At 40.5% G+C, this 72,089-nt stretch overlaps 2 protein-coding genes across 2 annotated transcripts in view; both read left to right on the top strand.

Moving 5' to 3' along the window:
- Positions 1-24,046: 24,046 nt before the first annotated feature.
- GPCPD1 (glycerophosphocholine phosphodiesterase 1) lies at positions 24,047-61,294 on the top strand (the record flags this gene model as incomplete). Its single annotated transcript, XM_081997830.1, has 19 exons — positions 24,047-24,095; positions 25,305-25,389; positions 26,273-26,357; positions 32,683-32,758; positions 34,613-34,654; positions 35,940-36,063; positions 39,408-39,654; positions 41,909-42,071; positions 42,161-42,293; positions 42,530-42,584; positions 44,263-44,355; positions 46,301-46,378; positions 47,539-47,578; positions 48,357-48,418; positions 49,837-49,902; positions 50,874-51,010; positions 52,862-52,997; positions 53,342-53,502; positions 60,470-61,294. 19 exons carry the CDS (start codon positions 24,047-24,049, stop codon positions 60,672-60,674), a joined length of 2,037 nt encoding a protein of 678 aa, XP_081853956.1. The 3' UTR covers positions 60,675-61,294.
- A 3,789-nt stretch (positions 61,295-65,083) lies between these two features.
- THUMPD2 (THUMP domain 2 tRNA and snRNA guanosine methyltransferase) overlaps positions 65,084-72,089 on the top strand; it is a gene marked incomplete at both ends in the record, with an annotated part of 10,756 nt that continues 3,750 nt past the window's right edge. Inside the window, 7 exons of the mRNA XM_081998624.1 lie at positions 65,084-65,179; positions 65,546-65,678; positions 67,469-67,884; positions 69,077-69,154; positions 70,628-70,680; positions 70,950-71,037; positions 71,641-71,712. Coding sequence (XP_081854750.1) covers positions 65,084-65,179; positions 65,546-65,678; positions 67,469-67,884; positions 69,077-69,154; positions 70,628-70,680; positions 70,950-71,037; positions 71,641-71,712 — 936 coding nt within the window. The remainder of the gene's footprint in view (positions 65,180-65,545; positions 65,679-67,468; positions 67,885-69,076; positions 69,155-70,627; positions 70,681-70,949; positions 71,038-71,640; positions 71,713-72,089) is intronic.

Raw genomic sequence — 72,089 nt, 5'->3', positions numbered from 1 at the left:
AACCAATTTCATGCTTTGGATGTATAAGGAAGAATTGAAGAGCTCAAACAAGATAACTTCTAAGGTAGTAATCTTAGAAACACCATGGCAAACGGATAGGCTGCACTGGGGATTAAAAGGACAGATGTGTTGGAGGTTCTCCCCTAGCTGGCCGTCGGCACAATTTCCCTGCAGCTGAAGGAAGTTGTCCGTGTTGCACCAGAAAACTCGTGTCATTTGAAGGTGTGCATTTTGTACGGACAATACACTTGACATGTGTACCTGTTACTGGCAGTATCCAAAGGAATATGACTTTATGCAGCAGCTCTGGGACTGACCGTCAGAAATCTGCAATCAAATCCTACATTTTTGTCCTTGCTAAGCCTTTTGCACTGGTAACTGAAGTCCTAATGCTAATATTCCTCTTCCTTCTTCTTCTCCTCCTCCTCTCTACAGAAAATTGCTGGCAGTTTTTATGACAGGTTGTATAAATACAATCTGCTTAAGTGGAGAGGAGACTGTATTTATAGACCATATTTTAGAAGAGCAGTCCCTTAGGAAAATTTGTGGCATTGCTGCAGAGCAGAGATCCACTTGGGGTGAAATAGTGCTCTGTACTAGGAGTTGAACCCACCTGGGCCATTAGGTAGTGGTAAGTCTTCACAAAGACTTGTCCGTAAGTCTCTGCGGAACAATGGAGACACCCATCTACCCACCTGTCACATCACTGGAGACATAACTGCCTACAACTCATATCCTGGTTGCTTTTCTTAAGCCCACAGAACACAGCGGCCAAGATGCCGTGCTCAAGTGCTGGCCCAGCATAGGTGGAGCCACAGAGCCCAAGTGCTGGATTCAAGTTCTGAGATTTCTAGCAGAGGTCTAATGAGACTTACTGAGCTTTCTCGGGTCTAAAAGCTGCATAAGTTGCCATGTCAGCTTTCCTTTTACCTTTCAACATTTATGTACTTTGCTTTGGGAAGCAGGTTGTTCTGTTTTTCTACATCCTTGCTCTGGAGGAGCAGAGGCATCCCAGGGGTGCAAGGGTCCTGACTGGGGGGTGTAAGAGTAAAGATATGATAAAGAGTAAAAATATGATGAGAAGAGTGAAACTACTATTAAAGTCCATAAAAGTATGCTCCTCTATAGTGCCATCACAGCAAACAATATGCATGTTTAATATTGAGAGGAAGGGGCATGATGTGCACTTCTGCTCATCCTTGAAGTGGTATTGAGTATGTGTGCTGTGACGCAACTCTGGGATTTAAAATTAACTCATCTTGCTCCTGGATGAAATGCAAAAAACATTCCCCTGGTGAATCAGGCATTTCATTTGCATTTCTTTGTCTACTGAGCAAAAGTATAACACGGCATTGGAGACAAGTGATTTCTTTTTCCAGAGATTTTTACCAAATTCTCCATACATTACGAACTCAAAATTAACTATTGTTCACCACTAAGACAAGTAAGATAATGCACATGCATTTTGGATTGAGAGACTGGTCTTATGATTTTTTTTAACTTGTCCAGGAAAACTGCTTCTTCTATTTAAAGAATATTCTATCATCTGTGCTCTCTGGTCTTCCCTTATCATCCAGCCTTCATACCCCATGTTTCCATTGTTATCCCTATCCAAGATACTGTTGTTGTTATGTTAGATAACTTAGAAGTGCAAAATATGATGTGGCATTTTGTCTGGGAATATAATAAAGCCATGTCTATTCATTGCAATACTACTATGATTAAAGACAAATATAGCTCCTTCCAAACTCTCAGCTCTCCCAAACTCTTCACTTGTTTCTCATCTTTAAGATTTTATCTGCCTTTGTCAAGATCTGGTCACACCACAAGAAATAGAAGACAGAGATTAGACACTTTAGAAGGAAAAAACACAGTTATAAAACACTGATTATCCTAGGACATGTTCTCTTAACACAATAGTTGCAAGGCAATGGTTGATGTAAACAATGATAATTACTTCCTCTTGCCTTTTGAATACAGGCAATTGCAGTACAAGCGATGCTTTACTGTTCATAAAGCAGTTCATATTTATGTGTTTGCATGCTGAGATATGAAGCACCCAAACATCAGAAAACAGTCAAGATCTAAAAAGGAATGTATTGTTTCTATTTTCTAAATTAATCATCAATAACATGCCTTATGCTAGTGCTAAATTTAGACCCAGCCATTTCTTGCATCCTTCTTGTGTCCTGGAAAAGACATGGTCAGTTAGCTCTACCTGCTTTTACAGATGTAGCCTATCCTTGTGGTGTCTGACACACATTCTGAAATTAATTCCTCTATCTTTGCCAGAAGATATTACTCCTGAATTAATTTCTCTGTCTCCCCAGAACCAGTACCACTTCTCCAAGTCACTACATAAAAGGTGTGAGCTGGTGGAGCAGAGCTCCTCTCCATGTCTCCCACACGTTCTCACTTCCTAAACACAGTCCCTGCTGGCATTGTGCGCACAGATGGGGAAAAAACCCACTTCTCTGACTTAATGAACCACTGGGAGTTTTCATCTGCACAGGGAAACTTGCACCAGCTGGCTCCAAGATCACAGTCACAGAAGGATTGAGGTGGGAAGGGACCTCTGGAGGTCATCTGGGCCAACCCCCCCGCTCAGGCAGGGCCACCTAGAGCTGGTTGCCCAGCATAGATGATGAATGGCTGCTTTAACCTTTATAAACATTGGAGAGAGCCCAAAGTGCCAAATAATCTGGCACATTTCAGCCTGATTACCTTAATTTCCCTTTCCCTTCCTTTCCACGTCTTCCCTCATCAAGCTGCTCTCCTCTTGGGTGGGGTTGGCTCCCAGTGAGGTGTGTAGTACAGTACAGACATGACGGATACCCTGCAGGGAAGAGGAGAAAGAAATGGGCAGCATGACCTGGAGGTGACAGAGCTGAAAGGTTTGCCCCAAGTATGTGCAACTTATCTACACAAGGCACACGGGGCTCAAGGAAAGGCTTTGTATTTTGCCATTGGAGCAGGTCACGCTTGGTTCCTGCCGAGTGAGCCTGACGCAGTTAGGAGGCTTTGTCTGAAGCCAGTGATGGGAAGGCGCCCTAACCCTCAGTGTTCAACCATTTTGCAAACCCTGGCATCAAAGGAATATATTTGCCTGACGCTTCTGCACCTTACCCTGGCATTAGGCCTGTGACACCAGCCCTCTTCAGTATTGATCAAATTATTTGAAACTGCTGATGGAAAAGCTGCAACTTTACCCCTTAAATTGCTTCCTGGGAAAAGGTTCAGAAGATGCGTTATGGGGCTAGGCTTTCTGCCAGGTGAGTTATTCACACATGGCAGGACTCCCCTGGAGAAGAAGAGGGCTGCAGGGCTTGCCCCAGCACTCCTCCACGGCAAACATGGAAAGCAGACAAATGGCTCCATATTTTGATGTTCCATGTGTCATTGCTCTTCCCCTTTCCAACACAATGTCAACTCTGCTTCAGGTATTAAGGAGGGAGGGTAACTGCAGATAAACACCACCCCTGTGCGAACAAACAGGGGCCACGGGGTGGTAAGTGTGACCCCCCTGGAAATTGCTACCACTTAGGAATGAAGGACCTCGATTCAGCAAAACACTAGGAACATGCATTCACATTGGTCTTGTAGGCTTTGGCAACCTGGGACAAGGACAAGGTCCTTTCCCGCCATGACAGCTGTGGGTACTGTCTCCATGATGTTCCCAACCCACGTCCTCCAGGACAAAGGCATTAAATGTGGAAGTCATTACCAGGTCCCAGAGGATGAGAAACCACAGTATTAAAGCCTAAACTAAAGCATATTGAAGTCAACACCTACTCATTGATGGATACAGATGCTCAAATCAGACCTTTAGCAAATAACTAATTACTTCTTGAGTTGGGGACAGCCAAGTGGAGTACTTATAGGGGACTTGTACACGTGCTTTCCAGTTAATAATCTATTCACATGAATAATCCTCCATCGTGCACAAGGATTACAACACAATTAAGGGCTGCAGGATGAAGCCCTGAGATACGATGCAGAGTAAACAAAGTATGATACTACAGCCGTTAATTCATGTTTAGAAATAGGCAGATAATGAAGTCAGGATGGCCATGAGTCACAAGGCTTCACTGCTTTCTGAGCTTATGAGCAAAACTGTTTTTAGTGCAAAGCGATGGTTCTATTTTTAAATATAGCTACTGTCTGAAAAGTTATGGCTCAGGTTGTAACCTATCTGTAACTGGGCAAATAAAGGTGACAATGTCACCCAGGGCATAAAGTTTTGGCAGGAGCTCAGGTGTTATTCTGTGCAAGTCACTCTCCATGCTGTCTTCTCAGCTAGTGTCAATTTTGCTTTTCATTTTTTAACATGCTTAATTTCTTTTGCCCAGTTCCCTAAGAAAATCAAGACTTATGCCGCTAGGCTGTGTATTGATATTTTCCTGTTTCCCCGTACATTCTGAATCCATCAATTGATTTTGGACAATATTGACAAAGTGGTAAGGGCCTTTGGGATCTGCATTGTGAGCGTCATGGAAGACATTGTATTCAAGGGGTTAGTGACCACGAACAGACCATGTCTGTCCTACCAGGGGTATTGGGGGCCTGAGGGATGCAGGGATTGAGCAGCCTGAACATTAGCAGGAGTAGCTGCAAAAGGGAACCTGCTGCAGTGTCCCGTGACAGCCCGTGCTTTGCACTGGTGGGTATCATGATGTTATGAGAGAAGTCACAGTCCAGGCTGTCAGGAGAAGGTACCTGGTTTTGTTATGCCAAATAAAGGCACCACAGAATGGGAGGGAGGCAGAGCCTCTGTACAGACAGGATCTTTGCAGCATGCCATGGGAAAATCCATCTGGGACCCGTCTGACCTGAAGGGGTGTAAGATTTACTCACTATCTGTATTCCTATTTTTACTCTATTGTATTAAAATAGTTATTTTATTAGACCATTTGTTGTTGAGCTTTTCTTACTGAAATCTGGAAAGAGCCTTGCACTGTCTTGCCCTCTTATCCTCCCAGTGGTGCAGAACAGGATCTTAATGTCCTACGACTCGAGGTGCACAGTCAGGACAGGAGACGCAGAGCTCATGTGCCACTGCTGAGGGAAAGCCTGCAGCATGAAATTAGTCTTTAAACACACAAGTGGGAAACAGATGCTGACAGTCAGAATTTTTTATCTTCATAGCCTATAATATTTTATTAAAAAACACTTTAAAAATATTTTAACTCAATAAATATAAAAGCATCTTTGAGCAGCACAGTCATTTTGTGCAACTGCGTGAGCTGAAGAAACAAAATACCTTTGTTTTGTTTCTGTAATAGTTTGCAATATGCTTTCTTTACTGAAACAAAAAGCATTTTCTGAATATGTACTTCTGCAAAAACATCTGCTGTGTGTGAAGTTATTTGACAAAACAAACCATAACTCTTTATTTAGATTAGAAAATATTAAAGGTCTGGAGCATGTTGCAAAACAGAAATAAACAGGAAATAAGTGACTGAGTAGCCACAACATATTAAGGTCAGTTCCCCTTGCTTTGGCTTTAATCTGTATCCTTTCCCGTTGTGTATTTTTCCAGGAATTTTTCCCTTTCTTTTTTTGGTGACTGCTGCTTTTCCTTTCCTGCTTAAATTGAATCATTGTCTTCTGTCTTTTAAAGAGTTTGAAAAATTAAACTTTTGTCTTGGAAGCAATGATCCCTATGCACAAGTCACAAATTGTGTTTCAGGATGTGTCAAACCCTGGTTAATTTACTGTCTTTTCAATTACTTTGCTTTAATTCAGCCTGACCTTTGGCTTGGTTCAGGATTCTTTGCAGACAATCCATGGGGTAAAGGAATTAGAAAGCTAACATAACAGCTTGTTGAAGCAAGGCAGTCCCAGAATCAGCCTATTCCGTTCAAAACCCTCCCATTATTTCCATCCCTGGGTAGAAAGAAAGGGATTTTGGAGGTGCCTTTTAGCACCCATTCCCTAAAAGACTCCTCATTTCAGTCAGCATCTAAGAACTTTCACAGATTTTAACAGCATGCACAGAGTCCTGGGACCTGCCCCCCCAAAAAACACCCTACTGAAAGATCACAGTTGTTTCTGTTGTTTGATTCTCAGCATTCATTAATCTAAGAGACCTTATTGCAGCCTTTTGATGCTTAAAGGGAGCTTATAAGAAACATGGAGAGAGACTTTTTACCAGGACCTGTAGTAACAGGACAAGGGGTAATGGTTTTAAACTGAAAGAGGGTAGACTTAGATTACATGTAAAGAAGAAATTCTGAGGGGGGTGAGTCACTGGAACAGGTTGCCTGGACAAGTTGTGGATGCCCCATAACCCAGAAGTGTTCAAAGTCAGGCTGGATGGGGCTTTGAGCAACCTGGTCTAGCTGAAGAAGCCCCTGCCCATGGCGGGACTAGGTGATCTTCAAAGGTGCTTTCCAACCCAACCCATTCTATGTTCTTTAAAGCTCCCTTCCAATGCAAACTGTTCTGTGATTCTAATCCCACTGAACAAAGGTTTACTCTCTAAAAAGTCTTTTGAGTGTCATATAATCCCTTAACACAGTTCATGTTCTGGGCCCCAGGACACTAGAACTCTGGTTTAATGATATTAAAACTGGTTCAATTTTTAAGGGATATAACTATTTGTGGAACGATACTTTGAAGGGAAAGAGCAGAGAGATGGGAAACATCACAGGCTTGCCATTAACACTAGAAGAGATAATTTCTGTGCTTTCACTTTACTCCTCATGCTAACACATTTATTTGTACTTTAAAAGTGTGAAAGTAACACAATGCATAACTGGGCAGTACAGTGCATAACTGGCCATAATTCACTATTAGCAGATTTTAAAGGCAAATACTTCTCCAGTCTCAAAGTAGGTGGGTGCTGTTTACAGAGCAGCATACCTCTCTGCAACGCACAGTCTCAGCTCAAGGCAATAGTTAAAAAAATGGGTAGGAGCCCCAGATTACCTCCCTGCAAATCAGCAGGATTTTTTGCAGCCCAGAGAAATGCAAGGTGCAACAAAAAAGATACTTTCTGCCCAAATGGGCCTTATTTCTTGCCAGTAGCACCCACTGGGAACGTGCTTGCTGCATTTTGTGGCGTGCTGGCCTGGGTTCAGGATGACCAAACTCCGCCTGGGACTGCAGCACATCTCTTCCTCACTGGGAGCCATCCTCATGGATTATTTTAATCATTATTTCCCCTGACTCTCCCCAGGGTCAGGTCCTGAGAGGAAGAGTTGCAAGACAGCAGGTAGGGTTATTCCTTCAGCAGTTGTTTTCCAGCGACATGCAGTTTCCCTAGATTGTGAACAGCAGCTGAGCTTCACGGCTGCAATCTTGCCAGCAGAGCTGCCAGCACTGACAACACAGAGCCTCGCACATTTTAGTTAATCAGTTAATTTAGTTAATCAGTCCTCTGTCTGCCTGTGGCCTGTCTGCAGCTTTATCTCTGCTGCCTTTGTGCACAGGTTTGGGATCAGGCCAGTCCTCTGGCACACCTTGACCTCTTTTGGTCTCACAGCTGAGAGCAGCTGGGGAGATTTTCAGGACTTCTCTGTGATTCACAGAAAATGGCATTGACACCAACCAACAAGCTAGCTTTGAGATCTCACTACCTCACACCAGTTACAGCCTAGATTTTGCAGCTTTTATTTTGCTACCATTAGTCCTGGTATTCTTTTATTGTGTGAGAAAACCAGCCAATGCTCCAATAGATTTTTTACTGTTTCAAAAATTTATCTATCCTTTACATGTCTGGGGTGAACCTGATAAACCAGTTTCTGCTGCTGTTACACAAATGCTATGCATTGTTCAGCATGTCATTTTTATCACTGATCTTGCATTTTCATAGTGGTTGCTCTTAATTTTTAAAGCCTTGACTAAAAGTGAATGGCAAACTTGTGAAGAGCTTCACGTAGAGACAGCCACTGAAGAGAACTGTCAGACTTAACTGGAGCAACAACCTACCTGTAAGTAAATCTGGATTTGTAAAACAAGGGATGTTGTCATCTTTAAACTACATACATCTGTATGTATCTTCAGAAGTTTGGAGATGGGATTTATTACTTCCTCCCAGCAATGAGAATAAGAGTCAGAATTGCTCTAAAAGCTTTCTTGGTTTGTGTCTTGTTAGCCTTAAAAAAAATTTTTTTTGACATTTCCAATGCTGTGGGCAGAACAGGCACATCCAGCTTACAAGCTTATTGGCTGAGCATGACAGAGACAGCCAAGAATACAGAGTAGGTGTAAAGTGGGTGACACGTTCTCCTACAAAAGTCCTCTTTCAGGTCACTCACTGATAGCTGTCCGTTTTAAACCTCAAGTAATAAATCTGTCTTTGAGCTGCTTTTTCTGTAACTCTATTATTGTAGCAAGCAGTTCCCTGGCAACTAAAGAGGATTTAACTTCTTGCTGCTGATGTCCCCGCTTGTGCCAAAACAGCTCTAACATTCATCCAGCCTGGCTTTGAATTTTCAGCCCACTGACTCAATACAGAATTAATGTAATTAAAAAGAAAAACAAATGAAAAAACCAAACCCAAAACCCCCCACTTTGTGATAGAGACCTAGTATAGCTCAGTGAAAGGGCCAGAGAGTACAAAGGGCAGGTAGGAGTGCAAGAGCAGGTGTACTAGAGCCAAAATGCTGCAGCCAGATACTAGACTGGCTTAGGCCAGGGATGCCATTAGCTTCTCTTCAGGCTGAGCTTTGCTCACAAGAAATTGTGTCCCTGGGGTATGGCTGCATTCCCAGAAACAACAGTGCAGTAAATCTAGGGTTACCGCATGAGAATTGATACCTATTTAATAAGTATAAAAGGGAAGAAATATCAGTCATAGATAGGAGTTTGTACTTTAAAAGAATTTCATGTGAATAACTGAAAGTTAAACACATATCTCTGTCATTACTGGTATGTGCAGCAGATGGAAGAGAAATGAAAGTGATAGAGGATAGGAAAAGCTAACTTTTCCCCCTACTGGATTTGAGGTCTCCCACTTACTTTCTCCATATAAGTATATTCAGTACAGGCACACATAAAGAAATGTTGAGTCTGGAAATAGAGAGCTCCAATGGACAGTAAGAAGTGGCATATTTCTGCCCCTGTTGGGCCCTTTGGTGTTCACATGGGCACTAGGAGCACCACTGTCCTTCCCTCCCAGAAAACACTGGGCATCACCACACTGCAGTCCTGCATTATCACTATCCTTGACCTGTGGGTCTAAAGGAAGCACTTGTATCACTACTATTGTTATCTGGCAGAGCATAACATTCAGCCACACATTTCATTTAAAGCACAAACATGAACTTTGAAATGGGACTTTGAAGCACACCACAGTCAAACCTTCTTGCTGTCATAAGAAACCCCATCTTTCCTTATCTTAGGGCAGATGTTCCTCCCTGTTGTTGAGATGGGAGGGGAGGGGGGGAAGAAAGAAAATAAAAATCAACATCTCTGTCATATTCCACAACCACTATTGTTCTTCATTTGCTGACCACCCTTGTCTCCGAGACAGTGACATGGTGCTGCTGGCAAATGAAGCACGGGAAGTCTTGAGCACAATTTCAGAGACAACAAGATGGAGACTGTAACACACAAAGATTTTGTGCAATAACACAACAGAATGACTTGTAATTGACATGCAGACAGAACTAGGAGTTCACAGAATACCACATATACATTTATATATACAAAAATAAAACAAAAAAGTTATATACATAACCTACTATATAACTGAAACTAGTAAGTTTCATGTATATATATATATAACTTATTTTAGTTATATAAAAAACCCAAAGAAGTTTCATATTTGTAATCTACTTTGGCCAGTTTATTTATTTTTAAACGTGGTGCTCTAATCCTTTATTTAGGTGTTTCACAATAAACTTATCTTATACATGTTTCATTTCAGAAACTATAAACCAGCTTAAATCAAGCAGCAAATCATGCTCAGGCTCCCTCAAGACTAGATTATAATATGTGTCATTTCTAATCCAAATTTAATTTCTGCAATACTGCAGTAGCATCTGGGTTTTTTTCAGAAAATTTTCTGTTGTAACATTGTCTACCATTGGTGCCAGATTATACATGAAAATTTACAGTGTTAGAAAATTCAGTAATTTTCAACAGGAGAAAGGGAAATAGCTGTAACTATTCTTTTTCATGTTATAAATTTGATAACTGTTAACAGTAGCCACATGAGGGTTTCATTTTATATTTATGTCATTTTATATTTAGTGATGCTCTCATCCACCTTTCTGATATGTTGTTGCATTTGCTACCAGCACACCTAGTCCTCGTATTAGGCAATCATCTCCCCTAGTCAAAAAGAAATCTGAGTTACTGCAATTCTAGTGTAGCATTCCTTCCCGCCCTCCACACCTTTTGCTTACCTTCTAGGCTTCTCCACTGTAGGCATTTAAAAAGTTTTGAACACAGCCTTATCTTCTTGCTTAATTCTTATCACCCACTTCTCTGATGTGTTTCTATGCTTCCTAACTTGTCCACAGAGAAAAATATATTATACTGTATTACAGTATACATTACAGAGAAAATGCTATTACACAACAGGCCTTTTTCTAATAATCCTTTCTCATCATTCTCTGTGAGACTGAGAGGCTTTTGCCATGATAATAGCAGTTCTACTGTCTTGCAGTTTTTATTCTTGCTTGATACCTTACAGTCTCTTAGCATCGCTTTTCTTTAGTGCCTGTAAATGTTCCAGATTTCACATTAGGTAATGATACAGCAATACTCTCAGCACCAGAGAAAAGGTCAGAAGTACAGTGATTCTACTGTGAATAAGTGCCAAAACATAATAAGTGATTCTACAAAAAGAAAAAATAGCAAATGAGATACTGCATGCCTAATGCTATGCATTCATTTGCATAATTTAACCAGCTATTTTTATTCACAATAACCCATCAGAGCCAGAACAACTGCAGAAAAATCAAGTGCAGTAAAATAAGGTAAATACACGCAGCTTTCATAAGCTGCGAGCATTGGTGTCAGTATAAGCAGTTCACCAGAACTGATAACGCAAACTATGAAGGAGGAAGAAGCACATCTATAATTTCATGTTCACAATCTTTATAACTACTTGGAATATGAATGAAGCTTGATTTATAGGTTGAATCTACAATTCTGGCAGCTGAAGAAAATACTGCATTGGCTACAGAAACAGACATAAAGCCTTGAAGGCATTTCCTCATGCCTTTTTAATATAGGTTTCCTAGTGTATTCTATACATTAGCCTCAACCACTTATTTCCTGCACTCGGGCAAGTATTCTTGTCATCATTTAAAAAAAACAGGCTGCATAAGTCCCATTGGGTTTTGCATATCAACTAGTACAGCCTCAAGGCTACTCTGATGTTCTGCCTACGGCACACACCACCTCCAACCCTGCTTCATACCCTATGGCTGGGAGCAAGGCACAGTTTTAGGGCAGCTTCCACAGTGTCTGGGGAGGCAGCGTGCACATGGCATCTTTTAGCCCTTTCACTCCTGCTCAGCAATTTCATCACAACAGTATCATTGCCAGAACAAAAACAAAGCAGTTTGCCAGACAGTACTGGTTAAGCACTGGTAATTCTTATGAAACTACTATAGTGGAAAGGGGAAAACATGCTTTCCAGCATGTACACACATAGTTTAAATAGAGTTTGTGTTTGCACACTTGAAAACGGATCTTGTAGCCTTGTCTTTCTGGATCTCTTTGGGACTTCTGCTAACAGCAACTCGATTCAACGCAGGTTATATGATCCCATATAACCCCATTTCCTTTGTTTTTATGTTGTTGCTATGTAAACCAGAAAAGCAGGCCACCAATCTTAAACTTTTTTGGACAGATACTTAAGAAGAGTTCTATAAAGTCATCTACATGCTCTAACAACTGTAAGTTTTATATTATCTCAAGGAGTAGCTGCGACTTGTCTGCTGCATCATGGCAAAATATGACCTTATCTGATCCAACCATATTGAAGCAGCTCCTTAAGAAGAAAAAAAGTACACTGGCAAGCTTAATTAAATGTAGACCATTTTTCCAGGTTAAGCCAAGACATAGCAATATTTCCCACTCCATCCTTTTCCTACTTGCTCTACACTGAGCACAAGCTTAATTGTTGTTCTTTATTACCTAGTTCTGTTTTATTCAGCAAGACCAAGAAGTAGTGCAGCGGAATTATTTACAGGAATAAAGTTATTAAAATTTGTATTTCAGTGAAAGGCTTAAGAACAAAGCAAGATGGGGATCTCACAGGTTAAAGCAGAATAGAGAGCAGAAGACTTGCCTCAACCCAAAGAGCAGTCCTACTGATGCAATCATGGTAACATTAATTTTTTAGAGAAAAGGATCATAGAGCTAAATTAAATTTCTTCCCTTTGAAAAGCCTTATAAATTACAGAATCAAGAACATCATCTCCAATTTTGACAAACTCGAGTTACCTTTAAAGAGAAAATTAGTCCTTGAAAGTTGCCATGACAAATTATGGTTTAGAATCCAATGCTTCTCTTAATGCAGCATAGAAATTCCTGTTCTTTCCAAATGAATAAATATATACTATTTTAAGATACTTGAAGAATTAAAAAATGGTTTATCTGAGAGAATGGCATCTTTTAGCTGAAATCAACCACGTAAGTTTGCAAGGAGAAAAGGAGAATTCTCTAAGCATTTCAGTTGAGCTGGTTATATTTGTTCCTCTTACCTTACTGAAAAAGTAAGGAGATGTACATCTTCAATAAAAAGAACACATGAGTATTTCTTGAATCCATTGCGGGCCCAAATTGCAGGTTTTAGCTATAATGAATTACTGTAGGAAATGCAATAATAGTTTTGACTGGATACAGGCATTTTTTAAAATAAACACTAGGGTTGAAAGAGACCAAGTGTTATACTTCTAGTTTTTAACAAAAATTTAATGCTACAATTTTATAACATGACTGGCACCATATCAGACACATTTTTGAAAAATTTAACACACCAAAGCATATTTGAAAGTGTTCAACTCTATCCCAGCTTTATAACAAATTACCTGAACTAACAGATCTTAAATACGGGCAAGAGAAAACAAGTAGGCAATTACTTTTCTAAATAGTATTTTCTCTAAAGTTTCTTCCTCCTCTTTCTTCAGCTCACTGTTGATTACACCTGTAGAAGCAATAGATCCTAATGTTTATTTATGTACTAAAGGTTTGTAACTAGAGTAGTTCATATTCATGTTTAAGAAGATTCGTACTTTCCAACAAGCACTTTTCACCAACCCTCCTTCCTCCTCACCCAGAAGAATTCCTCTTATCCTTTTGGCTTCAAAACAAACTGCTTTTGGCTATCATTTCCTTTTACTGCATACCTCTCCCTACCTTTTTTTCCTTTAAGCAGGATACTCTGATCTTGCAATACTCACATAAAGACCTCAGCAATTCAGAACTATTACACACTTTTCTGATATAGAACATCTGATATTAACATTCATTTTCCCTACAACATCCAGGGCTGTGTCACAAATTACTTATAAACAGGGCTGGACTTGCAGGGGATGAATGAATGGAAAATAGCCCTCTATTTAAACAACAGATGGAAGGACAGCATAGAATAGCATACTTGTAACAGTGCTAACTCCTGATGCAAGACAGCATAAGTGGTTTCTCTGCATACTCAGACTGCAGCTTTTTTGTCAGCGGACACAAGTTGTATAAAGCAGAAGCAAGTTATTTACCAAACTATTTATGCAAGCTTATTATTAGAGTGAAAGGACTGGTCATACTATCACAACTCCATAGCTCTGCTACAAAAGATAACACAAAGCTCCCTCAAACACACAGAGGAAAACAGTTTCCTTTTATTTGGTAATACTTTTTTGGGTGAATTCCAGTGGGATACCCTTTTTGTCATAAAATCAGGTGTCAGGAAGGCCACAAGGTTGTAGTCCCAAACTCCACGCTACCTTTCAGTGCAGCAAAGCTCCCCAGGGTCTTCACCCAGTCTCAGCTACCCTAAAACAGAGACAAGCAATAATGTTTAAAACTTTGCCTGCAGCTTCAAAACTCCAGCATGGGCATTCCCGCATTGGTTTGCCTCAGTGCCATTGCTCCCCGGGAGCCCTGACCCAAGCACGTGGGGAGCAGGGGGCACTACATTTCAGTGGGTGACAGAGGCTGCAGCCCACCGGCAGGGTTGGGACACCAGCACAGGCAGGGCCTCAGAAAAACACACATGGAGATAGATGGCCACCCCCAAATGCAGAGACCAAAGCCTTCCAAGAAAGGCACTCCGCCTGCCCCTTCATGCCATAAAAAAACCCCAAACCATCGTGCCCTGAAGCCATAAGGTCACAGCCAACCTGAGCCATTGCAACCCAAAGGTACCGCAAGGAAAGAGGGCCACCTGTCCCTAGATCAGCCCTCATGCTCCCAGGCTACCCAGCCTCAGTACCTACTGAGGACCCAGCCCGAGCTAAGGTGCCCTCAGAGGGTAGGAAGATAGTGGCAGACACCTGCCTCGCCTCAGCAAGACGCTCACCCAGCTCCCAGCCGGCCCGGCCTCACCTCAGGGGAGCGACACCCTCATCTTAGCCGCCGCCGCCGCCGCCGCCGCCCCTCCCCGCCCCCCGCCGCCGCCCCTCCCCGCCCCCCGCCGCCGCCCCCCCCCGCCCCCCGCCGCCGCCGCCGCCGCCGCCGCCTCTCTCTAGTCCCGTCCCCTCCCCCAGACCCAGGGCTGCCGAGGAAAAGGCATGGTATCCCCCCGCCCTTCCTGCTCGCTTCTTATTTGCTGCAGTAGGAAAGGCGGACCGAAGCTTCGGGGACTGACGCGTCGACAAGGGGAGGTCACGTGGGTCAGCCCCCTCCCCAGTTCGGCCCGGGGCGGCTGGAACCGCTTGGCGGCCGCGCTGCGGCCGCCGCTCCCCCGCGCCCCGAGCTGTCAGGCGGCCCTGGGCAGAGGCCGCGGACCCCGGCCGCGGGAGGAGGGGCAGGGAGCCCGGGCGAAGGGGCTGGGAGCTGGGAGCGGCGCTTCGCCAGGTCAGTCCGCGCCGCCGGCCACGTGGAGGGTGTGGTGGGGCTGTGGGGCGGCAAGGGACGGTTGATGCGTGCCCCTGAGGAGCCCTGGGGCTGGCTCGCGCCCCAGTGTCGGGAGGGCGCTGGGGGGAGCGGTGGTGCTCTGCCCGTGGGAGGTTCCGGGGGGACAGTGCTCGGCACTCGGTGGACAACGATGGGGGAAGTGCGGGTGCCTGGCCCTGAGAAGAGAGGGGGAGGGTGGAGCTCTTCCCCCCGCCGCGAGCACGCGGCCACAAGCCGGCTCCTCCCCTCAGCGCCCCCCTGGCCCGCGCAGCCGCTCTTCCCCACCGCCCATGGCTCCCCTCACGCACCGCGCCTTTCCTTAGCCCCGCCCCTCACCCCCTCGCTCCGCCCTCAGGCCCCGCCCGCACCCCGTCCCTGGGCTTTCGAGGAAAAGGCATGGTATCCCCCGCCCTTCGTGCTCGTTTCTTACTGGCTGCGACAGGGAAGGCGGGGCCGAAGCATCGGGGGCTGACGCGTCGACAAGGGGAGGTCACGTGGGGCCACCTCCTCCGCGCTGCCCCGCCCCTCCCCTGTTCGGCCGGGGGCAGCTGGAACCGGTTGGCGGCCGCGCCGCCCCCTCCCCTCCCCCGTGCCCCCCGCTGTCAGGCGGCCCTGGGCAGCGGCCGCGGACCCCGGCCGCGGGAGGAGGGGCAGGGAGCCCGGGTGGTGCCGCCCGCAGCCCCGCACAAAGAGGCTGGGAGCGACGCTTCGCCAGGTCAGTACGCGCTGCTGGCTGGGTGTCGCGGTGGCGGACGGTTGGTGCGGTGCTCCTGGGGAGAGCTGGGGCCTGAGGGGGCCTGGTTCGCGGCCCGGAACGGGGAGGGCGCTGGGAGGTGTCGGTTGGTGTCCGTTGGTGTGTTGCGACCTGAGGGGAGGGATGGCGCCGGGTTCTGAGGCGTTCCGGAGGAAGAATGCGTGGTCTGGGGAGCGTGACCGCGCCGCCGGCTTTCCCGGAGGGGGATGGCTGCGTGTCCCGTGGCGGGGAGGCAGGAAGAGAGAGGCAGCCTGCCGCCGGGGGTGACCGAGGTGCCGCACGGCCCGGGACTGGGGCGGGGCGGGGATATTGTACCGGCAGGGCAGCAGACGCGCCGAGCTCCTGGTGCTGCGGCGGCTGGGCCCGGGCCGTCACCTGGTGAGCGCGGCTTGGCGGGCTGCCGGCCGGGGACACGCCGGGCCGGCGGATCTGTTTATTTACGTCCTCGCCGAAAACCTTCACCCGGGGCGGTCCCGCAGCTGCCGCATTGTGTAAGCGGCCGGGAGGCTGGGACGGGGCGGGCCCGGGGACGCGGCGCGCCGCCTCCCTGCCGGCGTCCTCCCGCAGCACCGCGCGGTGCGGGGCAGGCGGCCGGGGCGGGCGGGGAGCGCTCAGTAAGTCGCCGTCAGGCCGGCCAGCGAGGTGCGGCGCCGGCCGGTGGGGCTGTGTGCCCTCCTTTCTGCTCGAAAGAAAGGGAAATCTCTGCTTTGGACTGGGGGAAGACACTAACGATACTAATGTGCTTTAGTATTCTTCATCTTACGTGGAGCAGTAAGACAACTCTAGATTAACTTTATTATCTGCTTCCCAACCAGGCTGTTGCAGGAGGCACAGATTAATTTTCCTGGTTTTTTTCTTTTCTTTCTTTTTCAATCAATAGCTTGTCTTGCAGGGTGTTACTGTTTTAATTCATCAAAGCGTGCACTGTTGGATGGAGATTAGCCTTCAAAATATTTTAAATGTTAATGGTAGAGTGAAATAGTTTATAAGTGGAATTATATTTTTATTATAAAAGATATTTTTCCTTACAGACTTTTGTATATATTTCCATTCTAGCACTGTTGCCTGTAAAATAATGATAGAAAATATTAAAAAAATCAGGGGAGCGCTGTTTGTCTTGAATAGAAGCTACTCATCTAAACGGCCACGTAATTAATCTCTTAGTAAAGCATGTTGCTCCTCAATAAAATGAACACAGGCTTTGAAAAACCTTTAAAAAAGGTGTTTGTTGTTGTATTGAGTACTGATAGCTGTAGGGAGCATTATATACATGTTATTTGTCCATGTCATTTTTAAGTGAGGCATGTTAGTATGATCACAAAGAGCTAAACTACTAGTACTACTTGGTTGAGATCTTGTCAGCCCCACGTTAATAATGAACAACACTTCAGAAAAGAGAAAAAACTGAGGCTGTTCTGGTTTACTTGCAAATATGCCCCAGCCATTTCCTGTCTTTTTCAAGAACTTTGTCTACAAAACTGCTGTGACGTAGCTAAGACAGAAGAGTCTGCTACACGGAGAGGTATTTAAGAAATACTGAAAACTGCTAAGTTGTTATTTAAAACAAAGCACATGCAGTATAGGTGAACACAGTATGTCAGATATGGATCTTGTGTTTGATCACCAGCACTGGCTTGCCCCTGCAAACAGGTAGTTAAATTGATACTGAAAATACCATCTTAAAGATATTTTTCTCTATTGGTATATACTAATGTGATTCTGTTTCAGAAATGGTACGCAGTCTTTGCTTCTTTCTAGATGTCAGGATAGCCCTATTGGTAAAATTCCTGCCTTCAGGTTGGAAGAGCATATCCAAATCTTGTATGCAAGTTTCTTTTCTGGCCAGTGTTAATACTGCAATGCAGCGTGAGAGAGCTGCTGACTTTGTGGCCGTCCTTTCTTATGCAGTCAGAGTGCAGGGAGGGGGCAGGAAGAACCTTCTGGTTGTTCGGGTGAAAATGAAGGAGTTGATGCTGTAATGCTGTTTCTAAAAATTCTCTTCCAGTTGTTGGAGTGAATGTCCTGACAAGCATATTCTCTGACCTTGTTATAAATCCAGGTGTTGGCAACTGTTGTTACTTAATTTTACTATGTTACTAATTTGTTACTTTAGGTGTACTTTATAATATTCTTATACCTTGTTAAGATCAACCATAAGGAACAAAAACTGTTCTTCATACTAGAAGTTTAATTGGATTTTAATAGATATCATTTAAATATTAAAGGTATAGTCTGAAGTAGCACAAGTTGATATTTTTATGCTCAAGAGTCTAATGCTCTAACATGAGTAAAAATGACAAAACTGTGTCTTAAAACAGCAGTTTTGTGTGCTTAGGCTCATATCTCTTCTTTGTTCAGCATAACACCAGATCTGACATGTGGTGGATTTTCTATTGCTGCGTATAGTACAGCTTTCAAGAACGCAAAATGTAAGTACAGTACGTTCTCCTGCACTACGCGGCAGCAGTTCAGTTGCAGGCTTTCTGAGGGAGGTTGCAGGGGGCTGTGTGCCCTGCATCAGCCCCACTCCTGCCAGGATGCGCTCTCAGTTGTTGAATGACTTGGCTGGGACTGTGGCACCTTTCCCCTGCTTCAGGCTGGAGTTGGACCTCTCCTTGATGTTAGTATGTCGCATGAGTGGAGTGTCTCCAGCTGTCTCAAGTGGAGAATGTCTGCTTAAAATCAGAAAAATAAAAGCAAAAATACTGCAACCTTTTAGTTTGTGACCTTTTGATCTTTATATGCAAAAAAAATGGACCGATATTTTGAAATAATAGAGCATATGTTTACTTCTTGCAGTACCAGTGGTCTGCACTGTGGTCTGTGATGAAATGTGTGCTAATGGTATGAAAGAGCCTGCTTGTACACAAACAGTCTTTATTTTTCTACAGATAACTAAGCAAATTCAGTAATATAGTGGTTAAAAATATTCTTACGTTAAGAACCAGATGTTTGAAAGTATTAAAATGCATTACGGGAATATCATGGCACCCAGATACCTAGCTGTCTCATTTTAATTGTCTGTGTAATTACCTTTGAAAATTTCCATTAAGTACCTATAAAAAATTTATATACCTGGATATCTTAAAAAAAATTCACCCATTAAAAAGATACTTTTATAAGCTGTATTTTACCTTTGTTGAAAAATCTATGTTGTGTATTACCTAGTCATCCTTAAACGTAACGTTACCCAAGAGAGTTTTGGGTTGATAGCTTTACATCAGAAATTTCTACTAATAGTTTATTAGATAGGGTTTGGGGAGTGAGGGGGAAGAAATGTAACAGTATATTTCTGTGTAAGTCTGCTGCTTTTTGGCTTTCTCATCAGCATGTTGCCAAATACTGATTATCCTCAGTGGACTAAGTCCATGGAAGGGGTCAAGGTGTCAAATGACTGGGTCATCTAACTTCTAGGAGCTTAAATGAAGTTGGTTTAGTTCACACTCCATTAAACTTTGGATTCGCTTCATGTACTGGAAGACCGGCATTTTGCTGCTGCTTTGATCTTGGAGTTATTTTTATTATGAGTTCTGATTATTTTCAATAGAAATCTCCCCCCTGCCCCCGTTTTAGAAAGCTAGTGTAGAATTTCCTGAGGCTTGTTCTGTTTGTCTTCCCTGTCTTCCCCCTCAATGTCAATGAGTATTTTTCCTTCTAGTGCTAAGTATAACCAGTCATTCTGCAGCCCTTGCAGCCAACTTACCGTTGATAAAGTCAGCTTTTCATTCATATCTATCTTAATATTGTTGCCTAAAGAGTTTCCTGCCTAATTTTGAAAGCTGCCTGTCCATACAACAAAAAGAAAGTTCAAGGCCTTCAGGCTTGCAAGTTTCTGCAGTAGAAAAAAAATTATCACATTGTACTTCAAGCCTGTGTCAAACATTGCCTTTAGAGCATTAGAAGTCAGAGCCTCGCAGACCCATTTGAGTTGCTATTAAAAATCTCACTTGTATTGAGAGACGTCATCTGGCTTTATGAACGCTGTGAATTTTTATGAGCCTAAAATTTGTTCAGTGTTTTCAAGCTAGGCTATTATATTCCAGGACTGTCCCAGTTTACTTGATGTGTATTTATATAAGCATGAAATACTGAGTATAATATATGGGACAGCAAACAGCCAATATGTCTTAGAATATGCTGGAAAGGTTAAGGAAATTAAGGGGCGGGGGTGGAAATGATCTACTAAAGCTCCAGGGTTGTGAAGGGTTTTTATATATCACCAAACGTCTAAACCAGAAGGTTCAAATGGACTTCAATCTTGGAATTGTTAAATCCATCTTCTGGTGTGTTTTGACTACAACCGAAAGTTATCTCTGTCTTCCCTATCCATGATGAACTTTGCTACCTCATTTCAGAGGAAAGCTATGATATTTTGTGATACATTAATAGTTGATGGTGTGTGATGCTGGAAGATGAGCCTGAAATGTTGTCTTTTCTTCCAAGTGCCTTTAGAGGTCCATGGCTGTTTGCCTGCATCTTCTAGAAGTGCCCTGCTAGAATCAGGAGGGGAGAGCTTGGGTTCTCTATTATTCAGGGGAGTATGTTAACTCCTGTCACTCTTGTACTCCTTTAGGTGCCCATGAAGAGGAGAAAATTGTGAAAGGAAAGCTTTACAAGCAATATTAGAATAAAGAGTACTTTTTTTTTCCCCCTCTTCCATTCAGCCTGCAGGATACTATGCTTAAAATCTTTGTTGCTTTTCTTTTGGGTGTATGAAGGCAAGTAAGTGGATTTCTGAAATTGCAAGATTCTCAGTTGGTTTTTTTCCCATCTAAGACCATGAGGAGAGCTTTATTTTGTGGCAGGGGAACCAAGATTGCACATGATGCTACGTACTAGACTGTTGATCTTGCACCTGCTCTGGAAGCCTTGCAGACAGCCTGTTTTATACAGTGAGGTTGGTCGATGGAGGAGGGTTACCTGAGTCAAGCTTTTGAAGGTAGGTCAGTACAGCCCTAGGACTCAAGGTGCTGCTGCTGTGCTGTCACCATCTCCTTGGGAAGCCTCCAGAGATTGTGAAAGGTAAGGGTTTGCTTTGTGAAAGGAGGACAGTATGAGAGAGACCTGAACTGTGACATGGTGGGGGAAAAAACATGTTTCTGTTGTAAAAGCAAGAATCTCTAGGTAGAGAAATGCTTTTTTTTTTTTTTTAATAGTGAAGTTGCTGATACCGTTGTGTGAATGTCTACCTGGGGGGAGACCTCAATTTCCCAGGAGAAAATGACTGAGATTCAAGTGTTCATTGCTTGCTTGCATACAGTTGCAGTCTATAAAAGCTGACCAAAGGGAAGAAGTGAGAGACTGGAGGAGGGGCAATTGTTTGCATGCCAGGCTAGCATTTGGACACATGTAGTTGCAGCAGATGTGAATTTGGCTTTAATACTTTTGAACCCAAAGGCTGTTTAAAAACAGTCGTTGCATAAGGACTTCTAGTTTGTAAATTTGCTTGGTTGACTCTGTTAATATTTGCTGATTAGGAAGCATTTAACTTTTTTAATATAACTGTTCTAACTTGTCTCGTCTCAGTTCCCCTGAGTAGACAATTATGACCCCTCTGAGCTGAGGATTCTTTATATTTTCCCAAACAGTCCATCTTTACTTGTGTGGGGAGCAGAGAGGATTTTGTTATTCTCCATCAGCTTTGACAAGGCAGTACTGAAAGACTGAAGGAAGGAATATCAGGGTTTAAAAGATGGCTGACACCTGCTGGTCAGAGGATTTGGTTGTCTAGGATTTCTTGCCATTTCTGCTTGGGAATTAAACTACTCCCTCTTCTCAGGAACCATCAGCTTTTTTCCCTGAAATAAAGCATTTTCATATCAAGTCTTGAAAGTACAGAGTGCTTTATAACTGTATGATAGTACACAACATAGGCTTGATTCATTACCAAAAAGCAGACCTATTTTTTTCCTTGCTGTATGTTTACATACAGTGCTCTGCTAGAAAAGATGTTTCTTCAAAATGAGGGGTAGTACTTTGACCCAAAATGTGAATATAAGTGCAATAGCTGTAGCTGCAGTTCTGCTAGAAAAATCATGCCTGCGTATGGTGATGTAGACTAGAGGTTTTCTTGTGATATACATCCCTTGGGCAGGTTGAGTAGGTCTTTGAGGTAAAATGTCTTTTGAGCAGAATTTTGACAACTTTACAAAGTAAGTTTATCAAAATCTCCTTACTATTAACTACTGTTATATAGAAAAGTAATATTCTTTTGCTAGGCGGTTTAGAAAAGCCCACAGATGTCTTGCAAGTAGGTACATAGAATTTTTACAGCATTAACTAAAAGCTTTATAGACTTAACAGGATTTCAGATTTTCTCTAGGAATGGACTAGTTAGTTAATTTGGAGTATGACAGACATGCTGTTTTTGGTCAAGTTTAATTTTGAATCATGTTGAATCAGCTTTGCAAACAGCTTTCTTTTTTTTTTTAAAGGCAAAAGCCTGTTCTTGCTTTGAGAAACAGCTGTCACTTACTTGCTTTGTAGTCTTTGGCAAGGCATTTTTGCCTACTTCATCTCCCCTTTGGCTCTTCTGCCTTTTTGGTTAAAGGGCATCCAAGCAAGGACAATCGGTGAATACAGCCAAGGCCCTGAACAGTGTCATCATATATGCACACTAGTAGTTTATATTCTCTGCTTTAAACTGAAATTTTTGTGTCATACTGGACCAGTTTCACAAGTCCAATTTTAGTTTCAGCACTGGAACATGCTGCACTTCTGTGTCTATAAATAACTGCTAAAAATAAGTGCTAGAATGTGTCACTGTTAACATACAGACCACCTAATGACACACACACACATGACAGAGCTTCATAAAGGGTGTGCCCTTCATGAAATTCATGTTTATTAAGTGTGCTTATTTCTGGCTTCAGTAGTTTGGTACTTTATGATTTACGGAAGTTTTACTTACAAAAGATTACATGCAGAATAGGGATTTATGACCAGAAACATCTATATTTCTACAGTTTTCTTGCTCTCTTTTTACTACTGGAAAGTGATCTCCTTTGACATAGAGAGGGAAATAAAGGAGGAGAAAAAAGAATGTAAAGTCAAGGCAGCAATAGCTAGAAAAGGAATGGATTAAGAGAGGAGGAGAAGAGCCAGAAGAAAAATTGTAGGTGTTTAAACTTCAGACCTTAAACAACTTTTTGATTGCCCAGGATGAATGAGTTAGTTAGTTCTTCTTGTTATTATTAAAGCTGTTACTAAAGGATTGCTGATTGACATTGTACTGAAATAAAGTGCTTTTCTCCAGCTCAAAAATAGCGATAAAAACATTCTACTTGCTTGGTTTAAAAACAAAACCCACAGTGAAAGAAAGAAATTGATTGGTTGAGAGCATTGCAAAGTTAATTCTGCATATAATTAGTGTGACTATTTTGCTGCCCATGTCCAAAGGAGTATACTTTGGTGATGACAATCTAGCAACATCTGGACTTGGACTTTGATGTAACTACTACTTTCATAAATAATGTAAGGGGATATTTTACATCAATAGTGTTTCTGCTGTAATGGGGAAAGTGGGATTCTGCCAGCTTTTTTCCATCAAGTTACTGTGTATTGGAGGAGGCTAGAAAGTTGAAGCAGGGTCAGTCCTGGCTACAGGAGGCTATAGGCAGTCCTTTTCTGCTGTGGTGTTTTGAAGACTGCTTGGTGCTTCTAGTTCCATGTGAAAGGCTGGAAGTATTGGTAGGGGAGCAAAATCCAAGGTGATGAACAACTTGTTGCCTGTGACAGCAAATAGCTGTCATCTATCATGGGTTCTTCCCCTTTTTCTTTCAAGGTGGTAGTGCTTATTTATGAAACCTTTCTTGTGTTTTGAAGAGGAGCTGAGGAATAGCATAGGGAGACAGTCAGAAGCTATTGCTTGCCAAAGATCATAATCTTAAATGACTTATGTGGCCTCTTTTGGAGCAAAATTAGTCAAAATAGAGGTTTTTGAAAAATCTCAGCTTAAGACTGATGTTGATACTTGCATATGGTATTTGATTTAGTAGTCTAAATAGTCGTCGTTTTCTCATGCCAGTGTTGCAACATTGTCTTCTGCAGCTGGATGCTGTTTCCTGTGGCTGCTGCTGGTTTTAAAGACCTTTCTATTTTTACTGCTCACTCAAACAGTAACATCACTAGTGGCTTGCTTCCCTGTAAGTGGTGGGATTTGAGTTTCCTCTTACTTTGGACAGAACAGATGTACTGTGTTGTTCCTGAAATGTAGTATCTTTTTCTTCCCACTACAGGAGGGTTCAGCTATCCTAAGACAAAAGTTCTGCAAGTATGACCTCTTCTCAAGTCACTTTTGAAGTAAGAGGACCATCAGTACCAGGTACCCAAATCATGCTTTCTCCTTTTTGTATGATTTCACTAGAAGACAACTGAATAGAAGAATGTTCAGAGACTGTCTTCTTTGTCTGTACCTCCTTAGAGGTAAAAGAACATGCTGAATTTCCCTATGCCTGCTTTGGTTTAAGGGTGACTTTGTTTGAAACTTTACATTTAGGCATTTCATATTAGAGGCTGAAGTAAATGTCAGTATTTTTTTTATTACATTTTGTTTAAAAGTTGCTCAAATATTCTGGTAGTTTTACATTTTGCGTAGCAAGATTAAAAGATTAAGCAGATGGTGCCTAAATATGCTTTAAACCTTCACATTTTCTCCTTCTGCAACATATTTTTATCTTGTGTCTAAAAATACTATTGAAACCCTGTAAAAGCAAAATACTACTTTGTCCTTTCCGTTTGTATTTGTTGTTTTTGTTCTTACAGTCATATACATACAGGTTTTATGTTAAAAACAAGGGTTGCAATGTTAATGTTAACTCTTGAATATCCCAGAATCAAGCATTCTTATACTATTGTAATCTTTTTGGATTCTTCCTTTCTGTATGTAAGTATGCATTAGGGTAGACAGAGTGTGTTTCATAGGTTTTTTGTGTAACAGCGTTACGTTTTTATATCAAATAAAAAAATGGAAGGCATAGCAGCAAAATTCATTTTATTTCTCTCAGGAATAAGATCAAATGGATGTGTTGACTTGGGAATAATGTTAGCAACCTCTTATTTGTCTGTGCTTTCTAGATTATTGGTGTGAATTTTAGAGAATTACGGTTTTAAGCATGTATGTTAGTACTCTGTGTGTATGTGTACATACATTAAAAAATAGACAGTATATAAGAAAAAAAATGGTTCATCTTGACAATAAACATTTTACAGTGAAAAGTTGCCTGCTGCATTTTCAGAGATTTTTGTGTAGTATTACTGCAGGATGATTTGGAAGCCAACCCTTTTAAGGGCTGGGGTTGTCCATAGTCCTTCTCTCAGCGAGATCCTTATGATGGTGAAGGAAACACTCTTGGAATTTTTCCCCCACCCAAAATTACTTTCTGAACTGAAAAGAGGGGGTTTAGATGGGTGATTGGTGCATATGTTTAAAATGCTTGAAGGTTTGACTTTGTAGGTTGTACATATTAATTCCATATAGGCTTGAGTAATGAAGATGGTGGGGTTTTTCTGTTTGTGGTTTCTTTTTTCTTAGGAGAGGTTTTCGCAATATGCGGGAGCTGCAGTGCTTTGGGAAATTGGAATCCACAAGTTGCAGTGGTCCTCCAAACCGACGATCGGTAAGGCTGTGTTTTTCTTTTTTTTTTTAATTTGTTCCCTTTGAAGTAGCTGGAGTTCTGGAGCAACAAATTTATTCTGGCTCTGAGTTTGTAAACTATTAAGCTACACATACTGTTAGTAAAACTTCACAGAATTTCTTGTTTTGCCCTTGAACATTTCGAATGCTTAGGAATGTGTCTAAGAAAATGTTTAACTTGGGTATGCTTTTCTAGTTACAGATGATGCTTCTACCATTGTGGCTGGCATATTTCAGTAGTTCCGTTGTAGGCATTTTGAATAAGAAACTGCTATGGATAATTCTCAGTCCCATAACTATACAACAAGTTGTAGGAGATGTTTATAGTGTTTACTTTCTTTTTAACCTGTACAAGTTGTTATTGTAGCTATAAAGAAACGGGGAGATTATTTAAAATGAGACTTGCATTAAAACTCTTTAAGTGGTTTGCATGTATATAAACATGAGTGTATATGAAGAAAATTTAAATGCAGCGGAGGAATTCAGTGTTTTTTTAAAATGGCGTCCTGCCTATCGCTGTTTGTATGATGCTGGAAAACAGGGCTCACAGGATATATTTATAATTCTGTCAGTGACTTGCTGTCTGATCTTGGATGAGTCTGAATTATTTCATCATGTTTTCCCCATCTGTTAAATGAGGATGAGAATTCTTGCTGCATTTGGGCTCTTCAGATCTGTAGATTAGAAAGTACAATTTCAGTTCTAAGTATTTATTGTGCTTTGTGCATGTTTGGCTAAGTTACATTGTAAAATCTTTTCCTTGCAGCAATACACTAAACTTCATTTTAGACTATCTCTTAGGACAGACATATGCCTGAGGTGACTGTTAGGCTGCATTTTGAAACTGTTTTGTGTTTCGCCCCCAGTCAATTATGGAAAGCTACTGTAGAGCTTCCTAGAGGAGTTCCTGTTCGGTATCGGTATTTTAAAGGATACTTCCTAGAACCTAAGGTATGTACAACCTTTTCTGATTTAAGTTTGCTCATCCTTAGTAAAAAATTCCCTTATTTGAAATAACAAGGATTTTCTGAGTTAAACTTGACGTTTTAGACATAAATCTTAAATTGCCATGTATGAAACATTTAAAATACTTGTGGAAATACAAGCTGTTCAATTCTGGAAGTACATGACCATATGCTGTTAACTTTTAATTATTTTTGGTAAATTGTCCTCTCTCTTTTACCAGTGTTAGTGTTTATAAAAATTCCAGGGATAGTGAAATGCCTGACATTATAATAAAGCTTAAATGATACAGTGAAGTTCTCGCTAGTTATAGCGGAGCTGTAGCAACTTCTATACTTATAATTGAATATGGACTTCAGCAGGGTAAGGATCTCTAGCATGGAAGCAAGCAGTAGCAGGAGAAAATGGTTAGTGTGAGCAGGTGTGTTTTAAATTTGCCTAGCCTACTAAAGTTTTTAAAATTACTGCAGGTTTTTTTGGTGAAGCATGGGAATTATTAACTAGCTTTTGAGCTGCATAATTAACATGTTAATCTCTTGGAATGAAAAGGTAAAACAAGGAATGGGGCATCCCAGTGTTTTTTCTACATTTATGTATCGGTATTTGCATGACCTGGGGGGGAAAAACCCCCAGGAGATAGACACAGAAGTGTTTTTACAGGTATGGATGTCAAAGTTGCATGTGAGGTGAATATATGTGGCTGTATACTGGTCTGTAGAAATCGTACTAGGGTAAGGGGGAAGTTCTTCAGACTAGGGATGAGACTGCATCCAGAAAAAACTTGGACTGATTTTGGAAAATAAGCAGCTATTCTTTAACTGTTTTTCTTAGTAAGTATTAACTGTAAGAAGTAACCCATTTAAAGTTTTCCTTGCTGTCTGTCTTACTCTATTAATATCCTGTAGATATTCACCTTGGGAGTTAGTTCTTCATTGAAATTGGGATTATGAAGGCTATAGCTAAATGTGCAAAGGAGTTACAGAATTATCTGGTCTATGCCATTTAAATATTTTAAATTACTGTCAAGAGCATGTAAGTTTTTTTTGTCAGCTGAACTAGGCTTTCTTTCACTGAAAAAATACCTGACAGAGTTACCATCTCAGTGAAGGATACTAATTTTAAATGAAACACATGAGACTGCATTCTGTTTTTTCATTACAGCATGTGAAATAGTCTAATTTGAAACTGATGTTTAAATTGTTATTCTGAGGCAAAAGAAGGGAAGGCCAGTAACAGAATTCTTTTTCTGAGGTCAAAGTGAGGCCACAAGTAGATCAGTTCTTACAGCCCAGCAGCTCTGATAGGACTCTTGCATTTTTCACAAATGCCCCTAAGCTTAAAATGTAAGCAATATCACACTAGAAAAAGCACACATAGTGAGAACAGATTGGCAGAAAATGTGCTCATAGACAACACAGTTTCTGTTTTAACTTTTGAAAAAGTTTACAATGTGTATTGGTGAGTGTGTTTCTTTAAGTAGGTGCTCTGTATCGTGCACGCTTTATGTACCGTGTGATGCAGAGTCTGCCAAGGTAAGTATAAATTTTATGGAATACCAGCATAAAGAGCTACTGTATATAAAAAGGAGGGTAAAAGAAAACCACCCTTAAAAACAAAGTATGTGAATTGCCAGGGTACATGGTTATCCACTTAGCGGTCTCTAGCCTGTACCTGTTAAGTGCACAGGACTTTTTCTTACAACATATGTTTTGAAGAAGAGAGTTCCAGCTACAATGTTTTATTCCTCTTCTTGTTAATTTTTTGAAGAACAATGAAAAAGCAGGAACCAACTGAAATATAATGCACAGTATAGTATAAATGAGATGTTAATGCTGAAGTCCTCCATATACCAACTCTGATAAGGAAAAGATACTAAGTTAAATTATTCTGAATATTTTTATATCAGTATTTTTTTTCATTAGGCATTGCATGTGATTTGTCTCCTAAATTTGATAGGCTTGCAATATATGATCCTTAAGACACTGTTAGCTTTTTATATCAGTGCAATTTTGTGTGTCATGGCCTGTTGTAGGATAACTTAAATACATGTTTAGTCTTAAATATATGTTTAAGTCTGAATATATGAAATTGACACCACATAATCCTGCTGAAGACAGATCCAGCTGAAGTTACTGTTCCCTTTTCTATATCAGCAGCATCTTTGAATATGCTTGAGATGGACACAGAGGCAAAACTGGGAGTGATAACACGTTTACACAGTGAAATGATAGTTCTCATATTATCCAAAATATTGCTGCAGGCTAGATGTGACAATACATATAATAATTCACATTTTGGACAAAAAATAGATAAGGAAGTATTTTTCTCGCCTCCATTTAAAAACAGAAAGTTATTTAATCTCAGTGAAATTATTTTGCTTGAAGGATAGTACAATGTCATCAGAAGTTTGGTTTGTTTTCACTGAAGCATTTTGGTGTTAACTGATTGTGGTTATGTAAATAGAATTTTTTAATACATAATAAAATGTATAGAATATTTGTAGGAATACAAATAAATTAATGTATATACAATGAACATTTTACTATAAAATTAGTGCAAGTCTTGGCTCCTGCGTACTAGTTTTACATACTCCTGCTTTTACTATGTTGTAAACATCTTAATGATAACATAAGAGTCATCCTAAAGCATTTTAAAAGAAAAGTAAATACATACACTTGATGAAATAAGACAGTAATTTAAACTATTTTGGTTGAGGTTTGTTCTTTTCTTAAACATAGGCCAGTACCAGTTGCCTTACTGTGAGGACCTTCCCATGTTTTATTCTACACATAACCTTCTGTTTTCTTGGGGGGAGGTGGAAAACCACAACTCCCTTATCTGGAATTTAAGTCTTGTGTATATCATATGTTTTAGGAGAATTCTTTAATCGATACTGTTTGCATAATGCATATTTGAAAACCTTAGTAAAGAAAATATATACCTTATTTTGTTAAGCTATTCTATATTTGTTTTTTTCCAAAAGTAAATAAGCATGCAAGTTCAGGCTTATTTCTTTCAAGGAAAGTGTGAAATAACTAAGCTATATGCGCAGGTAGCAGGACTTTTAAAACTGGATTGGTGAACAGTTTTCACAATTCTGAGAATATTGCTTAGTTATAGAGGTTTCAAATGAGACTTCAATTTACTTTTCTAAAACTTAAATAAATCTATTTAGTGCCTGAAATACAATAATAAAGGTGAAACTTAGGTCTAGACTCAGTAATTTCTTTAATATCAGAATGCTTTAGAAAAGCTTTTGCTAGACTAATAATGCATGGTTAACCTGATAATAACAAAGGAACACCTCTGCCATGACTGTGCTGAGATAGCAGATTGTATGTTAAATTGTTATCGGAAATACTAGAGCTATAAAATCTCTATTTAGCCCAGGACTTCCTGGCAGATGACTTTTACATGTGCTGTTGCCTTGCAAAGTCAGTTATGATGGCTGAATGGCTTTGGTTGGTTGATTTGGTTTTGTGCTTTGTTACTGTGTCCAGTCCAGAGATGTTTTTGTCGGAAATCCAGCATCTAATTAATTTAGCTGTTTCACGTTCTTGAAACATAGTTTGAAGAAGTAAAGTGCAGTTGGATAAATGTAGTTGTGTGGTGTTTCTTAAGATCATATTTTTTTCCTAATGCCTGCTCTGTGTCATTTTGGATCTTTGGAACTGGACTTCTAAATAATTATTTAAACACCCTCCAGGTTCTGACAGTGTAAGAGGAGTTTTTTAGAAAATTCTTGAATGTCCTTTTAAGAGCTTTAAAATTGCATCAGATGTTCAGCTAAATATAAATCAAGCAACAAAATTTTTATGTATTTGCTTTAAAATAAAAAAAAAATCTGTGTGTTAGTAGAGAGAGATTCATGCCATCCAGTGCCACTTACTATAATCTTGCTGGGATACTTGGTGTGACATTTGGGTAGGTGCTGTTTTAAGACTGTCGTAGCAGAGGTTGACTTTTTAGGTAACATTAGCATATTATGAATATTGATGATACATCATATACTTCTGCTACAGGCTGATGTGAAATGGGCTGTTCAGATACGGTCAGCATATGCCAGTGAAATTACATCAGTGTTTTAACTGCATTGTAACAATGGCTTCTGTTACAGTAATTAAAACATTATTTAAATACCTGTAAATGCAAAGATGGTCTGAGCAAGGACTGTGAGAAGGCTCTCGCTCATGCCTGTGCCTGTGCTCTAATCCATTGCCCTTTTTTTCCAGGTAGCTTTGCTTGGCTCTTCTTAGTATAGAAAGTGTTGAGGGTTCCTGGGATTAAATGCATAATTGGCCCACTGTATTCCTTTCAGGGCGTGAAATTTTGGTGAATGTATCTAGTGTGTTGTACTTATTGTTGGGATAATGTTACTCAAATTCTCATTCATAATTTTAGAACATAAAATTAAAATGTACATTTACAGTAGTGTAAGAAATAAACTGGTATCGGTATTTTAATACAAGATTGTAGGTTTCTACAAGGAAAAAACTTGCTTTCCTTTAGAAGAAAACAGCATACTCATGTTAGGATAGACTTACATTCACCAGCTAAGCAAGCTACAGGTTCTGTATGTGTTCATGGGAGAGTTGAGAGAGAGTTGGAGAGCTTGCAAGCCTGCATGGTGTTAGGAAATGGTAGGCTCCCTGCTGGCAAACACAGGTTTCAGCTTCAGAAACTGAGATTGTGACATGCAAGTGTGGATGTACTGTGCAAGAAGGAAGAAACTTCTCATTATTTACTTTTCTAGAAGTCCATAAGAGTGATCATTGGGGCAGCAGTGAGAAGATGGGAAGTAAAACTACCTTATTAACAGGAATACACTGAAAACAATAGTATCAAGTTATTTTATTTATATTTACATGCATTCTGTCTTTAAAGCAGGACTTTGAGCATATATATTTTATTCTGACATGACCCTAAAGAACAGATGCCTCTGAATTTATTAGAAAAATTGAATTGCTCTTAGCCAAGATTCACAGAGCAAGCCCATCTTACTGAGTGCTTTTTAAGTATTTGGTGTTTGCTGTTAATTCATCCAAAAGCATAGTAGATTAAATGTGTTTGATGTATATCAAGAAATCCCATCTGCTGCTAAAGAATTTATTCAGTGAGCTGTAAGATAACAAAGTGTTACGGTACTTTGTAATTATACTGTTGAGTTTGAAGCTTGTCTGGATGTCCCTGTTGATCTGAAATCTATATAAACAAGAACGTGTAGTACTGGGACAAATTGGCATTGAACCTTATATGACTCTGGCAGTAGTAGCAAGTCTTTTGGGAAGTAGGAGTTACGTAGGCCCAAAACACCAAAATGACCCACTCTGCAGCTGTTTGGCAGTGGTTCTTTTATGACTGATAGCAACAACCACACAATGTTAAGGGAAACTTCTTAGGGTGACTGAGCTGGGAATCAGGCATATTCTTTCTGTTGTTAGCCAGCAGTTACCTAAAAGCTTTAAACTGGAAAACTATTTCAAACTTAAATTGTTCTGAAAGAAGGGATTGAGTTACTGTTCTGATTATATATCTGAGTCTTGGCTATGTCTGTCAACAAATTCAGTCTTTAGAGGGACAGTAAATTTTTTTTTTGGTGCAAGAATCTAATTCATCCTGCTTCAAATGGAATAGATTTTCAGGGGCTTCACTGCTGTCCAGCCGGGTTGTATCAGTGTCTTTTTCCTTTTGAGGCAGCAAAATTCCAACTATTTATGTTTTAATTAGATGGTAAATAACTTGCTCTTCTGTACTACAACTAAAATAACTGTGTTTTATAGACTTTGAATTAGTCAAGCAAATTTTGAAAGAGAACCCACCCCTGCAACTGTTAATTGCATGAATAGATGCTGAGTGCTGTTTGGAATTAGAGATGTGGGAGATGTGTGTATTTTAATACATTATTGCCGTAGTAGCTTCAGAAAAAAGCGAGCACACTTAGTAAGTTCAGAGGCACTTTGTTTTTTTGTATCAGAAGGAAACTAAAGTAGTCCAGTGGAGTAGCTGTAAGCAGTAAGGATTTAATAATTCCATGTAACTTCTCCACCCTGTCAGACTGTGTCACAAGTTTTGTCATATGTATATCTGACGCATCAGATTGCGTCATCAGCAGTTGCAGGGGTAAGAAACAAGCCTGTTCTGTTTTTTTTCTTTCTTTGATTCTCTCTTTCTGTCCCCCTCTCTTTCTTCCTCTCCTTCTTTTTCTTTCTTAAATCTCTTAAGTTTAGTTCACAACCATCCCAAACAGCTTCATGGATAGAAAATCAGATATAACAAAAGAAATTATTGCAGACATTTAACTTTTAAATTACAGACTATCGATGGTCCCTGCGAAGTCATAGTTCACATGTGGGAGACTCATCTACAACCACGATCAATTACCCCTTTAGGTATGGGCATCAACTGCATCTGTTTGAGGCATATGCATAAGATTGCTACTATGCTGCACATTGGTTTAGAGGAATTGATAACTATAGTTTTAAAATACTTAAGTTTATTAATGTGTTGGAGGTATAAACTTTTTCTTTGCACAACATGGGCCTTACTCTCAAAATACATATATAAATAAGTGGCTTAAAAATGGAGTGGATACGAAATTCTTTGCTGCCATCCTTAAGATTTATATGGGTTGGTTTTTTTATTAATTTGGGATTGTAATAATTTTCTGTAAGCTTAATTCTTTGAGACTAAGGATCCATATTATTTTTTTCAGAGAAAATGTGGGGAGGGGGAGGGTATGAAGTCACTGCTGGTTTTATTTAACTACTCTTTCGTTAGTAAAATTTTAAAGCAAAAATTCTTAATTAGGCTTCTTTAAATAAATGGATTATTGTAAATAGAAACATGAATAGGCTTATTTACCTGGCAATTTAGCAGAAATTTATTTTGCTGGAAGAAAAGGTGGCATGCAGACTTGCATACAAGTTCCTACTGCTTTTCTGAACAGGGAAAAAGGTTTTTTTTTTTTAAGAGTGACTGAAATAACCTTTGAATGTAGCTTGTAATTTAGATTTGTTATGTTGCTATGCGATAGCATGTTTTATGCGCTGTCTTTCCTAGGATATGAAAAATGTTATTTCCTCTACACTTAGGAGTTTACATCTATTTTAATAGTATTTATACCTTCTGATGCATTGAAAAAAATATTTGTGTTAGAAAGAAGCTGGTATTAACTAAACTGTTTGTTAATCATGAATAGTACCATGATCACGTTCCACCCCCCCCTTTTTTTTTAATTTCAATTGAATTAGTTAAGTGTTTCTGTTCCTGTAACAAGATTATGTTTCTGTATTGGTCAGTAATTGACTAGGGAAGCAGCCTACCCTCTGTTAGGGTCTAGACTTTTATCTCTACACTTGAATAACTTCATTCCAGTTAGGATTTCCACACACATCATCCCCCCCCCCCGCCAAGTAATACTCAATGCTTTATAAGCAGCCTTTAAGAAAATGCAGCAAAACCAGGATGCTAGCACTTGGTCATTATGATCCCAAATTGTTGCATGTGGTTATTAAAAATTGAGGGCAGGCCCATGACTCTTCTTAGGGGAAAAAAAAAAGCAATTAATGGCTGTAGAGACAAAATTTTATTAAGATTTATGTTCTGAGAAATATATATTTGTTTAGACTACTGCAGTTATGTTAATGATGGTGAATTTACTTAGTTCTTTAAGATTTCAATTATTAAAACTTTATAGAGGGTAAGGATAAAAGTAAGTGTGAAATGAGTGTTTCGAATATTTCATCCTAGGTTGGTTTCTGTCATGTGGGCAGAATAAGCATTTTAATTGTGACTAACTTGATTTAGAAGTTTTAACTATGAATGTGCAGGAGGACAGTTTTCTTGTATGTTTGCAGAAAAGCTTAATGTCTTTGACACTAACAAGAAAGGCATCTTAGATTCTAGTAGGATGTAGTTATCAGTAAAATACTGCAGCAAACTAGGAAATGATGCAACCTTGCTTTTTTTCAGGTCAGATTATTTCAGGTAAAACATCTTAGGACATTTTGTGTGTTGATTGGTTTTTGTTGCAGAAACAAAGCAAAAGCATAAATTGGGGAAAAAGCTTTATAGAAGGTTGCAATAAACATGCTTATTCTTTGTCTCAGTTTTCATACTGTCTTCTTAGATATACCTTTTAGAAGTGAGCTGGAAAAGTAGAATTAATTTAACTTGGCAATGATTCTTTATAACGTGAATACTAATTAGTTTCTTTCATTCTTTTTCCCTCCTTTTAATTTTAGAAAACGAAATTACTATTGACGACGGATACTTTGGAATCCGTAGTAAGTGAGATATGTTGATCTTTTCTCTTTACTATGTATTTAATTTTAAGAAGGTCAAGTGTTGCAGTTGAAAAATATTTGAAATACTAAATTAGTTTTTTGACAGGTATTGCATGTAAGTGATATACAGTTATTTTTGTATCCAGCATTTGTGAATTCACTCTCGGGCTGTAATCCTTTCTAATGTTAATACAAGACTGCTAGGAAGAGTTGAAATATTGTCAGTGTGCTAATGTTAAAGGTTGAAATTTGCAAACTTTAGATCAAGAGCATGTATTTTTTGGAAATACAGAATAGACTGTTAACTTTCTCTTAAAACCTAGCCTGAGAAAAAACTCTTCCTGCCTAGAAAAAATATTATCACTTACAGTAAGTGTACATAATCTGCCTCTTCAGTTGGGTATGTAACTGCCAAAACCTCTCACAGGCTCAAATCTCCTGTTCTTGTGCGTGCGTATGTCTTGCTTCTGGCAGTTCTAACCCACCTTTCACTTAATGCTCAATCCCTTGGTGCCTAAGGTAACTCTTTGTCATGTCTCATACATCTTGTCTTAAAGCTTTTCCATTTTTCTTCATACCCTCATCGAATAATACATTTTGTTAGGAACTCCTCAAAACTGCAGGCTCTGCTTCAGCACCTGGTCTGGCAGCTTGTGCTTTCTGGCCATCCTGCTTGTAGGCTTTCCTTGTTCAGATGGTGAGGTTGAGGATTCTCCTCCATGCTTTGTTTCCTCATTGTATGTGTTGCTGTATCCTGTCCTGCAGATTTACACTGCTTTACTGGCATTGATTATGATGAGCTAATTTGAGAGCTGTATCTCAATAGAAACAGGGAGTCTCAAGCTGCATATGAATCTTCAGAGTTTCTGTCAGTGTTATTCCATGTATTGAGAGATCCCAGGACAAGGGAATATTGTGTTTACCTTTGTAGACTTTAACTTAGCCCTTGATACGATAAATAAAATTAACACTGGAATATTTAGTGCTCCCTTGCAGACAGTTTACATGTGAAGCTGATGAGGATCATTGGTCCTATTTAATACCGTTAAAAGCCAGCAAACAACTGCAGTATCTGTTGTCTATTTTGGGTAGGTCAGAAAAGACAAGTGAAAGGATGCACTCAACTGTTGCTCTGGAAATATTGATTAAGGCTGGTGATAAAGAGGATTGTCTGGAAGATGGTGTCAGAGGAACTGTATTTATATTTTGTATATTAAACTGTCTAGATCTCCCTTTAGAAAAAAGTTATTAAAATGTCTTCTACTTCTTGTTTAATTTTTGATAGATGGTATTGAAACTGTGGATGCTGGGTGGCTGACATGTCAAACAGAAATAAGATTACGTCTGCATTATTCTGAGAAACCACCTGTAGTGATATCTAAGAAGAAATTTAAAACATCAAGGTTTAGGTAAGAGCCTGCTCATCTCAATTTGCAATTTATGTCATGTTAATTGTCAATACCAGTGCTTCTTTTTTACTTAATTAAAGTAGCTTTCAAGGTAATTTCAGGTTGCTAATAGGAGTGTACTGTAAGGCCAATTTCCAGGTGTTTAAGAACTTTGTAAAAACAGGGTGATAACATTAAATCAGTGTTATGCTTGTTACCTTATTTTATCATTTATGTAGTGCCGAAAGAGATTCTTCTATTTCACCAAAGGAAGACACAGTCAAACAAAACTATTATAGTTTCACTGCTGACTTAATACTTTTCAGTTCTTGGCTTTCTGATAGTTACTAAGCTATTAAATATGTATAAAGCAGATGTGACAGCAAAAGTTAAGCAGTAGGTAACCGGTGTCTTTCAGAAATACTTATTCCTTGGTGTTTCCTGCTTCTTGGCTGGAACTGTAGTGTTCTTAAGTAGTTCTCCTCTATTACTTTCAGAGAGTTTTCTTCTTCATTCTTTTTTGTTTTCTTGAAAAGAGCAAAATGGAAGTGGAAGTTTGGGGAAAAGGAAAGGGAGAAGGCTTCCAGGTTTCTTGTTGTTTACTACTTTTTCTCCTTACCAAAGTAAACAGCCCTCTCCATTTAATAGATGATTAATTCTCCACTGGCATTACAGACTTACAGTCAATGTGGATGGTGGAGATAATAACATTCTCTAATTGCTTCTGTTTTTTAATTGCTTTAATCTTTAATCACTTCTGCAATTTAGATAAATTTGATGGTCTTATCTGCAGAGGTGTCTCAAAAAGCAGCCATTATTATAACTATACAGTTGACTGACAGAAGTGGGTGTCTTAGTCCTGATTTTTGAGGACTGTGCTATTGCCCCAGGTGTTTGATCTCCTTCCCCTCTTGAATTTCTGGGATCTGGAGCTTGCTCTCTCTTCCCTGGCCCCCGCCCCCCCCCCCACCTTTCCTTCCTGCATGGATTTTTTAGAGTTCTGTGGTTGCCAAACTTTATCCTAGCACATATTGTTGTAGTGTGTGGTGTAGGCTTGTTTTCTGTGCCTTTCATAATCTTTTTTTGTGGAACAATGAAAAAGAGAGTAGAGATGTATAAAAACCTCTTCTCGTTATCTAGAGCCTGACACATGTCTGAATGCATGGTGATTGTTACTACTAACAATCATCAGCAAAAGTGCGTTTTTACAACAGCAATTTTTGGTAATATGTTAGCCAGGTGTTATCCTTACCAATGGGAAAGAGGGGAGCAGGAGTTCTCAGATCCTTTGACAGACTAACAATGTTTCTCCTAATCTTGCATACAGCCTGTCTTCTTGTTTGGAAAGGATTATGGTTCCCTGTTTTCTTTAATTAAAAAAAAAAAAAAAAAAAAACAACACACAGAAAAAAATTTGTATTTAATTGCTAGAAATCAGATTTTGAGCTTGTGAACTATGACTAACTTCCAGCACACCACTATCAAAGTGGTTTACAGATCACTCAGTTAACCTAGGAGTTACTTCTGTACTGTGTGCCTTATTTTGAAGGGTTTTTTTACATTTATTTTTATTTCCCCTCTTCCCACTTCCAACTCTGCAGATAGGGGAAAGCTAATTCTCACTGAAGAATGTTACATTAAATAAATACTTACATCCTCTTCTCTAGAGCTTTGCAATTTTTCCTTTTGTGTTATAGCAGGTAGAGAGAGGGCAATTTCTGAAACTTGATCCTTGTCTAAATTAGATGTTTGACATGTAAACTTGATAAGCTGGATGTATTTATTAGATACTCTGTGTTGTGGTTTAAGCCCAGCTGGCAACTGAGCACCATACAGCTGCTTGCTCACTCCCCCCCACAGTGGGATGGTGGAGAGAATCGGCAGGGTAAAAGTGAAAAAACTCACGGTCTGAGATAAAGACAGCTTAATAGGTAATGGAAAAGCCATGCACACAAGCAAAGCAAAACATGAAATTCATTCACTACTTCCCATGGACAGGCAGGTGTTCAGCCATCTCCCAAGAAACAGTCATGTGAAATGGTTGCTTGGGAAGACAAACACCATCACTCTGAATGTATCCATTTCTCCCTCCCCTGCATTCTTCTTCTTCCCCCATTTTTATATGCTGAGAATAACATTATGTGGTCTGGAATATCCCTTTGGTGAGTTGGGGTCAACTGTACCAGCTGTGTCCCCTCCCAGCTTCTTGTGCATTCCCAGCCTGGTTGCTGGCAGGGTGGCGTGAGAAGCAGAAAAGACCTTGAAGCTGTGTAAGCAGTGCTCAGCAATAATGAAAACATCTCTGTATTATCAACACTGTTTTCAGCACAAATCCAAAACACAGCCCTATACTAGGTTCTATGAAGAAAATTAACTCTATTCCAGCCAAAATCAGTGCACTGTTTTCCATGATCCGCCTAAAAAGTTAGATCTGCCCAGGTAGTTTTTGTGACTGCCACCTGCTATGGCAGTATAATTTTTCAAGTTTGTGGAGGTCTGTGTTGTGACGACTTTTTTTTTTTTTTTAATGAGGGTATTAAGAATGTGGATTTAGTGTAAAGGGTTTCTGTGATTGTAATTGTTTCTGACATACAACTTCAGTTTTACTAGTGAATTGGCATCTAACTAAATAACTCTATTCTATCTACTACTTAGATGATTCAGAAAGGGATTTGGATGACTTATGTGTATGCTTCCATCACTGGCATAATTAATTCTGTGGGGAAGGTTTGCTCTGTATGATAATGAATTCTGAGTCTTGAGAGAGACTTACTCCTCTCAGCCCAGGATTTTTCAGAAATCACATTCAGTTCACTTTCAAATTATTATTTAGGATTTCTCAAGGGACTTACTAATTACTTCAGACTATCTTGTTTATGTCCAACAGAATACATTTATCTGCCTTATTGATGTCCAGAGACACTTAAAGTTGTGTGTATGCTTATCAGCAGCCACCAACGTTCAGGTATTGATCTTCAGGATTACTGCTATTTTCAGTGCTTTTCGTAAGCCTTTCAGCATTATGGGTATCAATTATCTGTGGAGAAAGGCTTTTTCTGTTTAGCAGTCCAAATCGTTAGTTAGTTTGGTGGAGTGCTGCTTCTCAGACCACTAGTAAAATTTTCACATTTACCCAGGTTTCCAGTTTTAGAAGTGACTTGAGGACTTAAATCTGACTAAAATAAGCTTTAGACAACAGCTGCAAACTCTGACTCATGTGAGGACCCACTGTGTACAGTGCTGTCCTGGGTTGAGAAGAGTTCTTGTGTTGTATGAGCTTCTGTTCAAGTTTCTTTCAAACTCTTTAGTGTTTCTAAAGACAATTCTGTGACTTAATCATTTGTTTTGTATTTCTGGTTGAGTAGAGTAAAACTGACTCTAGAAGGCCTAGAGGAAGATGAAGATGATGAAGAGGGCCAAGAAAAAACATCTCCTACTGTTCCTCAGAAAATGGCAAACACTGTGGAGTTCTCTTTAATAAGTAACAATGAATATAAATGTCGACACTCCCAGCCAGACTGTGGTTATGCTTTGCAGCCAGACCGATGGATTGAATACACAATACAAACCATGGAGCCAGATAATTTGGAATTAATCTTTGATTTTTTTGAGGTATGTTTCTTTACCACTAAGTAGCAACTCCAGTCTGTCACTGGGAGTTAGTCAATTACCATGAAGATTTCACTGTTGGAATAGGGCTATTGCCTGATATTCCTGATCTTTTGGACTTGTGCAAACAAGTTATGAGACTGTTGGCTACTACCCCATTTTGCAGAAAGGCTTCATGAGTCTTCTCAATACCGCACAGAAAGTTTTGCAGTTTCTACTTATTTAGAAGTCGGTACAAATTAGACTCAAATCTTAGTGTGCAGTACTTCATGTAGTTAGGTTGGCTTGATTTTTATCCTTTACCAGAGCTAAGTTTTGCTTATCCTTGAATCTGAACAATGTGTATATGAACTAACTACATTACAATGATTTGATCTTAATGTATAAGTTACATATGAAAGCTATTTCTCTGAACTAACTAGTGCAAACTAAAACTGGATATTTGTGGATTCTCACTAGTACATCTGTTATTTTGCACTCTATTCCCCTGAAAGACTTTAATATTCAAAGTCCTTTCTAAAAGAAAATAACTTTTGTCTCTTCATATTGTTTATGCAGAAGAAAGTTTTAAGGATTCTCTCTTTGGCCTAAAAATGTACTTAGGATCACTTACATTCATAATTGTAAAGTGGCTACATAGTTCCTGAACTTGACTATGGTTATAGAATCATAGAATCTTTGGGTTGGAAAGGACCTTTAAAGGTCATCTCATCCAACACCCTGCAATGAGCAGGGACAGCTTCAACTAGATCAGGGTGCTCAGAGCCCTGTCCAACCTGACCTTGAATGTTTCCAGGGATGGGGCATCCACCACCTATGGGCAACCTGTGCTAGTGGTCCACTGCCCCCATTGTGAAAAATGTCTTCCTTGTATGTAGTTTAAATCTGCGCGCTCTGAGTTTAAAACTTGCCCCCCTTGTCCTACTGCAACAGGCCCTGCTACAAAGTCTGTCCCTATCTTTCTTCTAAACCCCCTTTAAGTACTGGAAGGCTGCAAGAAGGTCTCCCCAGAGCCTTCTCTTCTCCAGACTGAACAACCCCAACTCTTTCAGCCTGTCCTCAGAGGAGAAGTGTTCCATCCCTCTGACCATTTTGGTGGCCCTCCTCTGGACCCGCTCCAACAGGTCCATGTCTGTCCTGTGCTGAGGGCTCCAGAGCTGGATGCAGGACTCCAGATGGGATCTCAGCAGAGCAGAGTAGAGGGGCAGAATCACCTCCCTTGACCTGCTGGCCACGCTGCTTTGCGTGCAGCCCAGGATACTGTTGGCCTTCTGGGCTGCAAGCACACGTTGCCAGCTTTTCATCCACCAGTACCCCCAAGTCCTCCTCAGCAGGGCTGCTCTCAATCCCTTCATCCCCCAGCCTGTACTGATACTGGGGGTTGCCCCAACCCAGGTGCAGGACCCTGCACTTGTCCTTGTTGAACCTCATGAGGTTCACAAGGGTCCATTCCTTGAGCTTGTCCAGGTCCCTCTGGATGGCATCCCATTCCTCAGGCATGTTAACCACACCACTCAGCTTGGTGTCATCTGCAAAGTTACTGAGGGTGCACTCGATCCAACGATGTCATTGATGAAGATACTAAACAGTACTTGTCCTATTATGGACCTTGAGGGACACTGCTTGTCACCAATCTCCATCTGGACATTGAGCCATTGACTACCCCCCTCCGGATGCGACCATCCAACCAGTTCCTCATCCACTGAACAGTTCCACCCATCAAATCCTTATTTCTCCAATTTAGAGAGAAGGATGTTGTGGGGGACTATGTCAAAGGCCTTACAGAAGTCCAGATAGATGACATCAGTAGCTCTTCCCTTGTAAGTCATGGTCAAGTGCATGTTCCGCATGTTAGTTGCCCTCCACCTTCCCTGCAAATGAATACAAAGTTATTTTAAGCGTTTATATTGTTCCAGTTAATCTTTGTTCTAAACATGACTTGGGTTTTTTAAAAGACAGACTATTCCACACTTTCAATTTTGATCTGAAAAGCTTATCAAATCTCATAGTTTTCAAAGGAAAATGTACATGAGTTTTTTGTAGATTTCCATCAAGAATTTCATATTCCTAATTGTAATTTGCAACACACTGTTAAACAATTTTTAGCTTGAAATTAGTGTTTTCTGTAAGACACAAGAAATTTCTGTTATATCAGTGCCTGTATATATCTTCCTGAGGAGCAAGGAAGAAGTTTGTTTCAAATTCTCACCTACATGTAACAGTAGGTGTTCTGGTTTTTTGTTTGTTTTGTTTTTAGGAAGATTTAGGTGAGAAAGTAGTACAAGGCGATGTGCTCCCAGGTCATGTAGGTTCTGCCTGCCTCCTGTCATCCACAATTGCAGAACTCGGAAAGAGTGCTGGGATTCTTACACTTGCTATTATGAGCAGAAATCCAAGGAAGACAATTGGAAAAGTTAGAGGTAAAGTTGATGCAAACATATGTGGATAACTTTACTGGAAGTCATGCATTATCTATTGACATGTGAAACATTTGTTATTTTTCTTGTAGTGGACTACATAATTATTAAGCCGATCCAGGGATACGCTTGTGATATGAAGGCTTCATATGCAAAATATTGGAAACCAAGAACGACTCTCGATGTTGGACATAGGGGAGCAGGAAATTCTACAACAACAGCTAAGTAAGTTCATTTGCATTTTAATTGGGGGCCAGGTGTATGTTTAGTTTCACTGTCATCAATTGAGGAAGTGGACTGTTTACAATAAAAAACTACAACCCATAATCATTTAAGTCACTTCAATATCAAACGTGGATGTTCTGTAAAACAAAGACTTATGATTTGTATTTCTGTTGTTTCAATGTATTTCTGTGCCATGTTGCATCTAACAAAACCTTCTTCCTTTGCTGTTATTTCAGACTTGCTAAAGTTCAAGAGAACACTATTGCTTCTCTGAGGAATGCTGCTAGTCATGTACGTATGCGCGTTTGCACGCACATAGTGCCTGTATAGTTGAAAATTGCTTGGCTTGTGTGCTTAACTTCCATGATTCAATGTAATGAATGGTAATTGCACTGTTATAAAATTACATGAAATCACCGTGGATTTTCCCCAAGAGAGAGGAAGGGTAGTAATAGCTAGATTAAACTCTCATTCTCAACTTCCTCAAAAAAGAACCGAAACAGCTTCCATCTAATGGGTTCTGGTGGTGTTCTAATACAGGTAAAACTTTATTCCAACCCTGTGTCTCTGCAGGGTTGAGATTAATTTTGAACAAATGAATAAAATTTTGGCTCAGGTGGAGTCTGTCAGCATACTCTCAAGTGGCAAAGGTTTTGCTCAGGAACTGCTCAGTACCTAAAATTGGTGTCCAAAAATCACATTTGGGAGCTGAGCTTGTAGAATAAAACCGTTACTTGTTTCAGTGCTTGCTACAATGAAAACCTTGAATCCTAAGATGAGACTCTCAGTTTGGGAGATACTAGCTTCAGGTGCTTAAATTCGGTGATTCAGGGAGTCACTCTTATTCCTTCCAATAACCTCGGTTGCTGAAGTGATCTGTGATAAGATTGATCTGGACAATCTAGTGAGACACTGCAGCAGAGTAGCTGGAGTTAGAAGCATGTTCAGAGGTTCCTTGTCTAGCTCCTGTTTTCACAGTGAAGAATTGTGGTTACAGTTATGTAAAGATGCTGCTATGACATCACCTGCTGCTTAACTTGCTTTTAAAAAACCCACAAGAAATATGCATTGAGGCAGAAATTTACTGTGAAGTCATTAGCAGCATCACCAGAAAAGTAGTTAACTATTTGCAGATTGAAGAGGCTGAAAGCCACCAATTTAAAAATATTTCTGCTGAGAAAAGAGCTGAAAAAAGCCTGTCCTATTTTCTTTCTGTACTGATTGAAAAAGAGTATGAGAGTCAGGATGATAATTTGATGAATTTGATGAAGAATACTTGGAGGCCTTTCAAGGGAATGTCTTACAGACAGTCAAAATAAGTTAAAAAAAAAAAAAGTTTCTGTGTGTTTCTCTCTCTCTCTCTTTCTAGCCCTCCCTCTTTTAAAAAAGATTGTATGGAGAGCTCTTGTTTGATTTTTTTTTTTTTTTTTTTTTTTTTTCTTCCCTTCCCTTCACCTTCCTTTTTAAGCTTAACAGGAAATAACATGCAGTTGAAAAGGATAGGCGAATACTGGACATAGCTATTTCTGCTCTTGCACATGTTATAACACACTGCTGCTGTGTTGTTCACTAGTGACACCAGAAGCATTGCCAATTTGTAGCAATCACTTGCCTCTTGGTGAGGAGGAGGGAGGAAGGGTACCATGAAAGCATCTGTGTTTAAAAACATCTTAGCCTTTCTCTGAAATCGAGTTTACAATACTTGAATGTTACTAGAGGATTTACAAGATTAAGCAAGATATATCTCATCAGAGCTGTATTATGGTAATCAAAATACCTCCCTATATGACTTTTTAAATTTCTAATCCTTTGTTGAATATGACTTAACTGATAAGTCAGCTGCATTCAACTTCTGGTTGATTTCCTGGACCTGTGAATACTTGGCAACTTGACTGCTGTTATATAGTCCTTGAGCATAAATAGTTAATGGTTTTTTTTGTTGTTCTGTGTATTTTTCAATTTTCTGTAGGGAGCAGCATATGTCGAATTTGATGTACACCTTTCTAAAGATCATGTGCCTATTGTATACCATGATCTCACATGTTGCATGGCCATGAAAAAGGTAAAGATGATGATGATATCTGTATTTTATCTTTAGACCATTCCAGAAACTAAAATGCCAAGCTTTCATAGAAACAATTATTGGGAACGAAGGGATGGAATGGGAATAAATATACAGTGTTACTCTGTGCATAAAGCACAGCAGGGAAATTGAGTTCTTTTGATGTTATAGCAACAGCATTTCAGATGCATGGTTTCAGACTCTTCAAGCATACATTGTAGCTATTTAGGTTTTTTAACTTATTTGGAGAAAAAAAAAAAAAGGCAGACAACTCCACTGTCTTCAGTAGTACCTCTAGGGCTCTGGACTGTCAGAGTAAGACTGTTTGGTTGTGTCTTTTTTGAGGGAAAGTTAGCGTGATTCTTGGCATGACTTTTCACTCCGGCTGATACTTTAACTGCTTAAGACACATATATATTTCTCACAAATGCTCTTTAGGTCAAACCAAAGTCTATCTTGTTTGGTAGCCCAGTAGTGGCCAGTATATGGAAAGCAGAAAAGGGGAAGAAACCAAGATCTTCCCTTTCATTTAGGGAGTTTCTGAGCAATTGGATTAGCCAGAAATGGCTCTGCTTCCATTAGTTTTTCTAACACTTTCTTTAATCCTTCTTCACTTCTGCATTTTACTCTGTCCTTTAACTGTGAGGTAAACCATATACTTCATGTCTTGTTGGGACAGTAAGTGAGGCTGAAGAACTGCTTTTGGATTGCTTGGTGGGACAAAAGGATAGGAGTTAAGACAGAGGTTCTAGGAGTGAGAAGGAAAACGACGCTTGAAAGCAAGTGTCCTATTCCTTTCCTTGCTTACCTCATGAGGTTGCATTTGTTCCTTCTTTTTTAATCAAAAACCCCCCTCTTTTCTGCTGTTTTTGTAAGCGTCAAGAGTACTGTAACATAAGAAGCAGTACAGTTACTTGTACTTACAGATAAGCATTGTTTAAAAGGTGCTCTGAACAGACTATCACAATACCTCTTAAATACCCAAGTTTTATGAAGCATAACAGTTGAATGCTTTCACAGAGTAAAGTAACATTACACTCCTTAATAACAAGAGAACCATAGGCATAAGGACTGGTGACTTGGAAAACCACCGAGATGCTTTTCCATCTTGGCTGTTGCACGTTCTCCATTGAGGCCAGAATACTTCCTTTCAGCAGCAGTGCAAAGAGGTTGGACTCTGTTCTGTTCTAGTTTTCTTCCTTTCTAGTTCTGGCAGTGAAAACAAAGATAGCATGGCAGGGCAGACTGCAAGATTCGTTCTCTCTTTCCTCTTAGTACTAAGTCTGTGTCATCAAACCCTCACACCCCTTGCTGAATTGCAATTTATAACAAGTTTGGTTGTTGAACAGTTATGGAAATGGAACTTTGACTAAGGGAAAATGCATATTCAGTGTATATTCAATCAATACTGTCTTGTTGAGTAAAAATTTCTTTAGTGAAAAGAAAAATGGGTTGACAGAATTTTTTCAATACTAGAACTTTGTCTGGGGGGCGAGGTGTTTGTTTTACCAGGACACTTGTCCTTTTTTTTTTTTTTTTTAAACTAGTTTCTGAGACATTGGATAGACAATAATAAACTGAACTGCCTTGAAGCATCTTTTAATGCATTTATTTACTTGCGAACTTTTTTCCTGAATAATTAACTGATCAAGTTTTTACAGAATAAATGTGCTTAACTTTTCTGAAGAAAGAACATTAAAGCCTCTAACTTACATGAGAGACCAAATCCTGTTTTTTCAAAAAGAGACACCTCTTTTATGCTTCTGAGTGTCTGTTGTCTCTTGAAAACTGATCATCTTACTCATATTATAAGAAGATATCACTTGTATTTTTGTCAAAAGACAAAAAAAAAAATCCGTTGCCTTAAATGTTAACACATTAAAAGCATGTGGGGTTTCTTTGTACTTTTCAATGATGCTTCATTATGTATTATTTCTTTTCAAAGAAACTGGATACGGAGCCTGTGGAACTGTTTGAGATTGCAGTCAAAGAACTCACATTTGATCAGCTGCAGTTATTGAAGGTATTGTTACTTTGGCTACGATGATATGCTACGTGTAGGATTTCAAATTGTGTGTGAAGCTCAGATTTTTAGAGTAACTATAGGTAGTGTGGGAGAGCACAAGTTTTAAAAATCGTAGAAGTAAAACCAGTAGCTAATTCCAAGAATAGTACTTATGCACCATCACTGCAGCTTGAATAAATTTTATTACTTGTATGTTCTAGAAAGATGGTCTGACAACTTGTATAGATTCATATCAATCAATGCTAACACTGATAATTATTAAAAAATAAGAAAGGCTGAAAGTGGTGGCAGGGTTCATTTAAAGACAATGCTTTAGAGCCTTTGTTGAAGAAGAAAGATATCCATTACAAAGTCAGTCTAATTTTTAAATGTTTCTCTGTTAATAAGGGAGATCTGGATTATGTTGACCTCCTCTTTGGAGGTGCCTGTGGAAGTGTAGAAGGGTCCATGATTCAGTGATATGGATTGGACAAACTGGCTAGAACTAATTGATTGTTTTCATTTAATTGGGTATCACTTTATCTTCCAAACAGAAATACCCTACCTACATAAAAGGGGGGGTCAGGGGATGAGACTGGGCCACTGAAGACCTAGCTGGGATAACCATCCCCAGACAAGGAAGCACCTGGCTGGACCAAGAACTATGTTTCTTTTTCCTTGCAATTACTTGGTCTCCTCCTCCTTCTGGAGAGAGAATTTGAATGGAGGGAGGGAGTTAACCCTATGCCTGGCCCGATTCTATCTCAGTATGTGACTACATTATAAAACCGCTGTCAACCCTCTGTCTGCATTTGACTGGAAACGTGGAATCTAACAACTGACAGAGGAGAGTTTAATGTTCAGACTTTTTCACACCTTAATGTTAAATTACATTATGTGTGCTTCTACCCATGAGTGTGTTCTCTGCATTTTTAGTGAAAACACATTCAGTTTGTTTTTGAGCTTTCCTTAGAATCTTTGTTTTGAAATTTGAAAGAAAATTGTAATATATACTAGGATTTTCTTTATTCTTTTACAGATTACTAAAACTGTGTTTATAGTGGACTTCTGAACTTAAAAACGATTTATAAGGAAAATGAGTTATTTTACGTTTTAAGTTACATTAAGATCTGTATGGGTGGAGTGTTTATTAATTTTACTCTTCTTACACTCTTCAGCTGGCTCATGTGACTGCCCTGAAAGTAAAAGATCACAATGGTATGTACTAATTTGCAAGAGTCTTGAGATTTATTTATTACCATGTCATTTTATCTATTCCGTGGTTGCAGTCACTTGTTCTAATCACATTTGGCTTCTTCCTGAGCATTTCTAAATGCTTAGGTAGTTACATTAATTTTGTGCATGCTGTAGAGGTCTTTGCTGAGAAGTAAATGCCTGGATGGGTGTTAGTCCCTTGGGAAGAGTGGACAGGAGGATAGAAGACGAATGCATAGATAGAGATATTTATGAATACTGGTAACAAAATTGCCACTGTTTCCATCTTATGCTTCTCTAGCTGTACATTCTTGGCAGCTCTTCAGAATTGCTAACAAGAACTTCAGTAACTGCAGTAGGGTGTCTTTATTAGTGCTGTCAATTTTTGGCCTTAATTCATCCCCTTTGTAGGGACAGCAAAATCAGGCAAAGATCTCACACATCCTACCTGTCTGGGAAAAGGTAAAATAAATAACAAGACTTGACAGGCAAAGCTGCTTCTACTGGGTGTGATACAGTGAGGGATGGGAGAAGCTGCTTCTGATAAATACTCTGGCAAGGCTTTTAATGGGAGTCAAAAAAATTTCCCACTGGCAGAACAGAAATTGCCAACACTGTCATTGGAGTATGTTAGTGTTAGAGGGAAGGCTTAGGTAATCAAAAGATAGACCTAATGCCATTCTTTACTCTTAAAGACCTTCTGATTTTGAGCCAGTCTAGTCCAGCTAGGATTAACAGTGCTGCTATTTGTTTTGATTCAATATTTTCTATTTATTTTCAGCATCTTTTAAAGAGGAAGAAAATGCTGCTTTTGAGACTCAGCCATTTCCATCTCTGCAGAGAGTGAGCAGTGAATATAGAGCAATAGATAAGATTGTGGAACATGAAAACATGCATTTTTCTTTCAGCTTTGCACACATTGCAAGGGATATTAATTCTTGGTGTTAGGCCTCTGATGTCAATGCTGGAACTTAGAATATAGGCTTTATTATTGTCCACTGGAGCCTTTTCAGCACTTAAAAGTAATAGTTTGCATATCTTTCAAGCTTCTTAGTTCACGAACCCAAGTTGTATAGCTCAGAATACACTCAGTTTTACAGCTGGTTAACATCTGGCCAGTGCATTTTAATGTATTGATAATTGTTTGCTAACTTAAAAAAACAACCAACCTGACCTTTGGCAGTTCATTACATACTCTTGACCAGGTAGCAGAGCCAGACACAGAGAAATGTTAAGTGAATTTCTAGTATGTTCCCATTTACAACTGTTTGCCGACTGTGGGCTTTATGTTGGCATATTTTTCACAGAAACAACTGACAATTGTTGACCAAATACAATTTGATACCATTCAGTGTTTTTTTTTTTTTTTTTCCCTAGAACTACTATTTTTTGCCCTTACTGTTTTTCCTAACGCCTGGACTGGTCATTAACATGCCTTTTAGGGACTTGTTTTATACAATAATACTGCTTTTTATTTGGATTGTGGGGATGATTCGTATCCAGTTATTTATAGGCTTATGTCAGAGCATGTATGAAATATCCATCAGTTACAGGTCATATACCCCACTGTATTTTTTATAGTTATGCAGTAATCTGATTAGACTGTAAAAAAATAAAGAACTTTGTGTAATAGACTGAACTACTGAGGTTCAATTCCGCTACCTATTTTGATACCCCAAATTTAATTTTCTTCCTACTCTCTTCTATACCTGTCATCTTTATAGGGTTAAAGAATCATCTACCATCATTTCCTTAATTTCATTAGCTGTTAGCTTTGCCTTTTGATTTGAAGTCACCTTATAATTAATTCCTTACAACAATTTCACATACTTTTGCTCTTATCGTGGTATGGCAAACTTGTGGATTTCATGCTCGGGACCATACGTTACATAAGATACTTTTTGCATTCAAAAAAAACGTTCTGGGGAAGTAGAAGACATGTCTTCTTTAGGAGTGAGTATAAATGGGGCATTTCTCACACACGTTAAGGTGAATTGACTTGCATTTGAACCTTGTCAAAATTTCGTCCTTAAGATTTTATCCATTTTTTAATGTATTTCCTAACTTGAAACTGAAGTAGAAAAAGGTATATACTTATCTTGTGTTAAATGTTAAAAACCTAGGGTTTTTTTTTTATTTTGCTGTTAGACCATTGGCATTAAATTCCAATGTATTCTCCCAGTAATTACCCTCGTTGTGCTTAGTTGTCCTCCTTTGCTGTGGAGTCTCTTCATATTGATTTTTTTTTTTTTTTTTTCCAGGTCTTGGAGTCTGTTTCTGAAGATGTTGGATTCAACATAGAAATAAAATGGATCTGCCAGCAAAGGGTAAGTAAATGCACATGTGATTTACTTTTATACCTTGCAGTTGTCATGACTAAAGCTTGTAATTTGACATGTCAATTTACGAGCTACAAACAAACAAAGGTATAATTTTGGTTGTTTTTTTTAATGCGACCCTTCTGTTTTATTATAACCCACTATCTTTAAAGCTGGGTGTATAATAGCACTGCTCTAGCAAATGAACTCTTAAAACAATAGGAAGTATTTATAGGTTTGAGTTCATAATGCAGCTCAGACTGCTTTTAATAGAAGACCCTTTTTAAAGTCAATGGATCACAACAGTTTAGGCATGCTCTACATGGGAAAAGTGACAAGAAATTCAAACTCCCTGTCCTGGTGCGGGAGCAGCTACAACATGGTGCAGTAATACAAGCAACTGTTTCCTTCTGGCCAGCAGTACTGCAGACTCATGTGGACTGCTTAGTGCTTGGTCTAGAAAGAAATGGTTGTCAAGGCTAGGACTGGAAGCGTGGAGTGGGAGAAAGAACTAAGAAGAGTAGTAGGTGGAAATCTGTGTAAATGGAGACATGCTAATGCTTGCAGAGACGGGTCAACTTCAGAAAGACTGGTACCTGCTATTCTTAATGACAAAGGATCCCTCATTTATTTCAACAAATCTTATTGTTGCATTTTTATATTTAGAAATAGCAATACAAAATATCTGTAATAGTTTTTAGTGATCTTTCATGGAATTCCTTTGTATTTTCAAAATGAGAAAAAGCTTCATGGAAACTCTCTCCTTGGATGGGAAGATGGTGAATTTTCTAGTGACTTATTGCTGTTAGAATTCAGCAGCACCTCACAGACTGACAGTCCTGTAAAGCTGTAACTAGCATTCTGTTAACTTACAAACTGAATTCTCATTTTGCTCAGTTTGAATGAGAGACCATTGCTTGTTAAAATATTTTTAGTAAGCATTAACTTAAATGGCTGAAATTTGTCACTTCTTCTTCTAGGATGGACAGTGGGATGGCAACTTGTCAACTTACTTTGATATGAACCTCTTTCTAGATATTATTCTAAAAACCGTTTTGATGAACGCTGGAAGGAGAAGGATTGTATTCTCTTCTTTTAATGCAGATATTTGTACAATGTAAGTTAAGAAAAGATGTACAATGTATTTTCTTCCTTTTATTTTTTTTTTTCCTGTAAAATTTACTTTGGACGTAAGAATACCCAACCTAATAACACACATTTTGATTAGACCTAAACTTAGGGTGCCAACATTGAATTTCAGTTTGGGAATTTAAATGAGAAATTAGACCACGTCGCCATCTGAGCTGTGCCAGAAAAAAACAGGAGAACAAAGTCAAAGTAAATATTTTTGTGAAGTGCCCTCCTGAATGCTTCAGGCTTTCTTGACACAACAACAAAAAGTCAAGGTTTCTTCTGGTATCACAAAGTCTTTTTTCAGTCATATTTAAGGGGTATGCAAGCATAATTTACTAACAATGTTAATTCTATTACAATTTTTCCATTTTATCTGCCTTTTAAAAGGATGGAAATTGAATTACCTGTTGATTTTTTTTTTTTAAGCGGTTTGTTTTCCTTTTATGGAATGTCATATTGAAGGTATTGGACCAGAGGAGAGGTGTTGAACTGGGGAACAAACAGTTGGGATGGATATGAACTGACAATATAGAATCATAGACTAGTTTGGGTTGGGAGGGACCTTTTAAGGTCATCTACTCCAACCCTCCTGCAATGACCAGGGGTATCTTCCACTACATCAGGGTGCTCAGAGCCCCGTCCAACCTGACCTTGAGTGTTTCCAGGGATGGGGCATCTACCACCTCTCTGGGCAACCTGTTACAGTGTTTCACCACCCTCACTGTGAAAACTTTCATCCTTAGATCTAGTCTGAATCTACCCTCCTTCAGTTTAAAACCGTTACCCCTTGTCCTATTGCAACTGGCCCTGCTACAAAGTCTGTCCCCGTTTTTCTCATAAGCCCCCTTTAAGTACTGGAAGGCTGCAAGAAGGTCTCCCCAGAGCCTTCTCTTCTCCAGGCTGAGCAACCCCAACTCTCTCAGCCTGTCTTCACAGGAGAGGTGTTCCATCCCTCTGACCATTTTGGTGGCCCTCCTCTGGACCCGCTCCAACAGGTCCATGTCTGTCCTGTGCTGAGGGCTCCCAGAGCTGTATGCAGGACTCCAGGTGGGGTCTCAGCAGAGCAGAGTAGAGGGGCAGAATCACCTCCCTCAACCTGCTGGCCATGCTGCTTTGCGTGCAGCCCAGGATATGGTTGGCCTTCTGGGCTGCAAGTGCGCACCACTGGCTCATGTACAGCTTTTCCATATGCTGTAGTGCTTTGTAAAAATAAGTGGTTTAGCACTGTTAATGGACGACTTTATGGAAATGTCATTTGATGAAAGACTACACTGATGAAATACGACTGAAGGGTAAATGGGCAGGAGAAAAGCAAGTCAAGGTACTGATAAAAGGGCTAAGGAACCAGTGTAAAAGAGTATATAATATGCTAATCCCAAAACTCTGCTTCCATCTGTTGTCATTTCATATCACCTTTCTGATAGCAGACTTGAAAAACATGTTACTAAGGTTAGGTATTGTATATTAAACATGTTTATGAACTCTTACCATTAATGTTCATCTTACTGTAATGTGCATTTTAGAAGAATATTACAGAATTGGAAAGTCTTCAAGGATTTTGTATAAGTATTTTGAGGATGTGTATCTGAGTTCAACTTAAAGTCTAGCTTCCCTAAACTGTGTATATTAATCTCTAATTAGTGGTAAAACTAACAGACAGAACAGTTTGTCTACATAGTTTAATACTAAACTCTAGTACCATCTTGTACCAGCTGAGTTAGAAGAACATGCAGTAAAGGGTGTAATCCTCCTCAAAGAGTAAGATTGAATTTCCCTGCTTTTTAACACATATGCTTTTTTTTTTTTTTTTTTTTTTTTTTTTTTTTGGTAACAGGGTTCGGCATAAACAAAACAAGTATCCTGTGTTATTTCTCACCCAAGGAGAATCTAAACTCTATCCAGAACTTATGGATCTTAGATCTCGTACAACTCCAATTGCCATTACTTTTGCACAGTTTGAAAACTTGCTGGTAAGCTGACAAGTTCTGGTATTAGTCTGCAGTAAAATTAAACTAAATGATTACTACTTTTTGTAAATCCATAATTTTTGACACTAATGCTTAAAATTACAAACACATCACAGAAGAAATACATTAACATTTAGTAACTGACAAAATAATATCTGTTGTTTCAATGTCTGTATAATACATTGTTTAAAAAATAGTGCTATCCCTAAACTCTTTAATTGTAATAAATTATTTTTTATTGTTACATATGAAATTGTAAGGAGCTGAACGTGTCAAAGGATACAAAATAACCTAATGTGAGAGTTTTTCAGAAACATGGATTTTAATTGAAGTATTTTGTATTTCAGGGAATTAATGTGCACTCTGAAGACCTGCTGAGGAATCCATCGTTTATTAAAAGGGCCAAATCTAAAGGTCTAGTAATTTTCTCATGGGGTGATGATGCAAATGACCCTGATAACAGGAAGAAGCTGAGAGAATATGGTGTTCATGGACTAATATATGACAGGTACTTCACTGTGTTTTAAAAATAATAATAATTAAGCTGAGAAATCATTGTATCCTGTTTTCTTGTGAAATTTTGCATTGGTGCAGAACATCTTACTTTGGTGCTATAAATGCAACAAGCCCATAACCCCAATTCAAAATCAAGACTAGCACTAATTCCTATTGTTTCAGCTGTATACATGAGGCAAAATAACTTCTGCTTCTCCTGAGGTTAACGTAAATATAATTTGATTCTTTAAAGAACTAGTGCATGGCATGCACATTTAACATGCTACTAACATTCCTGACAGTTACTCTTAAACTTTGTACATGACATGGTGAGGACAATGTTATTGAACTGTTTGGCTGAAATCTTCAGCTTTCTACATTTAGTTATAGAAATAGTTAACACAACTTAAATGAATGATTTTAACTTAATTTTTTGCGAACATTCTGTTGTGTTTCAAAGCTGTGAATTCACCATTTTTCCTATTTAAATTAATTTGGAGTGATCCCAGGGCAAACTGCCAAATTAGTCACTTCAGAAAGTAATTATAGCCACATAATTCAGGTGGACATCAGAATACTGTGGTAGATCTTTGAACAAAAGTGTTATTTTAGTTTCTTAGACAACCCAAACATTTTAGCTCTTACGACAAAAGAAATGAAATCCATTATTACAAGATGTTGATTAATTTTGGAAGCTGTATTAAATTAGAATTTCTGATAGGATATGAAGAATATGTAATTGGTAAAGCATTAAGTGTAACTGAAGTGTTACAAATGCCTTTCAAACCTTTTGCTTTAGCAAGGGCATTGCTTTGCCTGAAGAAATAAACGGGGGGAAATCAAGTAATTGTCCAGGACTCTGTTTTATGAAGTGAAAACTGAGAGTCAGGTTAACATATCTAGAGGCAAAAAATCAAATTTGTTTGCTCTTAGAGTTCTCAGTTTCCAGTGTAAAAAATTATTAACTCCCTTCAATCTATTCTTGACTATTGAGAGTCCTTCCAGAGTGGTGGGTCCAGTGCATCTCTGGTTTGCCCAAGGTCTCTCTTCTTGTACTGTATAAAATGTCTCCTCCTTTTCCTTGGTGGTGAAAAGGAATAACAAGATTTTTACATTGGGGATCAGCTTCAGACTGAAGTCATTGAACCATAAGTCCTCTTTCCTGCTACAGCAGTGCTACATGTTGTGCCTCTACTACAACTCAAGATGGAGTCCCCTTTAGTAGATGAAAACTCTCTCTGGACTAGTGTGCAGATGAAATGGCACTCTGACTCTTTAGTGTGCAGTCATAGGTTTTTTACAGAATTGATCGTATGGTATGCATGGCTTGAAGTGATAAATTATTGGCCTATAGACAGGTGGGGTGTTTAATCAAATACTACTGCATAAAGTGCTTTTATGAAATGTCTGTTCATCTGATGCCTACTAATCCAGTCTTCTAGAGTTCTTAATTACTCTTGATGCAATAGATCTGCAGTACTATGGTAAAATAGTAAAGCAGGCAACAGCCTTATTTCTGACTTCATGTTACTTTTATTACTTTAGATACTTAATTGCTCAAGACTGCTTAAATAATGTTGCATTTATGTGAAGGCTGCAAGTCTACTACGTGTCATCTTATGTTCTCTTTTGTACTGTTTAGTGTGTTTTAAGTTGCAATATGATAGCAGAACACCTTTTACCTCACCTTTTGATGACTAACCAAGTCATTAGAATTGCTTATAGGATGAATTCCTCTGTTGATTTAACTGAACGAAAAATTTTGAACCTTTCTGCATTATTTAGACCACCTAGATTCTTAATAGTATTCATCTCTTCTCACCACCTGCCCCTGTATCTCTTCCACCTTGTTGGCATTTTTCCACTATATTGAGAGGAACCCCCAAATTAGTATTAATTCCAGAGCTATTTAAAAAACAGTAGTTCAGTAGTGCATTTTTTCTTCTTTCTTTTACAACTTACAAACTGCTTGAGTAGCAAACAATTATCTTGTTTCAGTATAATTGTTGCAGGCTCATTAACTCTAATTTCTGAACATTGTTGACCTTTATTCTGTAGGCCAAAACAAATACTGGAATGTTCCTTTACAATTCCTAATTTTTCAAAATCTACCAATTCTCTGAAGAGAATTAAATTTCATCTTAGAAGGAACATGACACTTCCTGAAAATTGCATCATGTATCTCAAGCTGGACGTCTTGAAATGCAGGTGGTACCTGCCAGTCCTGGGTGGCATGTTGAAATGTAAAACCTGGCAGCAAGTGTTTCCATTCACAGTTGGAGCTGCTGGGTGAAGAGGCAGTCTTTCAAATCATTTGAGGGTATGAAGTTAAAAGTAAATTGTCAAGAGTTTAAATAGGTATGGTGTAGACATCTATATTCTGTGCTGTTTGAAGTTTAGCAATAGCTAAATTCAAAACCACTGTGAAGCAAAACTCAAGCAGAGAGAGTTTTCTGTTTCACTGTCTGTTTCAAGGTCTGGAAAAAAGTAAGGACTGCAGTAATCTGTTTATTAGTGTAAAGCCAGTTTATGCTATGGCTGCATCTTCAAATTCCAGAATATTTCCAGGGATGAAATCAAGATGTGCTTCTTTCATGGCTTCTGCAGAATTTTTGTTCTTTGGACTTAAAGCCAGATATTTATTAGAAATTGCTGTGCCTGGTGTTTCCATCCTAAGTGTTGTTTGTCTGAATAAGCTATGAAGTGAATACAGAAATTTCAGGTTGCTTGGATACAGTCCTGAGTTATTGTTATTGCATGCAGTAATTATTTCAAAGATTATGAACTATCTGGGTAGAGATGATTTCTAGAAGTTATTTTTTCCAAACGTTAATCATCCACATAGAGTTGAGCAAAACATTGTAGCCACTTGCGAAGATGGCAGAAAAACTGTGTCCTGAATACCAAAAGTTGTTGATACCAAGTGTCGGGCAACAAAAAATGCAGGTAGGGGGTCTGACTTCATTTTGCATGGAGAAAAACTGAAAGACTAAATCTGTGAAGCTTATGGATGCCAACACTATTAAAATGAACGATCTCACTGGGGAAGGGGAAAGAAGATTTTCCCCCCTGCCTCCATCCAGTCCTTTCTCCACTTGGGCTGCAGATTGTTACACATACCCAAAGTCATTAAACCAAATGGATGGTCTAGTGCAGTTGCCGGGATAATATTCTGATTTTTTCCCTATATTCAACTAGTATTCATCTCAGCATCTAAAGTATCCAACCTACCTGTGTTAAAAGGGCAACCTACAGAAAAGGGGCCACCTCTGCCTCTGGGCTTCTATTTGGGCCCTAATGCAGAAAAGTACTTCAAGTGTATGACTGAGTATCTTCTGTTCACACCAAAAATTAAATCTCATATTTGAAATGCTTCATTAGTTTGATGTTTAGATTTTATTTAGAGAAGAAACTTGAACCTATTGTAGTGAATTCTCTGGATTGGAAAAAATTAAGTTTAAAATGGGATTTGTGGGGTGATTTATCTGGTATTTTTCTCCTGGATAAGCTTTGTAAACAGTCCAGGAAATATTTTTGTGTTTGAATATACTTAACTTAAAGAACAATGCAGTCTTATGTTTTTACACCAGTGGGCTATATATTAAATACCAATGTGGAGAGGGGGTGGGTGCTAACTTACACTTGCATTTTCCATTATCTTTTTTTAATTCACTTTACATGACCTGAGTTCTGTTTGTTGAACAATACACACAGCTGCATGAAAATACTATCAGTAATCCTCAAACATTTATGCTGAAAGCTTTTCCATGAGAATCTTCAGTTTGTTTGTCTCCTCTAAACACTACAGTTCCTTATAGCTGCATGTTGTATTTTCAGACTCCAGACAAAAGCTCTGTGCTCTATTATTAGTACCTTTCCAAAACTAACACAAATTTAGCTGGCAATAAAGGCAAGAGCATTCAAAACACTTCTCAAAACTAGAAGACTGTCTAAATGTGCACCATTTTATTTGCCTGAAACTGAAAGTTGCTAAATAACAGCATGACATACATATGGGAAGTTAACTAGTAATAGTTGATTTATAATTTAATCTACTCAAAGATTCAATTAAGATGTTATGCAATGACAGTGTGAGTCTTTCCTATTTGACGAATTGCAAAGTAAACTCCAGTTTACCTTGAGATGTAAAGACAAACGAGAAGTTTTAATCAAAAGCTTCACAAAATCTTTTTTGGCATGAAAATGGTATTTTGGTGCTGCTGACTCTTTGTTTTTGGATCCAAGCACTAGCAAAGAAAAAGAGCTGTGACTGATACTTGCTGGATGTATGTGTTTTCAGAGATCACAAAAACACCTGATAGGAGCTAAGCACATCAGTTCTATGCCCACTGCATAACCCTGGAATGTCCTGCAAAGCTTTTTGTGGAAAGTGCTAATTTAAAGTAATATTTAAAGTAATATTCAAAAGGCTTCCTAGTCATCTTCAGGGCTTGCTTATTAATAGGAAGTTGAATGGAGGAACTTTAGTACATACATACTTATAACTAATTGTTCTGTTGAAGAATGAACAACACGGAGATGAGAGTTTATTCCTTATTTTGATGGTGACATTGGAAATGTTTGTCAGCAAAACTGCTACCATGGAGTTCCGGAGGGCAGACTTCAACCTGTTCAGGTCATTTGTTAAGAGAGTCCTGTGGGAGACCATCCTGAAGGGCAAAAGGGTCCAGGAAGGCTGGACAGTCTTCAAGAAGGAGATCTTAAAGGCGCAGGAGCAGGCAGTCCCCATGTGCCGTAAGAAGAGCTGGTGGGGAAGGCGACCGGCCTGGCTGAGCAGGGAGATTTTGCTGGGACTCAGGGAAAAGAGGAGAGTTTATCACCTTTGGCAGAAGGGGCAGGCAACTCAAGAGTACGAGGATCTTGTTAGGTCAAGCAGAGACAAAATTAGGAAGGCAAAAGCCCAGCTAGAACTTAAGCTGGCCACGGTCATAGAGGATAACAAAAAATGCTTCTACAAATATACTAACAACAGAGAGAGCCAAGGAGAATCTCCATCCCTTACTGTACGGGGGGGGGGGGGGGGGGCGCGGAACATTGTCACCAAGAATGAGGATAAGGCTGAGGTACTTAATGCTGTCTTTGCCCTGGTCTTTAATAGCCAGACCAGGTATCCGCAGGGTATTCAGCCCCCTGAGCTGGAAGACACGGATGGAGAGCACAATAACCCCCCCACATAATCCAGCAGGAAACAGTTAAGAACCTGCTAAGCCACCTGGATACCCACAAGTCTATGGGGCCTGATGGGATCCACCCCAGAGCACTGAGGGAGCTGGTGGAGGAGCTTGCCAAGCCACTCTCCATCATTTATCAGCACTCCTGGTTAACAGGGGAGGTCCCAGATGACTGGAGGCTTGCCAAGGTGACGCCCATCTACAAGAAAGGCCAGAAGGAGGATCCTGGGAATTACAGGTCTGTCAGCCTGACCTCGGTACCGGGGAAGATCATGGAGCGGTTCATCTCGAGGGCGCTCACAGGGTGTGTGCAGGACAACCAAGGGCTCAGGTCCAGCCAACATGGGTTCCTGAAAGGCAGGTCCTGCTTGACCCAACCTGATCTCCTTCTATGACCGGGTGACCCGCCTAGTGGATGAGGGAAAGGCTGTGGATGTTGTCTACCTGGACTTTAGTAAAGCCTTTGACAGTGTCTCCCACAGCATTCTCCTGGAGAAACTGGTGGCTTGTGGCTTAGACGGGTGTACTCTTGGCTGGGTGAATAACTGGCTGGATGGCCGAGCCCAGAGAGTTGTGGTGAATGGTGTTAAATCCAGCTGGCGGCTGGTCACAAGTGGTGTTGCCCAGGGATCAGTTCTGGGGCTGGTCTTGTTCAGTATCTTTATTGATGACCTGGATGAGGGGATTGAGTGCTCCCTCAGTAAATTTGCAGATGACACCAAGTTGGGTGGGAGTGTTGATCTGCTGGAGTATAGGAGGGCTCTGCAGAGGGATCTGGACAGGGGTGGATCGATGGGTAGAGGTCAACTGCATGAGGTTTAATAAGGCCAAGTGCTGGGTCCTGCACTTTGGTCACAACAACCCCATGCAACACTACAGGCTTGGAGAGGAGTGGCTGGAGAGCTGCCCAGTGGAAAGGGACCTGGGGATGCTGGTTGACAGCCAGCTGAATATGAGCCGGCAGTGTGCCCAGGTGGCCAAGAAGGCCAACAGCATCCTGGCCTGTATCAGAAGTAGTGTGGCCAGCAGGAGTAGGGAAGTGACTGTACCCCTGTACTCAGCACTGGTGAGGTTGCACCTCGAATACTGTGTTCAGTTTTGGGCCCCTCACTACAAGAAGGATGTTGAGGTGCTGGAGCGTGTCCAGAGAAGGTCAACGAAGCTGGTGAGGGGTCTGGAGAACAACCCTTATGAGAAGTGGCTGAGGGAACTGGGATTGTTTAGTCTGGAGAAGAGGAGGCTGAGGGGAGACCTTATCGCTCTCTACAACTACCTGAAAGGGGGTTGTGGCGACGTGAGTGTTGGTCTCTTCTCCCAAGTAGCTAGTGATAAGACAAGAGGAAATGACCTCAAGTTGCACCAGGGGAGGTTTAGATTAGATATTAGGAAAAATTTCTTCACCGAGAGAGTGGTCAAGCATTGGAACAGACTGCCCAGGGAGGTGGTGGAGTCATCACCACTGGAAGTGTTCAAAAAACATGTGGACGTGGCACTTCAGGGTATGGTTTAGATGGCACATTTTTCAGGAGACTAAGTGAGGTAAATGCCAGTGGGTAGCTTTTTTGTGTATCCAATGAAATATTAACCATTGTGTAAAAGGAATACCATTTTATATTGCAAGATGAGCAGCAAAACTTAGGGTGCTAACCTTGAACATACTGTTTATGTAGACTTGCTGATACCTAATTTGACTCCAGTGGGGAGATAACCCTAGTTGCTTTTTCTAGTCTGCATTTCTGTGAACTGTCAGGTTATACTGATCAGTGTTTTCTTTTCTCATTTATTCAGGATATATGACTCGAATCCTGAACAGCCCAATATATTCCAGGTGGAGCAGCTGGAACGTCTCAAGAAAGAATTACCAGAGTTGAAAAGCTGTGTGTGTCCCACAGTTAGCCACTTTAAATCCATATCTCCATGTAAATGTCATCATAGTTGCCTGGAAGAGAAAGCTGTAGATAACTTGAAGAGTGTTCAAATGCAAAAGGACTGATTCTAGGCAGAATGCTGTTTTGTATCCATTTAACTTTCACCATTGGAACAGTGCTGTCTATGCCTTCAGGTTGGTTTGTTTTATTTTTAAGTCCCCAGATAGCAATAACTGACAGTACTTGTTAAAATTTCAAACAATGTTAAATCTTCAGCCACCTATAGTTATTGTTCCAGTTTACATATACAGTTTTAACTTTTCCCTATAATCAAGTCTCAAATCTTGCACAAAAAAACCACCACCAACAAAAAACAAACAAACAAAAAACACCAAAAACCCCCCAAAAAACTAAGTATTAACACAATGGATGTGTTTTTAAAAATTAAAAAAACTAAAACTAAGCAGTCTGAGGAGTAGAAGCTCTAACTAAATTGTAGGGAAATTACAATGATCTGATACTGAATATACTGAAAAATTGTTTTGACTTTGATTTTACTTCAGTGCTACAGCTTGTCAGGCCGTGTCTGACAACGGGAAATGGAGAGTGATTGTAAGATACATAGAATTATGGCCTGAATAAATTGGTACCTCATATATATGTATTTGCACTGATAGATCCACCTGTACAAAGCTTTGTGCCGTTTTAAAATATCTATATATTTTTAAGTCAACTGCAATGCATATTATTCCCCACTTCATTGGACACTTAGGCTGCTGCCATTATTTTCTGATTTGCCAATTCATTGGCACAGTGTCTCTGTATAGCAGTCAAGGGTGAACCACAAGTATGACTCTGTTTTTTCATTAGTCTCCCACAGACCTGCTAAACTTTAGAAATGTTGCAAATAATTCTAAGAGAATTACAGAAGCATCTTCAGTGGTTGCGAATCTGTTTTGCACAGTAACTTTAATGAACAGAATACATACCATGCACAAACGACAAAATGCATGCTTTAGTTATTAAGCATGAAATTGAGGTATTCGCTGAGGTCCTTGCATCTTTACGGTGCTAGTTATGTGTGAAGGGTGCAAGGACTAACTCAACTACTTAATCTTCTTCGCCTAAAGCCACAAGCCTATTATTCACAAACATTTGAAGAAAAGGCTATACCATACATGGTTTGTCTTATTTACATAACACAAACTACTAGCTTTTGTATTTTGCAAGATTTTTTTTTTTTCCTTGGAGCAAAAATCACAACTGTACTGAATTCAGATAATTGGTATTCTGGGATATCTATCCTCTGTAATTTATTTAGAGTTCTGAATAGATAGGCATGCATGTCCTTTTTCTTCCTGAAGTTGCAGGTCATACCAACACAACAGCTGTAACTTTGTACTGAAGTGTTAATGTACAATAAGAATGGAAAAATATTTATTTTTTTCTCTTGTAAATTGACAATGAAAACAATAGTGTGTACTATATTCTTTATATACAGTCATTGCTACATAGAACTGATTGTACAAAGAGTAAAGCCATTGCAAATAAGTGCTTGAGCCTGCACCGCTGAGCAGTTTGAAACAAACAGCTTGTTTCAACTTGCCTTGTGCATTTTAGTATTTAAAGTTTGTTTGTCCTGCACAAACAGCACAGTAATGATTAGTTATCTGGAAGCTGTCTTTTATTTAAAAAAAAAAAAAAAAATTAAACCAAAATTTGGAAACCAAAATTTGGAAGTGTATGAGCTGTGTTTTTGGGAGGGAGGGGGCACTGAATCTGATTCTTGACATCAGGAACCTGTGGCTGTTACCTGATGCAGCAGGTCCAGATTCCTCACCTATGTGATTAATTCTTAATTTTTTCCTCATTTGTATACCCTGTGGGACTCTTTTCACAGGTCTTGAGGGCTTTGCCAACCATGTGCAACCGTTACCAGAGTTGTATGTGTCACTGCTCATGAATGCTGGGCAGTGCATCCACAGAGATAGTAAACATGGTGGCTATTTTGTGTGAAGGCGGTTTAAAAGTTGTGCTGTGTGAAGCACCTTCTTGGACTAGTCGCAGTGTGATGCTGAGAAGGGCGTGGCATACTTAAAAACTTGTTTCCCAGCTTTCAGAGGCTCAGAGAATAGCATTTGCCCATTCTGTTTGCAGGGGGGGATGTGGAAATAAATACACCCACTGTGGTGATGATTTTACAAAATAAGCAGCATTACGATTTTAATGTATTCTTGCAGACCCCCTTATTTACGAGTAAGTTGTGTCCGCAATTTGCTCCAAATCTGACTAGGCTTCAAGAAGCTCTTCTGCTGTGTGACTTCTTAGAGCTGAGCTCGCAGCTTGGCCACATGCAATGGCTGTTCTGCCACAGCTGACAGGGCAATGCAGCAGGGATATAGGGAACCAAGAGCAGGGCTGTGGGAACTGGCAGGAGGAGTTAAGTTCAACCAATAAAATCCTACCAAAAACCTCCTCTTGTAAGGAAATGCCCTGCTGACAAGCAAAGGCAGGAGTGTCCACCTCTTGCTCTGTGGGTGTCCATCAACTGCTGGTAAGCTTTATGCTGAAATGACTGGGGATGAGATTTCTAAGACTTCACCCAAGGAGGAAAAAAAATTAAATTATTCCTGAAGGAGACACTTGCCTTGTTGAATGTACAGCTCTTTGAGGGGGAACTCTGTGGAGTTGCCAAAGAGGATTTTGGGTACCCCTGTGAAGTTGTTCCATCCCTATACCCTCACATGAGCTCACAGCTACTCTGCATTTATGCCCAGCTCGGGTGGAGGCTCCTTGGAAATGCCAGATTTCTGCCAAGATGGCTATGTAGCCTGACTGCCCTGGCAGCTTGTTGCAAATGAGTAGTTTAGACTGCTTAAAGTATCAATGCCAAAGATGTTAGGAAGCAAATTATTTTAATATAAATTTGTAAAAAAACATGACAACAATTTGATGGCATGGTTCACTCTATTACTTACTCAATATGGAAGAAGTATACAAAGAGATACCAAATTACAGTTAGGTTGGAATGATTTATATGGAGTCAGGGAAATTGAGTCAGAATCAGATTGATGTGATTTATCACTTGTGATGAACGCTATTGAGGTAAATCACAAGTGATACAATTTTCTAAGTAAGCTTACTAACAACAGAAACATAATTAAAGACTTAACAAGGTTCTCAAATTCCACATGCAGATACAGAGCAATATAAAGAGAGATAAAGATCTATATGTATGGAAAGGTACCTGTTAAAAATTCCCCTTGAGTCCACTGAAATACGTCAAATGCTTTTGCATTTCTTGGTGGGCGAAGGTTGAGCCTCAAGGAGTCGGGGTTTCAGCCCAGGTCCTGTGCTGGTCTTTGGCAACAGTCCTCAGAACCTAGTGTGAACTTAAGAGTTCATGAGCTCTGAGAAGTGTCCCACTCAGAGAGTGGTCAAGCATTGGAACAGGCTGCCCAGGGAAGTGGTGGAGTCACCACCACTGGAAGTGTTCAAAAAACGCGTGGACGTGGCGCTTCAGAATATAATTTAGTGGGCATGGTGGTCTTTGGGTTGCAGGTTGGACTTGATGATCGTAAAGGTCTTTTCCAACCTTTAATGATTCTGTGAAGCAAGACAGTATTTTTAAGTCTGAATTTTCTGCTGAAGTCTCTTATCTCTGGCTGGTTCGGATCCTGCTACCTCTGGCTTTTGAGCGCATGCTGGAGACCAGCATGGTCTGAACCACAGATGGCTTTGCTCCAGCCAAGGGACCGCTACAGTGTTTTAATTAATCCAGAGAAGTGTGAGCTGTGGTAGGCAAGACGAAATTTCACTTTTCCTACTCTTGGAGCATTGCCCACCCAGAGAGTGATCTGTCCATGACTCATGAGACCTGTGTTACTCCACACTCTGGCTGTCCTCTGTAAATAAGTGGGAAGAGGGGAAGAGAACATTGCCCCACACGACGGAGTAGTTTGAAGAATAAAGGTTCCTGCACACCCTGCAGCAGAGACTCTCTCTGGGGGAGAGCTGCTGGCTCCCAGCTGCTCTCCTGGCACTTCCCCCGAGCCTTGGGTGCTGAATCAATCACGGGGGCGTGTGTGTGTGTATCTGCTGGTTTTCCTCCCAAATGGCGTGGATGCAGACACCACTTCTGCGCCACAGCAATGCTCCTCTCCCCATCAGCCCTGTCAGAAGCGCTGAAACAGGAGGAGCCAGAGCTGCGCTGCAGGAATTCATCTCCCTGCCTGCACTGATGGTCCCTCAGGGCGTCACCTCCCGTCACGGTGATAGATGCGTTTAGTGGTGAAGCGGTCCCGTGGGGGCAGATGAAGATTTGCCCCCGAGTGTAGAGGTAAACTCCGGACCAGGTGCTTTTAAGTGCCTTTCTCCGGTACGGACGGAGGCGGCAGAGGCTCCTGTCGCCCTGCCCCTCCGGCCCGCTCCCAGGGCGGGCTCACCGCGGGAGAGCCGCCCCCGAGGCGGGGCCTGCCGAGGAGGGCGGGTCCCGCCAGGCCCCTGGCCCGCGCTCAGGGCGGGCCAAGCCAAGATGGCGGCGGTAGGCAGGCGGTACTTCTGCACGGCGGGACGGGGACTGGAGCCCTTCCTCGCACGGGAGGTGCGGGTGCGGCTTGGCGCCACAGAGGTGAGAGGAGGGGAGGGAGGAGGGAGGAGGCGGCGGCGGCGCCCACCGGTCCGTCGGGGAACGCGGCCTCGTTCGCTTCGCGCGCCGGAGCCGGGCGGCCGCGCCCTGGGCTGTGCTGCCCTTTTCGTGGGGCCCCGTGGGTCTGGTCTTGGCCTGCGTCGAAGGGACCTCTAAAGACGGTCTGGTCCAGCCCCTGCCGTGGGCAGGGACATCTGCCACTCAGTCAAGCCGCGTCCTGTCGCCACCTGCGGTGAGCTGAGGTCTGCGCTGCCCTCCTCCCCGCGAAGGGGCGTGAGGGGCTGGGCTGCTGAAAGCGCTCACCCAAAACACCTTCCCGGTTTGGTTTGGCTTCTGTTTGTCCCCGAGGTGGATTACGTCTCAGGAAAGGTCTTCTTCAGCACAGAGGCGGAGCCGGGCGAGCTGCGGAAACTCAGGTCTGGAGAGCGACTGTTCTTGATGCTGAAGAAACACACCCCACTGGCAGTTTCTAGAAATAGAGGTATGGCACTGTTGTCCCAAATACGGGTTCTTCCACCCGGTGTGCAGAGAGCCGAAAAACGCACAGAGCCGAGATATTTGCTTTTATTCCAAATCTGCGCAGAGCTGGGTGCTAGGTGGTAGCCCCACAAAGCTGGCACGCCTCAGCGAACACACGGAAAAATATTTATACACTTCGAGCAACAGTTACTGGTATTTTTTAAAAGTTGGCTCCGTCACCCTTGTTCCCACTGGTTCTCACAAGCCTCGTCTCCACTTAAAGTCACAGCATCCTTCCTTCTTTCTAAGCATGCTCAGTGAGGAAGGGGCTTTTGTGAGGAGGGGGCTTTTCCCGCCCAGGGGCAGGTTTCTATTATGCCTATTCTATGTTAATTAGAAGTTAATTAGGATAGCTCACTCAAGGTTCAGTAGTTGTGTTTATCTTGTTCCTTCCCTCAAGGTGGCACCTTGTTAACTGCTCGCAGAGATTAAACAATACCCCCAGCTTAATTCCTTGCATGCCTTGAGCAGCACTGACACCTTCCCCCCTCCGGATTGTCCCCTCCGGTTTGCTCACAAGGCTGTGTTTGCAGAAACGAGAAGCCCCAGTTCGAGTCCTATTTATAAAAGTAATATTTGGTTTATTTTATTTATTTACTAACAGCTGTAGTTCTAATTGATAATAATCAATTCTGAGGTATCTTTCTCCCAGATCTGTTTTCAATGCTTTTTTTTTTGTTCTGAAAATCCTTTAAAATTGTTTGAAATAGATACTTGCCAGCTTGTGTTGTGCCGGCACTGTACATATATGTGTAACGCAGCCCTCCTCCACCCTCCATCCCCCCGAGGGGAAAAAAAAAAAAGCAACACCAGCAAAAGACAACACTCCATTCTGAAACTGAAGTCCAGTTCTGGACCCCTTGTATGCGTTTTAATGGTGAGTCATTTTCCTTTAAGTGAAATGGATACAGACATGTATCCTGTGTCACTTAACTGTTCAGTACACAGATTTCATGTAAATCTCAGCTACCTGGATCACATTCTTTGTCAGTGAAGGAATAAGAATTTCAAGTAAGATGGATTGATTTCTGCATGCTGATGGGATTTTATTTAGGAGATCACAGATGGCCTTCAGCTTTGATGATCAAATTTAACCCATGACTCTAAAATGTAAAATGAGAAATACCTTCCTCTTCCATGCCTCAACCAGCTTCAAGTTTTTTAAGTGAATTGGCCTCTATATTCCTCATGCCTCTCTTATAGCTACTACACTACCTATAGGTGTAAGTTTAGGGGTGTGTGAGAGACTTTGCAGTATTGAAGGCAGGTTGATGATTAGCAAGGAGAGATTTCCCTTCTAAAAGAATAAGCCTGTGGCATTTATTCTGAGGTCAGTGGAATTTATTCTGAGGTCAGTCACTGATTCATGTTCATGTCTGTCTTTCAATACTGGTAAGTGTCACAGATGTCTGAACCTGGACCAGGTGCTTTCTGGGGAGGATGGCATGGTAGGCTGGTCTTCCAACTGTCGGAATGACCCTCAGAAGTGGTCTGGTTTTCTGAAGTTGCTGAATTCTTGTGCAGAATTCAACCCTTGCACAATTTAATCTGGATTCTGTACAGTTTGTAATCAGGGTCTGGGTCTCTGCTGGTGGGGTATGTGGGTGTTGAGAGCTCAGTTGTGCCTGTGATTGCTGCTGTGGTTCCTGTAATGAAATCTGAACACAGTCTCTGATAGCAGTTGTTCTCAATCTATAGGAAAAGCAAATGCTGAGACTGAACTACTTAACCTGAAACTGCTTTTTCTTCTAGGGAAAATGCTGCACGAGATTAAAAACCTTGTCACTGAGGAACCAAAGCACTGGCTGGATGTTATTGCTATCTGGAGAAAACTTCATGTGTATGAGCGGGAAAAAGATGCTGTCTCTCAAGAAAACCCGTTGCCTCTCAAAAGGAAATCAGAAGAAGAGACAAATATTGCAACTAAAAGACAGAAAACGGAACAAGCGAGAGGGACTGTGTCTGAGGAATGTCAGGTGGAAGCCAGAGAGACATGTGTGGGAGCAGAGAGAAAGAGCAATCGGGACTGCTGGACTGAAAGCAAGACTTCCTTGGAAGACCCTTCCAGAAGCAGTGGAGAGAAGCCTATTGCAAATGAGCAGCTTAGCTTCAGTTTCAGAGTTTCTTGTCGTTGCAGTGGAGCAATTGCCAAAATACTTACTTCACAGGTATGCTAAAGTATCTCTGTTTTAAAAGGATTTAGCAAAGATGAAGGGGGATGTGTAGTTTCATTTGTCCTTTCAATTGTGTGTTATATGTTTTACATAACAAATAATAATAACAAACTGATCTAAGCTTTTTCTATATTTTTCTCAAAAAAGACCTTAACCTGCATTTACCTTAAACAAGTGGAAATGCAAGGGCTGTTTTTGATTTCTGGGCACTGTTAACCCTGAATATCTTTCAAATCAATGCCTTTTAGTGAGGATAAGTAAAGGTTAGAGGTTGAGGTAGCTGGGCTTGTGGAGTCTGAGGAATGATCTGATAGTAGTTTACAGCTACTTGAAGGGCCATTGCAAGGACAGTGGAGCCAGACTCTTCTCAATTGTGGCACTGTAGGAGAAGGGGCAAAAGCCAGAACTTGGCAGCTTTGGTGGGCTCTGCTTGGGTATAGGGGAGGACTTGTTCCCCAGGAGGGTGGTGCCACCCTGGGAAGTGTCCTGGGGCTTAGATCTTGCTCCCTGGGAGAGAGTAGTTGTGTAGAGACCTCCAGCGGCCCCTTCCATGCAGTCCTCTTCCCATCTGTAATATCTTGCTACTGTAAGGAATATTAAAAAAAAAAAAAAAAAGGCAAAACAACCCTGTATAGCTGCAATTTCTGTAGAGTTCTCTCACATGAAGATAACAGTAGTTTAACTAGATTTTTTTTCCTCCCCACTAAAACTAGTGCCTGGGGAAGGTGGGACATGTAAGCCTGCTAACATGAATGTTTGCTTATATTTGTGCCCTGCATTTTAACCCTCATACTCTGAAGGCAGAGCTTTCTAGATGCCATAAAAGCATTAAAATTCTGAGTTGCAGTTGTGCATTCACAGTTTTTCTTTTGGGTAGTCTGGCTTAGAGCCATTGGAAATATTTTGTGCATGATTCTAAAACAATGACAACTTTTGTCGTACCTTGGGCAGGATTTGAACTTCAGCCTCCCGCACTCCAGCTGAGTGATGGTCATTTTGTCTTGCAGTGTGTTTGCTCTGCCCCTCACTCGTTCACTGTGCCCTCTTGTACCTCTTCTGATCTTTGTACAAATTGTTCTCCTAGGGAAAGAGGCTCTTTCTTTTCCCAGGTACAGTCAAGGCTGTGATCTGCAGTTTTCTTAATTGTGTTCTTTTTGCTGCCTGTGACTGTTCTTTCCCCTTCCAGGAGATCGGAAGAGCCGTTGGCATAGCGCTCATGAAGCAGCATGGGTGGCGGGCTGATCTGCGGGACCCCGATCTAGAGGTAGTGCTGCTTGTTTGCCAGATGGCCTGTTGCTGCTTCCAGAATTTCCCCTGATATCTTTTGGTTTGTCCTCTTCTCCCTTTGCACTCGGGACCGTGGCCTCTCCCCTGCTTGTCTTTCTGCTGCTGAATTTAACTAGAAATCCCCTGCTAGCACTGAGCAAAGCTTTTCAGTGGCCTGTGCGTGCACACCTTCCAGAGCACTGAAGCTCCAGTCATAAATACGAGACTGGCCAGCATAGGCCTGTAGGTCAGGGGAAGGATCCATACAGGAGATGTCTCAGGGTCTGGCACGCGCTTACAAACTGCCGGACTCTGACTCTGTGGAAAACAGAGATCACCTGAGCCATTGGGCAGCTAGTTTAGCCTCTGTAGGGGAAGAGAGCGAGCAGCAAGGTCGTGTTCTTGAGGAACTTGACTTGAGAATGCCAATTATGGAAGAGCCTCCTCCTAGACCCTGTCCTTGACAAGCAGCTCGCTTAAGACACCTTCTATGGTGCAAGCTGTCTGGAGACCTTGGAAAGGACTCATTGCTGTTGACAAGTTGTTTCTCTGTCCCTGTGCTTGGCATATGGAGGCTGCTCTTGGCACTGATGCTGGGAGATCTGAGGCCTTCTGTAAAAAGCTCCAAGTTCATCTACTGTCTCTGGTTTTCCCAGGCTGTGCATCAAATATGGCTGCTTTGAGCCTCAAGTGGGGCTCTTGTTCTTGAATGGTTTCAGAGAAAAAATCTGGACAAGTGCTGAGGTCTGGGATTTTTCAAAAGCATTGTGTTTCTCTTTGGGCTTCCTGGGGAGGGATTGCAGTCATGCAAGACCTGTTGGGCAGCTCAGTCTCCTTTTCGGATGCTCTCTGTGGGACAGGAGGACAATTTCTTTGGGCTGCCTATATTTTTATAAGGATTGCCCACATTTGCCTTCCATCTAAAATGCCCCTTTGTGGCACTTCAAAAAAGGAAAAAAAAAAAATCAAGGCTAGATGCATTGTCTTTAGTGAAACTATTAATGCTTTTTACTATATTCTCTTACAAGCAAGTTTGGCCTAGTAAATCAGTGACTGTTGTTACCTACACTGGATTCAGTGGGATTTTTTTTTTTTAAAGTGTGTGTCAATAACCGAGTGCCTATAGTATGCAGTCAATAATCTCCTGCTTAGAGTAAATGGTTTTATAATTAAAAATATCCATTCGATGTTACAAAAATTGGTTCCCTTAAAGATTCAAATGCTTGCTGATGGATTCCTGGCTGACAGAATTACCCTCCCAAATTGCTTAAATATTAAATCCTATTTGAAGTGGCATTCAGATTACCTAGTGTGATTTCTTCCAATTAATCATAATTGCCTAAAGCGTGTATTTTTGTTCTTAAAAACTAGCATCAGAAGTTCGTAGAAACATCTTCTGTGTCTGGTTTAAGTTAATTAAAGCTATTGTGTCAGCTTGAGAGTCTCTAATGTAATTTTTTTCCTCTTTCAGATCTTTGTACATCTTAATGACATTTACTCTGTGGTGGGGATTCCTCTTTTCAGGTAGGCATTCTCATAAGATTTGTCTTGGCAGTATCAGAACAGGCATAATTTCTAAGTAGTCTTACTGTGCCCTGTGAGTATTTGTCTTCTGGTTTAATATTCATTGGACTGTCACATTAGCCTTGTGGTCTGTTCAGAGCTTATCTGAGCACGTAGGCCAGACTTTGCAGTGGGTTATGGATAAAAGCTTTTTTTCATGGGCTTTTCTGGGTAGTTGTACCATTAGCTTACATTGATTTGTTGTTGTTATTTTGTTTTTCTGTCTTCAGGCTTCCATTGGCAAACAGAGAGTATATCAAAACAGCAGGACTGCGGTCAACAGTTGCGTGGGCCATGGCATCTCTGGCTGAAATCAGTGTGAGTGTTCGTGGCAAAGATGTAGAGCCCTGAATGAAGGGGATTGCTGCTTGTTAGGGCTGGAGCTGGCAGCTTTGAAGAAGTGTGGTGATTTTAATGCCTCATGCTGTAATGCATGTGGACAGGGTTTGCCTTATCTGTGATCAGAATGTGCTGTCACCTGGTGTTCAACCAGATATCTACTGTAATCCCAGGTCCCTCTCAAGAGGTGCTATTCCTTGTACAGATGTATGTCTAAATGGCAAGATTTTTTCATTGTCTAGGCTTCAAACCTTGTTTGGGGTTGTTCTCCCAAGGGAAAACAGAAGCAAGTGTAATGTTTGCCACAGATGAATTTGGTACCAATATCTGTCTGCAGTCCACTCATAATTTTTTTTCCCTTAAATGTCACCTCAAGGCTAGATGCATTGTCTTTAGTGAAACTCTTAATGCTTTTTACCATATTCTCTTGCAAGCAAGTTTGGCCTGGTAAACCAGTGACTGTTGTTACCTACACTGGCTTCAGTGGGAGTTTGTAGGTGATCTGTACATCACTAAGTAAGCTTTGTCGTAGGGAGAGGAGTCTGTCTTGCCTGGGATACAGTAACCCCTTTATTTTTGTAGGCAGGTGCCTTTGTGCTGGATCCCATGTGTGGGCTAGGAACGATACTGCTGGAAGCTGCCAAAGAGTGGCCTGTGAGTATCACAGTGGCAACAGGCAGGACCTCTGTAAGGCAGCTTGTAGTTGCAGCAAGAAAAATCTGTACCACAGTTATACCAAAGTCTGTTACTGGAAGGCTGGAACCAAACTGATCTTTCTAGGCAGTTGTTAGAAGTGTTTTAGTACAAACATTCCTCCACAGGAATGTGAAACCAAGTCCTAGATGCTTGTGCAGGCAGGTGCTAGCAGCCCTGTATTTATACTGCAGAGTTTGTGTGAGGCAACCATGGACTTTTAAAACTGCCTGGGCTTATCCTGGGAAAGGAGGTGTCAATGTGACAGTACAGTCAGTAGTCAGTATTAGAGGCAGCATGGCTGTCTGTAGCTAGCTGGGGTCTTGCTTTTAGAACAT

Source organism: Phaethon aethereus, assembly GCF_964289735.1.
Source record: "Phaethon aethereus genome assembly, chromosome: 3".
NCBI lineage: Eukaryota > Metazoa > Chordata > Aves > Phaethontiformes > Phaethontidae > Phaethon > Phaethon aethereus.
Note: the sequence above shows the minus strand (reverse complement) of the source record. Positions and strands in the feature narration are given on the sequence as shown.